The 72,089-nt window shown below is 33.4% G+C and overlaps 2 protein-coding genes across 8 annotated transcripts; both read left to right on the top strand.

Annotated features, from left to right (window-relative positions):
- The first annotated feature begins 11,974 nt into the window (after positions 1-11,974).
- Positions 11,975-44,662, top strand: LOC111056683 (zinc finger protein 64). 2 transcript variants are annotated; one of them, XM_039431543.1, is made up of 5 exons: positions 11,975-12,193; positions 16,649-16,741; positions 20,064-20,256; positions 26,746-28,146; positions 30,290-30,509. In XM_039431543.1, exons 1-5 carry the CDS (start codon positions 12,182-12,184, stop codon positions 30,319-30,321), a joined length of 1,731 nt encoding a protein of 576 aa, XP_039287477.1. In that variant the 5' UTR covers positions 11,975-12,181; the 3' UTR covers positions 30,322-30,509. The 2 variants fall into 2 exon arrangements, with proteins under 2 accessions (XP_039287477.1, XP_039287479.1); XM_039431545.1 differs by lacking the exons at positions 26,746-28,146; positions 30,290-30,509 and adding an exon at positions 43,430-44,662.
- Positions 44,663-48,014: 3,352 nt separating this feature from the next.
- Positions 48,015-70,958, top strand: LOC111063233 (solute carrier family 2, facilitated glucose transporter member 1-like). 6 transcript variants are annotated; one of them, XM_039431546.1, is made up of 4 exons: positions 48,199-48,419; positions 54,395-54,612; positions 65,543-65,700; positions 68,563-70,958. In XM_039431546.1, exons 3-4 carry the CDS (start codon positions 65,696-65,698, stop codon positions 69,956-69,958), a joined length of 1,401 nt encoding a protein of 466 aa, XP_039287480.1. In that variant the 5' UTR covers positions 48,199-48,419; positions 54,395-54,612; positions 65,543-65,695; the 3' UTR covers positions 69,959-70,958. The 6 variants fall into 6 exon arrangements, with proteins under 6 accessions (XP_039287481.1, XP_039287480.1, XP_039287484.1 ...); XM_039431548.1 differs by lacking the exons at positions 48,199-48,419; positions 54,395-54,612 and adding exons at positions 59,632-59,773; positions 63,589-63,712; XM_039431547.1 differs by lacking the exon at positions 54,395-54,612 and having other exon boundaries at positions 48,015-48,419.
- Positions 70,959-72,089: the final 1,131 nt, after the last annotated feature.

Genomic DNA, 72,089 nt, shown 5'->3' on the forward strand with positions numbered 1-72,089 from the left:
GTTCTCGTGAAATCAATATTGCGTTTAAAATTGAACCGGCTTTTGTTCAACCGGGCCTCTCAAGTCTCAACTCCTAAATAACGTAACCATTAGACATATTCATTCTATAAGTTATACATTACAACATAATGCAAATGCATTAATAAATAAATAAATATCATCTATTAATAAATTGATATCAAACTAAAATACAAAGTGTTATGTTGTAAACTTTGGATTTTTGTTTTAAAATATTGTTCATCATCCATCTGCATTTAAAAGGTGCGTACAGAATGTTATACGCGCAGCGAACATGAGCAATTCACTTTTAATCAGCTGACTATATCTGTATTTTTACAGAAACGGTAAGATACAGATATAAAAAGCTTGGCATCAGTTGATTAAAAGTGAATTGCTCATGTTTGCGGCGCGTATATCTGTACGCACCTTTACAAACACAATAATTTCTCATTGATTTCCATCTGTAATGAATTACTGTCCGTTAAGTATTCATCATTCATCTACTTTTCATTGGTTGGATTTCCATGTTGTGCTGTGAATATTTATCAAGAAAATACTCGTATTGAGTTATTAGTCAATTATATTGTTTTTATCCTAATTCAAATATTCTACAGCAGTTATGGTGAAACAATTATTTTGATTACTCATTTATCATATTATTTAAATTCTAATTTCCAAGTCAAAGATTTGGGAGGATTCAAAATAAATGGTTACACCAGGTAACTAGATTTTAATCCCGAATATTGTGAAAAAATTTGGGCTTTAAGCCTGTTGTTCCTTTTCCAGTCATTCATAATTGAGAATGTTATTGTATAGAATTTGTCGACGTATAAAATTGATTCTGTCCCATGACAAGTGGATTACAGAAGAAACCCATTCATTCTCCCTGACATAGCAATAAATAAGCTTATCTATGGATTGAGAGAGGAGATTTATTGTGAAAAATCAGGAACTATATTCGTTCTTCCTCCAGAACCACTTTCCTCATCTTTGACAATCTAGGGAATGTTTTAGCCAATTAGAGGGAATCCCCAGTTTTATGGGAGTCAATACCACTGTTTGAGATCTGTGCAACGATTAGTCCTCCGATTAATAACATATGCACGGAATTTTTCCGATTGTTCTACTACTTTAAATTTGAAACTGGAGCTGATTGATGGTTCAAAAGCTTTCGAGAAAAGAAAATATTTTATAATGATATCATGGTCATTATCATAGTTTCATTATTTTCTCCGCGGCGGCTATTTCTGTTATTCAAGAATTCAACCGTATGACTCTCCATTTAACAATCTTCAACGTTGTATGGTTGATGACCTATGATAGTAAAAACCACAAATTTGTTTGTCGAGAGTATCAACACACTGTGTATGCTTAAACTGCTTTATGAACAACCGTTATATCTTATATTAGCTATTGTTTCATCTCATTAAGCTAATCATTTCAGCTAATCAAGCTATTGTTTCATCTCATTATGCTCTCATGTTATTAACCTGTTATTAAAATATTGTTCTGTCTCTGAATAAACTACAGTATTTAATGTTTTAAATATTGTTGGATTTTGACTGTGGTAATACTTTTGACAGTCTCAAAAGCCTTCTACAATGAAATAGTTTGACTTGAAAATATTAATTATTATAATGACCAATACCATTATCTTTGGTATTTCACTATGTTACACACAGGGCCGAATTTCCCGAAAGGCCGGTCAAGCGTCGGTCTTCTGAAGCAAGCTCCCAGGGGGCGCAAAGTAAAGAGAAAAATAATTAAAATATCTGGAAATAAGTATAAGTAGTCATTACCAGAGACGATCTAAGATAAAAAATTTCTTTACTCTATGTCATAACTTAGCATATCTTTCTAATTAAATTATAGATCGGAAAATCATGCTGATACAGAATTCTTATTCTGAAGCTAATTGGAACGAATATAGTTGCTTTTGAAGTTTTCAACTTTTTATAATATTAACTTTAAAAGATAATTGAGACAATGTAATTGTTACAGATCCCAAATCAAATAGAAGCTTGAGGTTACAAAGAGAAAGCCCAATTAATTGACCCTACCATATAGAACAGTATTGCTATTAGAAATAATAAGCATAGTAATAAAACTGAAACAAAACAAATTAATTTGTAAAAACAAAATTAATTATTTCAATACTATTTTTGTAGAGCATTCAATATTCATTGAATCAACTTCCATCTACCGGACAAATACAGCACTACGTCCAACTATTGTCAACAACTCTTCCACCAATCACAAGCAACCAGCTTCGTTCTAGCACATGCCCTTCAATCCTATTGGTCGATGACAAATCACCAACGTCATAGACGCCATTTTTGTGACAGTGAGTCAGCAATACCAACCAATCAAAAGTGACTAGACTGTATTTGTGAGAATAGTGAGAAAGCATTTCAAGTAAGTGATAAAATGATTTCTCTTATCAGTATTTTTATTTGTTAATGAATTGGATAATCAGGTTCTTGAACAGATTCAGAACGTTCACCAACGTCATAGACGCCATTTTGTGGTAGTGAGTCAGCAATACCAACCAATCTGAGTGAAGTGACAAGACTGTATTTGTCAGAATAGTGAAAATGCATTTAAAGTAAGTGAAAGAATGATCTCTCTTATCAGTATTCATTTGATAATGAATTGGATAATCAAGTTAGTGAACAAGCTTAGAATGTGAACTGCTAAAACAATATCTTGTGTGATATAATATCCCAAAATCACGAATAAATTGTTGACAGTACTAGATTGGCTATATTGCAATCGTTATATTAGATATATTGTAATCGTTAAGCTAGGATTACACTATGTAGCAGAACTATATAGCAGAGCTACTTGTAGCTCTGCTACAAGTTCAAAAAGTGACGCTGGAGATCTGCTATATAGCCCGGCTATATAGCAGTTTTAAGCCTATTTTCTCAGCTATATAGCAGAAAATGAGCTATCCAAAATTTTCGGTAATCATCAAAGAGAATGTGCTACATATAGCTCTGCTACATGTCAATTCTTGTTTATAGCAGAGCTAGATGAAGCTGCTCTTGAAGGAAGGCTGCAGCAGCTGTTTACTGCTGTTTGCAGCTGTTTAGTGCCTGCTGGGTTCACACCAGATATCTGTACTCATTTGTTGTCAGAGTGCTAGTTGGCTACTGCGCATTGCGATCATTTCTTTTTGATTTATAAATTATTGTGCAATAATAGAGAGTGAATTTGATTGTAATAAAGACAAAATTATCAAATATCTGTTTTCTCTTCTCTGTGCTGAAAATATCACAGTAGCTGCGGCGAAAGCAGCGACTGCTGCAAGAACTACCTTCTTCTTCGGCATCTGGCTGGGAACTGAGCAGTGAATATTGGTTTATTCCAAACTCTATGGAGCTCTGATACAAGTAATGTCATCAAAATGGCAGCACAGAGAAGAAGAAGAAGATATTGGATAATTTCGTCTCTGTTCCAGTCGAATTCACTCTCCATCATTATCATAATATATAAATGAAAATAAATGCTCGAAATGTGCAGTAACCTACTAGCACTCTGATAACAAATGAGTACAGTATATCTGGTGTAAACCCAGCAGGCACTAAACAGCTGCAAACAGCAGTAAACAGCTGCGGCAGCCTTCCTTCAAGAACAGCTACATCTAGCTCTGCTATGAACAAAATCTGGTGTGGCGCACTCACACAACTTTCCTTGCCGTTATGAAATTGATCACAGACGCTAGTGTTCCCGCGCATCTCAAGTCTACTATTCAAATGTTTGAGCCAGCTGGTGACAGGGCAATAACGCTGGAGACACACATGAGGTCTGCTATCTCTTCATAGTGAATGATTTAACAGAATCAACAAAAATTTGCAATTGAATAATCACAATTTCTCGAATTAAAAGTTTATTTTCAATTTTAGGTGAAAATGTTACTGAACATTAATTGTAGAGATTTTCATGCTCAATCTACTCCACTTGATTTTTTTTGTTTCAATTGTATCTGAAGCCTGATAATTGGGAATCTATCTGCATTGATGTGGCGGAGCTCCTGAAATTTTTACAGATATGGGACTTGTGGCAGTTGATAGAGCTTATCGATGACTATTTTAGGTATGTATTTGATCAAAATCGTTGAAGCCGTTTCCGAGAAAATCACGAAAAACCCTGTTTTTGACAACATTTCCGTCATTTTAGCCGCCATCTTGAATTGCATTTGATCGAAATTGTTAGTGTCGGATCCTTATAGTGGAAGGACCTTAAGTTCCGAATTTCAAGTCATTCCGTTAATTGGGAGATTAGATATCGTGTACACAGACGCACATACACTCATACATACACACACACACACACACACACACACACACACACACACACACACCACACACACACACACACACACACACACACACCACACACACACACACACACACACTCATACAGACCAATACCCAAAAACCAGTTTTTTGGACTCAGGGGACCTTGAAACGTATAGAAATTAGGGTACATTATTTTTTTCGGAAAGCAATACTTTCCTTACCTATGGTAATAGGGCAAGGAAAGTAAAAAATTGACATGTAGCAGAGCTACATATAGCTCTGCTACATAAAATTAGCGTTAAATCTACTTATAGCAGAGCTATATGTAGCTCAAATTTTATATAGCTCTAGCTAGAGCTATATCGCTCTCCAGCTACATTACATAGTGTAAACGTACCTTAATATTGGTTATATTGCTATCGTTCAGAGTCTATAATGTGAAACCACTGAACGATCTAATGAAAGAATGCTTTCTTCAAAGGTAAATCCGTTAGCTGAGGAAAATCGATTTGTATTTCCTAGAGCAGACCACATGCTTTCTCAATGCTAAAACCAACATACACAACAACAGACTACCGCATACCTCTTTAATGCAACACAAGCTGCTAGCTTAGTGCTGTGCATAAAATACCACTAATACCCCAGCTCTACACAGCGGATAAATTAGCGATGGTACACATGTGAAGATATGTTGTGCAATGGAAAACGACGACCCATTGTTTGCAAAACTATTTTCTCCGGTGAATTAACTCCGGTGCCGTATAGGGAAATAGTTTTTAGAACTGGAAAACCAATTCTGTGCGTTCGACTAAACGTAGTCTCGTTTTCGGATGAGAATCATTTTAAGTCCTATATAAAGAAAATACTCATTAAAAACTGTTTCTATTCTATTGTGGATAACTTTAACTCAGATTTTACACTAAACAGGTAGTGTGTCGTTAAGTTTTTGATATATGTGTACGAACTCAATTTTAGTTGCTGAGATATTTATATAATTCCAATGAAAGCTCCTGTACATTATTTGTGTAATTGTTTATCTGTATTATTTGTGTAATTTGTAGCCTATCATTTATTTATTTATGGAGACAACAGGTTACCCCTAATGTGTCTCCTTCACAAATACAACAATACAAGATTATCATACAATGAAAATACAATGAGAAATGTAACTTACAAATTGCAATATTGTTAAAAAATAAATATATACAAGAAAATTATCATAAAACAGAATATATAAATAATAAGATTCTGAAATTAAAAAAAAATACAAAGAATGGATAAAACTAACAAATGAATGTCAGTAGAGGACTGATACCTGCCAATGAAGCAACAGAATGAGTAAGAAGTACGAGTACACAGTGCAATAGATACACACCTAGACTATATACAGCTATAAATAACCGATAATGCGACTGAGCAAGGATATCTCACAATAGACTGTTTAATATTCTATAAAAATTTATGCTCTGTTGTAATTTTTCAGCTACTGACGTTGTTATAACATTGTTCGATGTTTTCGGCAATAAAGATTTTGATTTGATTTGATTTCTGGGGGTGAAGGAAGAAAAATGAGAAAAGGAGTAGAGAAAAAAGAGGAGAATAGGTGGAATAAAAATGAACGAATATTTATGGGAGTAAGTAGAATGAGAAGGAGAAGGAAGAAAGGAAGGGAGTAAAGATGAAAAAGGAGGATCAATAAAATAGAGATATGATAATATCCATTAATGAGAATCCGAATGGAGTATGATGATGATAATCACAGTAGAATAAGAACGATAAGGGGGAAATGAGAAAGGAAGAAGTGACGGAAGAGGAGGAGGAAACGTAGAAGTGGAAATGATGGAGAATGAGGATAAAGTAGGATGAAGAGAGAACGTTGATGAATGAATGAAGTTGAAGGGTGAGAAGAATATAGGGAAGCCAGAGAAAACCTATAGAATATAGGAAAAACCTATAAGAATATAGAAAACCTTTACGGTACATCGTACCGTAAAATCTATAGAATATAGAAAAACCAATAAGAATATAGACAGTACATCGTTGAGTTTACTTATTCTAAGATCGTTTATTTTATGGTAAAGCGTAGAAGGAGCGAAAGTTTGAGGAGCAGAGAAAAAATGGAGAGAAGTGATTGTGGAAATCAAAAGGATGACGAGGAAAAGTGAAAAATAAGGGAGAGAGATTCGTGGGTAAGGGTGGAGCAGAGAGTTTCAAAGAAAAAAATGATAAGAATAAAGAAGGCAAGTGACACTGCTAACAAGAATATCATTGTCGTCTGTGGCGACACAATAATAGGCAGGCGTGAAAAGCCGCCTTCAACTTTATTAGAAATAATGAGCGAGCGAGCAAGACGCGTGGCACTTGTGTAACGAGACGCGTGACACGTGACACAAAACACGTGTCATGACAATAGGCCACTCCATTGAGCTCAACTGACCGTCGCTTACAAATAGCTTGTTTTTCCCCATTAATCCTACTGTTATAAGCAGCTGTTATGAGTATAGTTGGGTCATTTACATAATACATCCACTGCTATTTGAAAAGAATATCAGGATCGTCAAAGAACTACTTGTTTTTCGAAGGAATTATCATGTAGGTACAATAATATATCGAAAGTACAACATGTAGGCCTGAACGATGCAACCTGAGAAATGATTGTATTTTACATTTGTTATCTATTTACCTTGTATTGTGAAGGAGAAGTAGTATTATTGACCGAGCGAAGTGAGGTCTAAGATTCAAGTCGACGGGTTGACATTTCTCTTAGTGTTTATATGTTGCGCATTTACGGCGAAACGCGATAATAGATTTTCATGAAATTTGACAGGTATGTTTCTTTTATAATTGCGCGTCGACGTATATACAAGATTTATGGAAATTTTGCATTTCAAGGATAATATGAAAGGAAAAAGGAGCCTCCTTCATACGCCAATATTAGAGTAAAAATCAGACTATAGAATTATTCATCATAAATCAGCAGCTGACAAGTGATTACACAGATGTGTGGAGAAGCCAGTCTATTGCTGTATTTCCATAAGGTCTATAGTTTAAATGGGTCGATGTCAAACGAGGCAAACGACAGAAGAGTCCTGCGACAGTCGAGACCAGCGACGGTAGAGACCGGCGACATTCGAGGCCAGCGACGGTAGAGGACTCTTGAAAAAGTGGCCTCAAATGTCGCCTGCGTTAGGCGACAGTTGAGGCCACTCTAATTTTTGTACAGCCCCGACAGTCGAGACCTGCGACGGCAGAGGACTCCTGAAAAAGAGGACTCCTCCAATTGAGTTTCGTCAACAAAGGTGGTCAAGTCATATAGATTCCAGTACTTGGATGATGGTCCCTAAACATATTTTTAAGTAATGGGAATCCATTACTACTGCATTATGCCTCCTCCATTGACAAATCTAAATATTTATCTATCTTCTATCCATCTATAAGACGAGATGGTGTCTGTCTTTCTGTCTGTTTGTATGTGAGCTCATCACGCTTGAAATACTTGACTGATTAAGCTGTAATACTTCACAAAGATGATCGTTCTGAAAATCCTTCAAGGATAAGCACTATCTACCTTCAAAGTTCATATGCTTTTTTATGAAGGAAGTTTCCATTATTTAGTTTTCAACAAATCAGAAGTTATAATCATTATAAAATGTATTTTGTCTGGAATCGCAGTAGGATGTGTCCTCAACTGTCGCCTGCTGCAAGCGAGTCTCTAATTTTTGTACAGGCCCGACAGTCGAGACCAGCGACATTCGAGGCCAGCGACGGTAGAGGACTCCTGAAAAAGAGGCCTCAAATGTCGCCTGCGTTAGGCGACAGTTGAGGCCACTCTAATTTTTGTACAGCCCCGACAGTCGAGACCTACGACGGGAGTGGACTCCTGAAAAAGTGGCCTCAAATGTCGCCTGCGTTAGGCGACAGTTGAGGCCACTCTAATTTTCGCACACTCCCGACAGTCGAGGCCTACGACCGTAGAGGACAGTAAAACAGTCCTCTACGGTCGTAGGCCTCGAATGTCGTCGGTCTCGACTGTCGCGCCCCCGTTTAAATCAGGTACTTGTGGATGAGAATACTGCGTGAGGTCTACTGTTCACAGAACTACTAGTTATGGACAGTTAACACGTGAAGTATATTAATATTGAATCTGAACAGTACCATAAAGCAAATAGCCTATCACATTTGATATTTCTCTGGGAATAAAGTTTCGATTTGTAATAATATTATTATATAATATTATTTATATTAATACTTATATCAGAACTGATTGTAATCACACGGTAATATTGATTTTAACTATCGATATTATGAATTGATTTGTGGATTATTAGGTTATATCAATAACCACCCAGGTTATATGAATTCATCAGGTTATATGAATTTTCACCCCATAGGTGTCATCTTCATGTATGTAATTTTCAAATAAATTCATGATATTTCTAGACAACATCCAGTATTCAACATTATAGTGATATATCCTCAACTGCAAAACTATCATTATTCTTTCACAACAAATAAATTATTGACGACTTGAGAATCAAGAACGTCGCACGATCGTATTGGTCAGAAAAAACTCAGATTTGAACATCAGTCCAGCGGTGCTGTACAGTGTACGGTGTTACGTGTTCATAGTGTACGCTATAAAGCTGAACTGAAACTAAACTAAAACTAAGCTTAAAACTGTACTTCATTGTGTACACTATAAAGCTGAACTGAAACTAAAATATGAAGCTGAAAACTGAACTAAACTGAAGCGTTTTCTAGACTTGTTTGTCAGCTCTCATCCAGTTGTACTTCAACTAGATGAGTATTTTCTACCTCAAATATTGACAGTGCATTACAACATTATGTTTGGTAGCATCTGTGCAAATGGTGTCGCTACAACTATAGAGCCAACAACAGAAATGATGACGTCAAATATCGGTAGCTGATAAAAAGGAACATATTATCAATCCACTGTTTCTCAAAACAGAGTGTAGAGATACGAATAGGGAGATATTGATGTGCTAATATTTTAGAACAAACCGTGGCAAATTGTTTCTAATAATTATTATAACATTCAACTTTGTGTGTAGGCCTATTTGTGTTGAATAAGCTCGACTCAGTGACTATAGAAGTCTCCAGTGCTGATTTGATGAGAAAGAGACTATTTTTTAAAATTACAAACTTCCTGAATTTGTAGACTGGTTATTTGATTCAGTGGTTAGAAGTAAGCTGGTGGTCAAAGTTAATTCACTAGTGTTGATTTGATGTGAAAGAAACTGTTTTTGAAAAATACATACTTCCTAAATTGAAATATCTAGGAAGCTTAAGTGACTATAGGGTGGTTTCTAGCTACAAGAGCAGATTAACAGAATCTATCATAAAACAGGATCATCGAAGTAAACACTTTCTATTGAATGTTTAATGTGTTTATGAAGTGCATAATAACTTTTTAGGAAAAATGGTCGATCTATTCTTGGACAAAAGTATAAGGAAATGTGTGTTTCTCCCCATTTTACTGATTGCAATACTTGTTGAAATGATAAGCAATCAGATACTGTTTCTTATAACTACTGACGTGGAAGACGAACTGAAAATTGTGGAAGATATGCACGTATTGAAACGCTCACGTATTTTGCTAGCTAATGGTAAATTCATCAATAGACAAGCATTCGAGATGAGGCGAGATTTTTTCAACAATACTGATACTGGATGCTTATGCTGGAGAACTAAAGGACAGGTTGACGTTTCCCAATACATTGAAAACATTGTCAACAATATGACACGATCGACAAAAAGGAGAGCTATGTATGTCTTGCCGATGTTCATTTTCGGGAATTGGGTTTCGTCGGTATTTTCAGGATTTTTGATCACAAGAGTCCCTTTCTTCATAACTTTTCAATTTAGGAGAATTCTTCAGAAGACTGTTCAACTGCAACATCTTGAGTCGGCTTGGGTTTCGTCTCTATCGTGGTATTCCTTGAACATTATCGGGCTGAGGAAGATTCATGACTTATTTTCAACCGATTATATGGATGACAGTAGTGCTCTATCTTTTGGCGATGGTTTGCTGCTATCATCTCTTGGAGATGTGCCAAGCAATTCCAAATCTGCTTTCAAGTCACAATGGGAGGCTCTTCAACTCTATAAGCATGATTGGCTACTTGAAAATATATGCGATGAATTTATTTTAAACAAAAAATCATTGATCTTGAATGAAAAAGACTAAGAAATTGTCAAAAACCACAGATTTTTTGATACTTAAAACGACCGGTTTCGGTTATTACACCATTTTTGTCAATCTCTGATAAACCTTTATCTCTCTGATAAACCATTGTTTATCAGAGATTGACAATGGTGTAATAACTGAAACCGGTCTTTCTAAGTATCAATAAATCTGTGGTTTTTGACAATTTCTTAGTCTTTTTCATTCAATATGAATAATAACCACAATATCAACTTCTCAACTACACAAAAAGTCTAAATTATCTCATCAATGTTTATCACTATGAATCAAATCAAATTATCACAGTGTAGCCTAAAGCGCCACTTGCTTCTCCAAATCACATACCGTAACAGAACAACTGAAAACAATGCAACTGTTACAAAAGATGCCATCATTTTTCAATAATTCTATAGTTTTATATAGGCCTGTATAGTTTTATATGAAAACTGTAAATAATTTTTCTTCTCTATACATAAGGGAAAGAACATAGAAATGTATCGTACTGAACTAAGCATAGCTTCTGTGAATAATTTCATTGTATTATCTTAGAAGTGAATGAATATAAAAATAAGTCAAATAAATTTTACTACTGTATATCAATTTTTGATATTGATGAATTCGACGGAATAAATTAATACGAAGTAGAACAAGTCTTTCACTTTTATAGATATTATAAATGTGTTGGATATATATATTTTTTTCAATTAAAATGAGCGAGAAATGACTGCACCCTACTAAGGATTTAACATCATTAACGGCATTGGAAAACTGGTCTTGTTCATTGATTACAACTCATAACAATAAATTATAATTATTATTGAATTGCATTTTTGAAATTGGCCAAGCCAGAAGGTGATTGATCAAAATTATTGAGATTGATCAACATTACCTATATTGGATCCCAATTTGAATTTTCCCATTATCAGATATTAGAGCAATATAATTATATTTCATTCATGAATTTAAATTAAAGTATTTTTTAACAATAAGATATTCCTACTTAATCAAGTAATACAATACTGGAATGAATGCTTTTTATATTTCATTCATGAATTTAAATTAAAGTATTTTTTAACAACATGATATTCCTACTTAATCAAGTAATACAATACTAGAATGAATGCTTACAACAATCTAAATATATAAGAAACAAGAAACACTATTTCGTTTAAAGATGAACTTTCATACTATGGATTTTCTTATCGTATAGCCCAAAAAAAATCAGCTTACCCCTATAAATTATTGTGACCCCGTAGAACTTGCAAGAAAACAAGGGCAATAAATTATAGGAACATATTTTAGTATTTTATAAAATAAATAGGCCTTGTATAAAAATGGGACACACCATGCTATCTAGCGGTTGAGTATTAAACTTTTTGAGAGGAATATCAGGAAAGATTCATTTCTTTGCCACTAGATGTCAGAAGCTTTGCAATCATTCGTCAGTCGTTCTTGATTCCAGTTATTTCACTCTTGTTTCGGTTTCAAAATTTCAATATTTCACTTCGTTTTGTTCAGGCTTCAGGGTATCAGAGAAGAACTGAATAAATAACGATTTTTCATTTGCATACTCTGTTGTTTTAATTGTTTGTATTAATTAATCAGCTCAATTAATGAAAATACTAATCATTTATCATAGTTTATTAGTTAATAGCATCTTGATACAAAACAAATGGATTTAAAAGTGAGTATTTTACACTTCAGTTAACCAAACAACGCTATAGCATGAAGCATGACCATAACCTATTGCTTATGTATAATAAAATAAATAAGCTAATGATTATTGTCCTTTCCTCATACAGATCAACAATTAGTTTCAAACTAAAGTTTGTAATCAGTTTTCCAGGCTTATAGTTTGTTGTGTGAGCCAATTTTCATTTAAAATGTGTTGATGGGCTTTCAACATAGAGGTAGCCTACTCGGCCAGTATAACCAATAGTTTATTTCTTAAAAATTCTTAATATGTTGTATGAACCCTTCATGTAATGGTCGGGTTTGAATTGTAGGAATACAGTAACCCCTTCTAAATAAAAGTCTGCATTTCAATATTCAGCGTTGACACAAAAAGTAATGGGGAAGTCCATATAAAGTAGGTAGGTTAGGTTATAATACAAGTACAAATAGGTAGCCTACTGTATTGCTATGGAATGGCTTTAAATGGGTAAGTTAGACTACCTACTTAAATAGCCTAATACTATGTAGAATTAAACAAGCAATTTATCAGCCTAAGACAAATTTCACGTTTGTAACTAATGTTTAGCTAGAATAACTTGTAAACATTAAATGTGCAATTGATCTGATTTATAGTAGAACCTCCCAAACTTGAAACCACTAAACATTTATGTAGGTAGTTAGGCAACATAGAGATCAGCACTTATGATAGTCTTTAAGTAACCTTAGTAGATTGTATATTAGATGTTGGCTTTATCATTCAGAGGCCTGGGTTCGAATCCCGGCCAGGGCAATATAATTTCTCTTGTTCCAGATGAAGATGTAATATTGTCGGTCCCGGCTGCCTATAAATAATCGTTAGATCATCCCAGATAACCTGGAAACGATTAGGTCAAGGTCTACAAATTGACCTTGGTTTTTTATAGACCGTGGATTAGGTGCGACCAAAAAACTCTGACACCTAACCTGAGCAAGCTAGGTTAGCCCCCTGTGGGTTGGGGAGCTTTGAGTCGAACATCATACTCAAAAAGGGACCCCCTTTCCAAAGCCTTTCTTCCAAAACCCTTCTTCTCCTTCTAACTCTCGTTTGAACAGTGACAGTTTAAACTAAATTTCATTTTAAACTCTGATTAGGGAAGCAGAGGCATTTAGTTTGGTAGTGTTTAGGAAGAGGGTGGACAGGTGGCTGTACCAGATTGGTTGGGAAGCTTCAGAAGAACTACTCCAATCTCGTTATGCTTGGTGACCAACACAACTTCAAGGTTTTCAGACAATTGATTGGTATTCATTTTATCATTGATATAACCGATTTGACTGTTTTGCCTTTCTGGTTTATGCTTTTTTTCATTCTCTCTTCTGAGAATTTCTGGAATCCCTGCCACTGCGGTCTTCAAAAAAATATTGTTTTTTCTTCTTTATTTATTCTTTTAATCAATCAAGGTATTAAGTATACTTATTCCTACATACTCATTCTTAAATATACATTAGCACAATATATTATCTATTTTATAATCAGAATATTAATAATGCATCCATAATATAAGTGTATTCTCTATTATTTACTTCTATGAGCAGATTAAGCTTATTATGTATAAAGTGGAACTCCCCCCCTACACACAGATGGATAGTCTAGTAGGGGGATTCCAAAATATGTTGTATTAATTCTCGTTTGTTATAATGTGGCTCATTTTGAGTTTAAGCCACCAGCTGATTAAATTCAGTTTAAGCTCTGACTGTGCAAACGGCCCTAAATATGATTTGGGACTTTTCATTTCTAGAATGGAACTTTTTCCATTGACTTAGGTTTGTGCCATTCTTTATTTATTTTTCTATCTGTCGGCCTTCCTTGGCCATATTCTTACTTCTTCATAGGCCAACCCAAGCTCCCAAGGTGTTATGTGAACCGTGCTGATGGGTGGTACTTTTATATGTTGTCTCTAACGGTGCCTACAGGATACCAGGCGCCCCCCTGTTGTATTTAGCCTTGCCTGCACATGCGGGGCTCTGTCTGGGTTGACTCCAATTCCTTAGCTGTTCGTGGGAACCACATGAACAAACCAAACCCCAAGGCAACTCCAGAAGTTGCCTTGCCTTCAAACCCACGGGATCTGCACCATCATGGCAGGTTCCTTAATCTGAAATAGGTGTTTCAGGAACACAGGAGGTTCCGTTGCACTCTAGAGGCTATCAACATTGAAAAGGCTTGTACTGATCACGACATGGTATAATGTAAGTTCAATCCCGCCATCCCAACTGGAGAGGAAGAATGACAGCCATTCAAGCAAACCTTCTTGGGAGAGGTGAGGCTTTTGAACCTGAAAAGTTTCGGAGAGGCAAAAAGAAAAACCCAAGAGACTTAGATTAGATTAGACTAGTAGTTCTGTGAACAGTAGACCTCACGCAGTATTCTCATCCACAAGTACCTGATTGAAACTATAGACCTTATGGAAATACAGCAATAGACTGGCTTCTCCACACATCTGTGTAATCACTTGTCAGCTTATTTATGATGAATAATTCTATAGTCTGATTTTTATTCTAATATTGGCGTATGAAAGAGGCTTCTTTTTCCTTTTATATTATCCTTGAAATGAAAAATTTCCAAAAACCTTGTAGGGTATATACATCGACGCGCAATTAAAAAAGGAACATACCTGTCAAATTTAATATCATTCATGAAAATCTATTACCGCGTTTCGCTGTAAATGCACAACAAATAAACATATAAACATTTAAACATTCAAACATTTAAACATTAAGAGAAATGCCAAAACGTCGACTTGAATCTTAGACCTCACTTCGCTCGGTCAATTACATTTCTTTATTTATGTATGTTACAGTATTTACTGGCTTATACACTAATTTACATTAAATGACGGTAATGCTAATTATTCAACGAATTTTACAAAGTATGGATAATCAATGAGAATAAAGATTAAATGCAATTAGAATAACGATAATATAAAATTGTAGCCTAATGTAACTTCATAAATCGGCGGTGTTTCAACAAATAATTGTCGATTCTTTAAGAAGGATATAAAATAATATCCTTCCCATTAACACACGACCGTGTTGTGATGGAATAGAGCTGTTGGGAATATTATAACATGTGAATATGTGATTTGAATCTTAGAAATGGGACCAGAGACCAGAGATGGGTGAAACTCCAGGCACAAATGTCGGCCAAGAGGCTGAGTCAAGGGTAGCCAGGCGCCCTAGAGGCAACTTGGCGACCCCTCCTTCAGCGGAAGGACCTACAAAAAGGCCAGGAGTGGAACTCACGTACGGTAGGTCATGAGTTTGTGGGTGGAGAGGCCAAAACTCACCACTGCTCAAAGAAGGGCGGTCATTCAGGCAAAACTTCTTGGGAGAGGTGAGGCTTTTGACCCTGAAAAGTTTCGGAGAGGCTAAAAGAAAAACCCAAGAGACCAGAGATGGGTGAAACTCCAGGCACAAATGTGGGTCAAGGGAGGTCGGGCGCAATAGAGGCAACTTGGCGACCCCTTCCTCAGCGGAAGGACCTTCAAAGAAGGCCAGGAGTGGAACTCACGTAGGTCACGAGGACCAATCAGTCTGAAGAGACTGCCAAGCATATCACACTGAATTGCGACAAACAACCAGTTGATGAATGGGATGTTAGCATAGGGGAAAACTCCTGGTTCTTGTAATGGACACAGGTATTGGTTTGCCTAACCAACATACTACTTGGGAACACAATAAGCTTCGGTTGACGTGTGGAGCTCTTTGAATTCTTGAATCCGTCCCTTCAAAAATAATAATAAGTCAGGCTACTTGATATTATTACGTGTGGAGCTCTTTGAATTCTTGAATCCGTCCCTTCAAAAATAATAATAAGTCAGGCTACTTGATATTATTACGTGTGGAGCTCTTTGAATTCTTGAATCCGTCCCTTCAAAAATAATAATAAGTCAGGCTACTTGATATTATTACGTGTGGAGCTCTTTGAATTCTTGAATCCGTCCCTTCAAAAATAATAATAAGTCAGGCTACTTGATATTATTATGGACTGTGGTAGACTTTCGATTTTTCTGCACCTATCAGTTTCAAACAATAGTGTTTGTAGCCATACATAGACCACTATGTCAGGAAATTTACATTCTCAATTAAGTGAATCTATCAGCTTTAAAATTACTAATGAGATAGGCAAAATGTAGGCCTAATGACTTTATAGCCTAGATGAATAAGTGAATAAAGTGCTTAATCATAATCCTCTTAATATGACTTGAGATGGAATTAAAAATTTAGACCTAATGTACAAAACTCTCACAAAATGTCAAATGTAGATGTTGTTAGAGAGATAATACTGTATTCGAATACGATACATCTTCAGTGAAATTGAGTTCGCATGCTTCTTTGAAACTGTTTCAAATTCCTGATTAAATTTTTGTTGACAAGTTTTACCTTTCAATGTAGCTTAATACAAGTACCTATTGTCTTCTTCTTACAGATGAACGAGAAAGAAGATTGGTTCGAAGGATGCGAGTCACCCTTGAAAATTAAAGACGAGTCAGAACTATATAATAGCTTCACCGACATCCAGGTATATATTTTTACCCTACTGGGAAGAATAAGTAATCTGTTGAATCTATTGTTATTGTTAGGTACTATTGTATTACAGAATTTCGTTTATAAACATGAGGCGGATAGAGGAAATGTTTTAAAAAATAAAAAATTCACAAAAACTCACCTGACCGTTCTGTTTGTAACCTTAAGCTGCGTTTACACCAAAGTAATTTACTCTATTACTCACATAAATAAATGTTTATTTTTCCGTCCTTATAGATTCTATAAGATTAAACGGAGCTTGACAAACACATATGCACATCATGTGGTATGATAAGTTATGTTCAATCTAATAGAATCTATAAGGACTGAAAAATAAACATTTTGTTAATAACTTTGGTGTAAACGCAGCTTTGATAAACACAAAATCAGTATAAAGCTAAAAAAAAGAACTGTAAAGCTATACTGTATAAAGCTGCGTTTACACCAAAGTTATTAATAAAATGTTGATAACTTAATCCTTATAGATTCTATTAGATTGAGAATAACTTATCATACACATGATGAACTTATGTGTTTGTCAAGCTCCGTTCAATCTAATAGAATCTATAAGGATTGAGTTATCAACATTTTGTTAATAACTTTGGTGTAAACGCAGCTTAAGAATAACCAACAAAACTACGTTTTTTCTCAGTTTTGTTGGTTATTCTTATACTTACTTCTTTACAGTACAGATTTTTTCCCCATTCTTATTTTTTCTCAGCTGTTTACTGATTTTGAGTTCATTGTCTAGGTTATACTTGAACGAACAGACCAGTCATGTCTATATGACGTAGCTTTCAGGGTAAGAAATAATAGATCTAATTATAGATTATTCTAGAAATGAAAAATAAAAATCCAAGTAGGCTAACCTTTTTCTTAAATTGTTTATTTTCATGTTTCGGCCATAATTTGAAAAAAGGCTACTTAGATTTTTATCCCTTATTTCTATTCAAGAGTAGCCCTAACAAAAAATATAAATTATTCTAGTATGAGCATGATAATACATACATTCATTTGTATCTGTTCTTCACATTTTTTGCAAGAAGAAAGTGTTCAATGCAAATAAAGTACCTAGCTTACATAACTTAAAAGTTGAACACAAAGATGATATTGTATGTACATGGCTTCCAATGTTTCAGTGCTAATGCTAATGGGAAGCAGTCATTCGTAATGTAAAATTTTATTTGGATTAGTTTTATCATGAAAATTACCTAAGTGTAATGATCTGGCTCAGAATCATCGATGACGTGAGACGATTCAGGTGGAGGTTGAAGGAGATAATGGTTCAAGCTTCACCCTATACCATGGAGGAGTGTTTCCAGTTGTTTGGATGAATAGTTCGACTTTTCAATCATGGTCTTTATTTGTTTTGTTTTCTCATATAGAGACTTAGTTTTTATGAATTATATAACACTTTTTTGACATGTCACATACTACTGAGCAATGCTCCATTATTATTTTTAATATCGGGGCACCGAGCTTCGCTCGTTATTTATTCATTGACTTTTGATAAACCGAACACAATTCTTTAAAATGATTGGGGAAGGACTAACAGGCACAGCCCAAAACTGTTTCTGTCCCGAATTTTGATTTATACACTATAAATAGTCCAGAAAGTAGGTTATGTTCCATACACTTGAATTCAGGTTCAATTTTCTGTTCAAACATTTGAAAACAAAAAAATATATTATTTAGATTATATACAAACCAAATTGAATAACAAAATAACACTCACTAATCACTTGAAATTGTCAAATAATGATCAACTTTGAAAATTATGATATACTCTAGTTCAAAGACCTTAAAGAGATATAGACCCACAATGCCTATGCCTTCCCAATGATAGCTCTTACTTGAAATTGAAGGCCGCCATTGGGGTATTTTAGCACGAGATATTATATATTATATATTTGTAATACTATAGATCACAAAGTCATTGGTGGCATTGGGATGTAATAATCTTATGGGTTGCCCCCTCAATGGCGGATTTCAATTCCAAGTAAGACACTGGCGCTGCATGTGAGTCTATGCATCTTTAAGGTCTTTGCTCTAGTTTAGGAGGATTATCATGTCATGTCAACAAATCAGATTAATGTTGATCAAATCGATTAAATTGTCTAGCTAGATAAAATTTCTCGCTGATTGATTATGCTTACACAGCTGGAAATAATTCTGACTCTCTCCCACACAGGCACACGCATCTTCTGTTATCGAGATACGACGAAATTATCATCTGTTTTCCAAGGATGAATTATCCTTTTAATGTCGTTCAGCGAGTTTTCCAAAGAATGAGACCTAGTGCAATCGAATCTTTATATCATAAACCTACTATATTCCAAATTTCGTGAAAATCGTTAGAGCCGTTTTCGAGATCCGTAAAACATAAATAACCAGATATATATAAATACAGAAATTGCTCGCTTAATATAATAGGATTATTATTATTATTTTATTGATTCAATGATACAAAATTATTATGTAAAATAATTTCGGGAGGATCAACAGGCACAGCCCAAAACTGTTCCTCCCCGAATTTTCATTCATTAAAATAGTCCAGAAAATAGGTTGTTTTCTTCACTTTATAAAATGTTGTCTAATTTTCTCACAAAACACTTGAAACAATTAATTTTGAATTTAGAAAGATTAAGATCCGAAGATTATGTAGTGTTCATTGTGATTCAATGAATTCTATTCTATCTGGTTTAGAACCTCAGTATATTTTATATGGCTTTCAATCTAATGTAAATAAACAATAATGTAATGTAATGTGCATAGTGCTAATGTAAAGCAGCCATTGCTTAGGTGAATTTGGATCATTTATTGTGGCTATTGAATTGAATAAATATCACATTGAAAATACGTTGAGTATGTAAGTTGCCTCAGTGTAATGTTCTGTCATGTTAGTCTATACCTAACCTACACCATAGATAAAACATAGCATAAGAAGATATCCCCTGGTAGAGGTTGTCTATGTTCCAAATTTCATGCCGATTTTTTGCTAACTCAAGCCGACTGTGAGTACTGTCTATTATTACTGTTTTGGCTGGGTGAGAGTGTGAGAACGACACAATATGAGAGACTACCAGCGTCACATAGCTTTACAAAAAGACTATCAGGTCTATCGGCTTGAGAAAGCAATGAAATTTGGGATATAAACATCATATACTATGGGATATCTTATGCTATTTTTTCTCTATGCCTACACTTGACCTAGTCTATACCTGTCTATATGTTGCGGCCCCCTCCACTAATTCCAAGCGAACTTTTTAATATGGGCTTGATTGTCTCTTATTGATTGTGAATATTGAATATTGCAGATGGAGACAGCTGAAGTTAAACAGGAGATCGATATCAGCCAAGAACCAGCACCAGAGTGCAGCATTGCATGGTGTTCAATCAAAGTTGAAGAAGAAGATGATGATGATGATGATTATGCCGATGATGATGCTGATGACCACGGCAATCAACGTCTAGATCCCATCTGTCAAGTTTTCATCAAAGAAGATCCTGGTACGATCAATTTCATTATTATTATTATTATTATTTGATCTTATACACCGTGTCCCACGAAGAGGTCTAGAAGTCTAATTTCATATTACGTGCCCATTCATGCACCAAACTTTTTCAAATTTTACAAAGTTCAAAAAGTAGGTTTTTAAAATATTCTGGGAAAATTTCAGCTCCCTAACCTTCGTAGAAACGAAATGGCGGCATATTGAACATTTACCAATTCATTAAAATTTAGTAATTCATTTTCCCAGAAATTGAATTCATTAAAATTTTAGATTTCTGGAAAATTGAATTGAATTTGTAAAATTTTCAATTTCTGGGAAAAGAAATTAAATTTCTAGGAAAAGAAATTAAATTTCTAGGAAAAGAAATTTAATTTCTGGGAAATTGAATAATTTTAAATTTACGCAGTTTACAAAGTAGGTTCTAGAAATATTCTTGGAAAATTTAAGCCCCCTAACCTTCATAGAAACAAAATGACGGCATATTGAAAATTTTACCAATTCATTAAAATTTTCTATAAACAGCCATTTTTTTCCACGAAGGTTAGGGAGCTGAAATTTTCCCAGAATATTTTCAGAACCTACTTTGTAAACTTCGGTAGGTAACTCGCGCAGGTAACTCGTGCTCCGCAGGGGTGGTAGGTCAACAACTTGACCTACTGAAATCTAGAAGAATTTGAAACAGGCCTATAACCATCCTCGGTAAATTAGGAATCTATATGCAAAATTCCAAGTCAATCAGTCCAGTAGTTCAGACGTGATGATGCGTCATCATTTCCTATCCCATACGTGTGTATTTATATTTTATTTATCCCATAAGCCGATTATTTCCTTTATCATAGTAGCCTATATAAGATAATAATAATGCCGAGTGACCTGGCTGGCATGACAGGGTTGGCTATGAGTTTTCAGGTCGCACCTGATCGATTTCAGGGCCTCTCTGACATGACTTAACGACTGCTTCTAGGCAGCTGGGACCGACGACTTAACGTGTCCATCTAAAACACTGGGGTGGCCCGAGAAAAATATTCTGCCTGGACTGGGATCCAAAGTATTATTACTTTATAAATTACCCGCTATAAACGCGGATGTAACCCGTTTATAACGTGTATGTAACGTTGTCAATACGTAGCAGTGGGCATTGGCATGCATGTTACGTGCCGGTCACGCTCCTATACCGGCCCTAGTATGATACGGTACAGTGTGCAGACAACTTTAGTAATTCATGAAATTTATTATATTTTGCCTCAACATATCTATTTTCTATTTCATTTATATTCTCTATTTCTGCAGTGGGCAGACACCTTTAGTAATTCATGAAATGTATTATATTTGGCCACAACGAATCTATTTTCTATTTCACTGTTATAATATCATATACTATTCTATTTCTATATAATATTTCTATCTCACTGTCGTTATGTGAATCTGAAAATCAGATTATGGGAACTTGCGTGCGCAGTAGTGACCAACTGAAACTCCTATTTTTACTTTTTGTGTAGTTGAGAAGTTGATATTGTGGTAATTATTCACATTGAATGAAAAAGACTAAGAAATTGTCAAAAAACACAGATTTATTGATACTTAGAAAGACCGGTTACGGTTATTACACCATTGTCAATCAATCTCTGATAAAGTAAAACTAAATACAAGAGCAGCAGAATTTATACTAGTAGGCGTGTACTGCTATTGGTCAAGGGCATGAACGCCTGCCATTGGCCCAGCTAGACAGTCTCCTCCCACTCAACGGTGTGACAAAATGGCGGCTTAAGCAACAGAATCACCATGATAACAAAATTTACTTTCAGTACAAAATAAGAACCAAGAAAACAAATGTGAAAGATAATAAAACAAATATGTAAATGGAAAAACTTTTGACTAATGTAAGCTTACAATTTCAGGATAAAACTAAATTCGTAGTGTTGTATTGGTTGAAATGAATCTGGTCATTCAAACTATACTGGGAATTTTCCTTACTTACTCTTGTTATTTCTAAAGCCTCTAGAATATTAAGCTTCTAGAATAAACTCCTATTTAATAAATTGAGGTTAGAAATAATGGAGTAGCATGGAACTGGAGGAGTGACAATGAACAAGATAAGGTCTTGAGCATTCTCAACTGGAGTGGTATGTTTGAGTGGAGTTATAGTCAGGCCCACGTTATAATAAATAAATAAATAAATTATAATGACAGTGTTTAATAACATGATACAATGGTATTGCTATCCTTGTCTATCATTCAACAAAACGGATAGCGCTATCTCTTTCTCGCTTCATTCTGCTGCCAGATCGTCTTTTAACAATGTAGAATTAACAAGTAACAAAATATTTTATCTTAATTATGAAAATTCATTATGAAATAATTCAAAAATATAATTTTTTGCTCAATAAAATATAATTGATTATTTAAAACGAGAATGAACTGTTAATATTACATCAATAAACCTGTATCAGCTATCGTCTATAGAAGGCATTGACAAGACAGAGGATCGGCAACGTTGTCCTACTGTCTTTCTCCACTGCCATTATAACGTGGACCTCACTATAGTGTGAGTTGAGCCTAAGTGCCTTTTGTACAGTGCCAGTTTAAACGAAATGTCAATTCAAACTAGATTAAATCCATTATAATCCTGGTTCATTTCGAGTTTAAGCCACAAGCTGATTCCAATCAGTTAGATCGCAAACTGCCCTAAATTTACTACTTTGAGACGATAGAAAGAACGTATCAGAAGAGATACTGGAAAAGAACCTTCCAGGTGTTTTTTTTTTCGTGACAAATGTATCCAATCAAATAATTTGTAACTACATATGAGTTTGTGTCACCTGGCCAAACTGTAAACGACCAGTACTACAGAGAGGTGCTCCGTCGACTAACCGCCCGGGTTCATCGAGTCCGTCCGGGGATTGCCGATTCGTGGATCCTCCATCACGACAATGCTCCGTCGCACACCTGCCTGCTCGTCACCGAGCAGTTTGACAAACAGTAGAGGGTAACGTTGCCACATCCTCCTTACAGCCCGGATATGACACCACTGGACATCTTTTTGTTCCCCAAGATCAAGAGACAACTTAAGGGGACGCGGTTCGGGACTCTGGAAAACGTTCAACGTGCTACGACGAGGGCTCTAGACAGCATAGAGGTTGCCGACTTCCAGGGAGCGTTCAGGGATTTCAAAATCCGGTATCAGCGTGTTATCGACTCCAATAGGGACTACTTTGAAGATATCGAATGAAAAATTGTACATATTTTGCCCATAAAAAATGTCAAGTTAATCAGTTCCATAGATCAGGCGTGATGATTTGTCATTCGTCAATTTTCTATTCCCTACATGTACGTATAGCCTAAGCCGATTCTTTCCTAGATAAGTAAAAACTCAATTGTTACTCAGCATCACAACAAATTCAAATCAAATTTCAAACTGATTTTGATTGTTCCATTTCCATAAAATATACAACTTGATATTGATTAAATTATAAATATGAATATTTACCATATTGGAAATGAGATTGTATTGCTATATATTTGAAATGGTATTGTGTTTTGAGATTCTGTTCCCTGGTTTACTAATAGACCTACCGTGAGCGACCTGGTTTAAGCTACTTCTACTGTATAAAGAAACTGTAACTCAACTATAGTTTGAGCGACATTATTGATTCTGAGGCCCAGCGCACACTTTGAGACACCAGTCCAGGTACCGCTGTAAACCAGTTGTGCGCACAACTGTTTTGCAACCTTGACAATGTATTCAAGTGGGGATGTGCAAACGACACAACTGTTTGCTGACCACACCATGTACGCTAGGCATAAACAAACAAAAAATAATTTTACAAAACAAATTTAAAATCATCTGACTAGATCCATTTGCCTCTCAAACCTGGTTCTCGTTTATGGTGTAATCAGGCCTTTCAGAATTTCAAATATTCTAAATTTTTGACCCCCGGACTCCACTTTTCCTGCAGGAATTACATACTCCACTGAAGATTGAATCTACAGGAAATCCACTGAAGATTGAACCTGAAGGAAATCCACTGAAGATTGAATCTGCAGGAAATCCACTGAAGATTGAACCTGCAGGATATCCACTGAAGATTGAACCAGAAGTAGAAGGCAGCCACAACCCCAATGAGATAGCAAAATCGCCTTACTTTAGATGCGAGGTTTGCGGTATCAAATGGGCTACATTGAGTCTACTGCAAGTACATATTCGAAAACATGAAACAGAAAAACGTGCAGGATTAAAAGATACAGTAGAAAAACATTACAGCTGCAATTTTTGTGATCATAAAAGTTCTAATCCATTTAATTTGAAAGTACATACTAGAAGCTATCATGGAGAAACCCCTTTCAAATGCGATTCATGTGACTATAAATGTGCTGTTCCATCTAAGTTGAAACAACATATCACAAGCAATCATGGAGAAAAACGCTTGAGCTGCATCTTTTGTGGTTATAAATGTGCTAAGCGAAGTACCATGAAAGCACATATTAGAAGCTATCATGGAGAAAAACCTTTCAACTGCGACTCATGTGACTATAAATGTGCTAATTCATTTCACTTGAGACTACATATGAGAATACATACTGGAGAAAAACCTTTCAGCTGCGATTTCTGTGAATATAAAAGTGCTAATTCAGATAATTTGAAAAAACATATGAGAATACATACTGGAGAAAAACCTTTCAGCTGCGATTTTTGTGAATATAAAAGTGCTAATTCTTATAATTTGAAAACACATATCAGAAATCATAAGATAGAAAACATGCTCATAGTCCGGGCGTAAATGGGCTAAAAAGGCACTCGGTGGTCATTTATTGGTAACAACCGTGGAATATGTCTTAAACTCTTTATTAGGTTTAGTTTATTGAATATCACAATTATTATGATAAGCCTCTGTTACAGCGGCAATGTTTATTTTCTGAATCTTAAACACTTTGCAGAGTTCTATTTCTTTATTCCTTATTCCTCTTACATTCCATGTGGCTATTTTTAATTTTTCAGCAATCCATTTCCGTTCTTTATTTTGGGCAATCCTGTTTATATTTCCGATAATCCTGTCCTGTCCGAGGCTATTTTGGGTACTGCAAGTGATAAAAATTTTTCTATGAATAGGGTACTGGCCTATCGCAAAACCCCCTTACTAGGAGGACCAGAATTTGGGGTTTATTCCCTTGAATATCAGCCGCCCAATCTGGGTACAGACGCTGTTTGCTCTTCCGCCCTCTCCGCCGTTGGGATTTCTCCTCATCCGCCTTTAAGGTCGTTGGCCGGAAAACAAAATAAAATGAAAAAAGAAGAATATTCCCAAGGTAGGGAGGACAGGATAGAGAAAGAGAGTAGCGTGCGACGACAGGATGACAGATTGACATCTTACCGAAGCAAGGTGCACCTATAAACCTATTGGGAAAAGAGACGTGGGAAGACCGAGGAAAAGATGGGTGCCGGAACAGGTTCTTTAACAAACCTAATCCTTGAAGTGAAGAAGAAGAAGAAGATTATGATAAGCCGAAATCATTGGCAAAGACCTCGAAAACAAAATAGCCACCAACATTTTCAGGGTCTTATTATATCTTTTGTATTTTGATAACCGTTCATGATATTCCACTGTGCTTTGCACCAAAATATTCGGAAAATCTTCTTCTACAATATTAATATATGAAGGTTCTCTCTAAAACTTATATTTCCTTGTTATATATAACCTTCCAAAACCTGTTTTTCTTCATTTTCCTAAATAACTTCTCACAATGACTTTTTTGTGTAAGAGATACAGGAAAATGCTAAATCTATAAAACTTAGATCGTTTTCTCAGCTCCAGAATGATAAGTTTACAGTATAATTACGTCATTTATACGTGAATTATACAGTTAGTTACTATAGTTACTATAGTCATTTGAAAGTACCTCCACAGCAGAAAACAGAAAGACCTTGAGGCCGCAATTATTTTACAACTGTAAATTACTCAGTCAAGTCGATTGAAAGAACATATTAGTAGACATACATGTGAAAAACCTTTCAAATTAATGTGATTTTTATGACTAAAAATGTACTAGTACTAGGCCTACTTCAAATCAACTAGAAGTACATATTAGCAGACTTAAAGAAGAGGGAAAGACAGCTTTTAGTTCCAAATTTCCGTTGTGCTCTTACTCTGAATTTTCTAAATTTTCCACTTTTCCTGGGGATACTACATACTCCCCGGAACAATTGAGCTCATCTAATGTTTTTTTTTTTTTAAGTCGACGCCCGTGGGAGAGGCAACTTAGAATATTGTGACTTCAAATGTCCCTAATGAAGTGTTTAAAAGCACATGTCAGAAAACATACTGAAGAAAACTCGTCAGCGGCAACTTTTTTGTTTTCTAATGTGCTCATTTTGAAACAAATGAAATGGCATATCAAATGGCAAACACATGATCACCTATCAGTTACAAATTTTGTGATTTCCAAATTGCCGTTGTGCTCTTACGATTCGCATTATTGATGTTTGCAGTTGAGGGAGGTGCTGAAGGAAATCCACTGAAGATTGAATCTGCAGGAAATCCACTGAAGATTGAATCTGCCGGAAGTCCACTGAAGATTGAATCTGCAGGAAATCCACTGAAGATTGAATCTGCCGGAAGTCCATTGAAGATTGAATCTGCAGGAAGTCCACTGAAGATTGAATCTGCAGGAAATCCACTGAAGATTGAATCTGCAGGAAATCCACTGAAGATTGAATCTGCCGGAAGTCCATTGAAGATTGAATCTGCAGGAAATCCACTGAAGATTGAATCTGCAGGAAATCCATTGAAGATTGAATCTGCAGGAAATCCACTGAAGATTGAATCTGCCGGAAGTCCACTGAAGATTGAATCTGCAGGAAATCCACTGAAGATTGAATCTGCAGGAAATCCACTGAAGATTGAACCAGAAGTAGAAGGCAGCCACAACCCCAATGAGATAGCAAAATCGCCTCACTTTAGATGTGAGCTCTGCGGTATCAAATGGGCCACATTCAGTCTATTGGAAGTACATATTCAAAAACATACAGCAGATAAACCTTTCAACTGCAATTTTTGTCACTTCAAATCTAGCTATCCAAGTGGATTGAAGGCTCATATTATTAGGAGACATAAGGAGATATCTGGAATAAAACTTCTCAGCTGTGATTTTTGTAACTTTAAAACTGCTTATGCACGTGATTTGAAGTCTCATATTAGGAGACATAATGGAGAAAAAGATGATTTCAGCTGCGTTTATTGTGACTATAAATGTGCCGATTCAAATGATTTGAGATTACACATCAGAATACATGATGAAGTAAAACCTTTCAACTGCGATTTTTGTGACTATACAGGTGCTAAGCGATATTATTTGAATGTACATATCAAAAGAACTCATGGAGAAAACCCTTACAAATGCGTTTATTGTGATTATAAATGTTCCGATTTAAGTGATTTGAGATTACACATCAGAATACATGATGGAGAAAGATCTTTCAGCTGTGATTTTTGTAACTTTAAATGTGCTCAGTTAAGACGTTTGAAATCACATACTAGAAGACATACTGTAGTACAAAATACTGGAGAAAAACATTTCAGCTGCGTTTATTGTGACTTTAAATGTGCTGATTCAAGTGATTTGAAATTACACATCGAAAAACATGATGGAGAAAACCCTTACAACTGCGATTTTTGTGACTATAAATGTGCTAGGCGACGTAATTTGAAAGCACATATTAGTAGAATTCATGGAGAAAACCCTTACAACTGCGATTTTTGTGACTATAAATGTGCTGATTCAAGTGAATTGAAAGTCCACATCAGAATACATGATGGAGAAAAATCTTTCAACTGTGATTTTTGTGACTATAAATGTGCTAATGAAAGTCAGTTGGAAGTACATATTATAACTCACAAAGGGAAGTACGTAAGGCATATAGGAGTTTTAAGAAAAAAGAACATGATATAAATTGTTTTAATAAATATCTGGACAGTAAACTAATGTATAAAAATAAAATGAAAGAGAAGAAAAAGCAGTTCAACGATAACTTACAAAATAAATTTCAGAATTCATCAAATGCTAAAGAATTTTGGCGAGCAGTTCGTCTAGTAAAGGGCAATAATCAATCGATAATGATTCTATAACTTTGGAAGAATGGACATCTTTTTTTTAAAATAAATACAGACCTGAAAAAAGAACTATTGAGTGCATATTCTTCGACGTCAAGCATCCTTTTCTCGATAGACAATAGAAATGATTGAGTTAGAAAGAAAATTGAAGAGATTGAAATATGGGAGTGCTCCAGGGATTTCTTATGAATTTTTCAAATATTTGGCACCTGAAGGAAAACACCTGTTCGTAAGCCTGTTCAACTTGATCATGGAGACTGGGAAAATTCCTTTGAATTGGGCAAAGCTGAAAATATTCCTATTGCATAAGAAAGGCTGTAAAAAAGATCCTAGGAATTTCCGAGGCTTATCTATTGCGAATTGTATTCTAAAAATTTTTACTGGAATATTAACAGAAAGATTAGCAATAATTACAATTTGGGCAGATCAGAGTGGGATCATGGTGGAAAGTCAATCGGGATTTCGGAAAAATAGGTCATGCTTAGATAATATTTTCGTTCTAGACTCAGTAGTCAAATATTTTATGGAAGTAAAAAAGAGAAAGATGTATGCAATTTTTATTGATTATGAGTCTGCGTTCGATTCTATCCCGCATAACAGGCTATTTCAGAAAATGAGGGTACTCGGATTAAGTAGGAGAGTAGTTGGCGTTTTTCAATATATGTACTCGAACTTCTCACTGGTAATCGAGAACAGGTTGCATGGTTTACAATCCGAACCTATCCCACTGACAAGAGGCGTTTTGCAGGGTGACCCGGCCAGCCCACTTCTCTTCGCTCTGTACACATCGGCAATAGAAACTTACTTCAGAGATAAAGGAATGCATGGATTACACATTGATAGAGACAACGATGTAAAAATGTTACAATATGCAGACGACATAGTCATCTTGGCGGATAGCATTTCTGATGTGAGAAATAAGCTCAAATGTCTTTATCAGTGCAGCTTAGAAATAGGACTCAAGGTCAATGCAGCTAAGACCAAAGTTTTGCCATTCCATAAGGGTCGATTGAGCAATAGCCATAGAGATTTCGTGATTGGTGAGGAAAAAATAGAAATTGTAAAAATTATAATTATTTAGGAGTAATATTCCAATCCTCAGGTAAATATACAGAGATGTGCAAACGCTCAATTAATAGAGGTAAAATTGAATCAATATTGGCTGTCAACATTTTATCCAAGGTGAGGTCTGAGAAATGGGAGGGGAAATGAAATTATTAGATATGGTTATCATACCATCGAGTTTGTACGGGTGTGAAGTGTGGGGTTTCGGTTGTGAGCAAGCTGTGGAAGCTGTTCAGTTGTTCTTTTTGAAGCGCTTGCTCTTGCTGGTGCGTACGACGCCGAGTTGGTGTGTTAGATTGGAGGCGAATAGACCAAGGCTATTCAGCTTGATCAGCTTGACGGAGAGAAAATTTGCCCTGCCTGTGATTTAGATTTCGAATCGTTATTACATTTTCTATTGATTTGTCCGGAATATGAAAATATTAGATTGCAGTATATTTTACCTTATGTAAATAATGTAGTTCAAAATGTAGACAAATTGATGGTACTGTTATCTAACTCTAATGATGAGAAAATCAAAAGGTATATCAGTATACTGTGAAAGCACTTATCAAGAGAGAAAATATGGTGTCGACCACCGATAGATAAGCATGATAATTACGATAGTTATCAGTCACTGCCAGCCTAAGATATAGGTTAGATGTATAGAGGTATTCATGTTTTCAATCTCTGTTATTAGTCATTCTTACTTTTCTGTACGTGGCTGGTGGCATTATGATTGGTTTATCATGTTATAATATTGATGTAAAAAATATATTTATATATACAAAAAATTATCTATATTCATGTGTAAATGACTCAACTCATTTGTATGGCAATAATTGTCGAAACAAATAAAATGATTTATTATTATTATAACTCACATAGGAGAGAGCATTGAAACTGTATGATATTTTCATCATCCTCAATTCATCAAGTTTATTGACAATCAATGTCAATGTTGAAAGTTAAGGCTATGCAAAGGCTAAAAATAAACTTTCTACTCTTGATATTTTTCAAAGTTTTTCAATTTGTCTATCATCAAGCTATCAAAATGAAAAAGTTTTCTCAGGAAAACATTTTTTCCGATCATTACTTTTTGAGATATGAGCGCCTGAAGTTTGAATTTTTGGGACAGAACATTTCAAATTCGGTAAGAAATAAATCCATGAGATTTAGAGGATGGATTCTTCATGGTATTGTTGATCTAGTTGAACATAAATTTTCTGAAAATAGCAATTATTGAAAAAGTTATTCAATTTACCAAAAATAACTCAACTAAAAGTTATTTTCAGTAAATTGAATAACTATCTTGAAAATTGATATTTTCGGAAAATTTTTGTTTTACTAGATCAACAATACCATGAAGAATCTATTCTCCAAATGTCATGGATTTATCTCTTTCTGAATTTGAAATTTTCTGTCCCAAAAATTCAATCTTTAGGCGCTCATATCTCAAAAAGTAATGATCAGAAAAAAATTTTCCGGAGAAAACTTTTTCATTTTGATAGCTTGATGATATACAAATCGAAAAACTTTGAAAAATATCAAGAGTAGAAAGTTTATTTTTAGCCTTTGCACAGCCTTAACATCATGTAGTACTGATAATCTGCAACAAGTGCACAAAATACACAAAAATTAAGGCTAAAATACAATTACAGTTTTTAATATTCATGAATCCTAGCTTATGTTACTTTATCCTTTATAAATATTTTTTGAACTTCTCATCAGCCAGAAGTTATGTTACCTATTCTTCTATCAATACAGGGTGATTCATAATTATGGAAAAATAATTTGATACGTGATAGTAGAGGTAAAAATAAGAAAAAAAGTTCTTATAAACATATATCCATAAACGCTTCATTAGCGAGCTATACAGAGTGAAAGATTTCGCCCGGATTTCAGTTCCTCTGGTGAAATACACCGATGCTGAATTTTTTGGGCACTAGTTTTTGAAAAACTTATGCTGGATTCATATCTGAAAAATTGAATAAAACTAGTCTGGAAGCTGTAGTGTGAGTAGTTTTTGAGAAAAAAGTTGAAATATGCAAAAAAACTAAGTAGAAAAACACAGACTTCTACGTTTGATGCCCAATAACTTTCTTTAATGACCAGTAAACAAATAATTTTTCGCAATAAAAATTGTAGAGAATTTAATTCTGAAAAGAATTATGTAAGCTGTGTAAACTATCAGCAATCAGCTACAACCTATGAGTTATTAGTTCTCTCCTCATAAAACAGCAAATTTTTGTGGTGTAATGTACTACATAAGAATACATTTTATTCAACTTCTATTTAAATTTAGTTTACACAGCTTACATCATTCTTTTCAGAATTAAATTCTCTACAATTTTTATTGCGAAAAATTATTTGTTTACTGGTCATTAAAGAAAGTTATTGGGCATCAAACGTAGAAGTCTGTGTTTTTCTACTTAGATTGTTTGCATATTTCAACTTTTTTATCAAAAACTACTCACACTACAGCTTTCAGACTAGTTTTATTCAATTTTTCAGACATTTTTCCATATGAATCCAGCATAAGTTTTTCAAAAACTAGTGCCCAAACAATTCAGCATCGGTGTATTTCACCAGAGGAACTCAATTCCTGGCGAAATCTTTCACTCTGTATAGCTCGCTAATGAAGCATTCATGAATATATGTTTATAAGAACTTTTTTTCTTATTTTTACCTCTTCTATCACGTATCAAATTATTTTACCATAATTATGAATCACCCTGTATAGTACTGTGCTCAATTTTTGTCAAAATTTAATGCAAGAGAATAAACAAAGCTCAATTTTTACCCAGCACTGCAACTAATTATATTGTGTTTTGAGATTTTGTTCCCTGGTTTACTAATTGGCCTACTGTGAACCACAATTAGGGCCAAGCCATACGAGGCGTTTTTTTTAGTCGGCACAACTTCATGTAGGCTACATGAAGCTCTCGGAATAGAATAGGCCAATTTATCTTTTCTTCTTCAGGGCTACTCTTAAATATAAGTAGAAATTAGAAATCTAAGTACCCTTTTAAAATTGTTCAATCAATGGCATTGTATAGCCGAAACATTTTATGATTGAACAATTTTAAAAGGGTTCATAGATTTCTAATTTTTATTTATAGAACAATTTAATTCAATTGGCGTATCAAGTGACATTTTCTGTCCACCCAAACGGAGAGCTTCCTGTCCTGACATGACGACAGGAAAACGCCTTGTCTGGCTTGGCCCTTACTGTGGAAAGTGACTGTAGTTTCAGCGACAGTCGTTTCTAAGCCCCAGTACACAGGCTGTGACTTATGAATTCTATGAGACTTGTAATGGGGTGAATTGCCAACCATTCATATGTGGTGCGGTATATTTGATATGTACTGGAGCGGTTGCTAAAATCCCTGTTTTGCAAATAAATTTGCAAAAAGTTAAGGCCGTCCGGCTCGCAAATATGCTGCGTTCAAACCGCAGCTCTAGCTCAGTAGTAGATGCATGAATATTCCAAATATATTTAATCACCACAGGGTTCAATGACTGGTGATAAATAATTCTTACTGCTGCTTCCGTGAAGTTGTTGAGGAACACCAATAAGGAAGTCAAAAAGATAGCCGGTGACTGATTATCAGTAACCATATATTCAATCGAGAATAATGAGAATCAACTATGGTTTTTCTAATTGACTCTTAAAACGCTTGTCATGATACAGGTATGCACCAATTTACCCTTTTGAAATTCCTTGAAACGTACAGCACCAGTTCTTGAAGCTCTCTGGATCCTTATATGATATACTGTAGACTTATTAATATAATTATCAGTAAGATTTTTCTGGCTGAATAGTGCGACTATCATCAAAGGATGACAAGTAATAAATAATGCTCTGAATAAGATCAATATTAATTGATTCACTGACTTGATATGCTGCAGAAGATTTTTGCTTGGTACCAAGACAGCTCAAATTGTATATCACGAGATGAATTAGGAAATAATAAAAAACTTCTAAGATTTTGTATGCTGACATAAAACAAAAATATATTCCCATAAAATAATATATATAAAATATTCTTATATCTATAATTTTCTTTAAATAAATAAATTTTCTAATATTTGAATAATTTATCACAAGGCTTATTAGCATTCACAGTGTTGTGAGCTGTAAAAATATATATGTATATTTAATACTGATACGTGGACTTCAAGTCAATTCAGAACTCTACAATTTAAAACCTGTTCGGTCTGTAGATTTAACAGGATATACTTTGATCAATGAACAAAATAATAATTAATAAAAATAACAATTTAATAATCTCAGGGTTTATGAGTTTGTGCCATGCATGGAAATAAGCTTCCTACATAAATCAAATAAATTCATAAAAAAGTTCTTATAGACTATATGATAGTATTCAACACGTTGTGAATTTCTTAAACTTGAATAAATTTATATAGCGCTTTGATCAATTCCCCAATTCACTGATAAAGGCCTTATTAATAAATGAGCTCATTTAAGACAAATTTTGCACACTCACTATAACGATGTTCTTGAAGTTCTTGTAGAATAATTAAATATCTTCAATAATTAATTAGGCAGGTCCTTTTTGTCTCCGCTGGGCTTTTGTATGGTCCAGATTTCTTATAAATTTCTATCAGTATTAAAAATATATTTACGGGAATAAATTACTGTTAACTGTCAGTAGATCGGGTTGTAAGGCCGATCTGCAAAGTAGTGGACTGTGTGAAAGTGTATAGATGAGATCTATATCTGATCTTGGCACTGACAGCTCTCCATTATTTGCTACGAGCGGATTTACATACCTTGATTGTGTAGATCCGAAAAAATACCTCTTGTTTAATGTGCGTCTGAGCACAAGTAGAATGCACGAAAGTAGTGCAATAATGAACCAATAATTGAAGAGTGATAGATAATAAATTTCTTATTATCCATATGTAATGCTGATATTTGTATGTAACTATTGGAATGCTTGAAATTAATGTAATTGTAATTAAAATAAAAATAATTAGAAATGCACTCAAGTTGTTTATTGTACCTAGGCTTTTTGCTAGTACATTTAAGATTAGTGATACAATGTTTCAAAATGACATTACCTCTGTGAGCGTAAAAGATTGAATAATAAAAGGATGAATTTGGAATATCACTATTAATGCTGAAATACACAATAGAATATATTGATGCTGAAACTAATAACAGAACAATATTCATGTTGAGTAATGATTGAATTGAACGTACAATTTAGCAATGTTTAATTGAATAAAATTTAAAATACTTGAAAATGATAGTAATGATGAGAATCCTAACCTGACTAACAAAGTCAGTCGAGAGATGAAATTCCTAAAAAATAGTCCTGCAAATCCTTAGCAATCCTAAAGGTATGAAAGTACAAAAATTTATATGACTATGAACAATTACCCAATTTCAATAATGATAACTAGGAATTCAGATTAGGTAGAATCCAATCGTACCTGAAGCTTTCAAGCTGTTGACTTTGTAACACTGAAAGAGGACAACTATAGCAACTTGGCTATAGTGTACGCAGAAGGAGCAGAAAGTCTGTCCAGAACTGAAGGTTTGATTAATAATTAAAAATAGAAAAGGTTGAAAAATACCAAATACAATATTGAAAGGAGACGAAGCTCAGCATATTGTATGAAATAAGTGGGCTGGGAAATGACAGCTCAATGCATGTCAAATTACATAGGGAATATTACCATATGTAGATCACATAAGTAATAATATAAGATGAAATTGAATGATTGATAGTATTTAAATAAAAGAACCAAATTGATGGGATGAAGACTACCAGTAAACACAGTGCCTCTGAAAGGGTAAATACAAAATGTAAATATTAGAATAAGACTTCCCTGAATAATTAATGATGTGTTGCCGAAGTGATAGGCCTACGGTGACTCAAAATCCGTGGATGAAACTTGACTCCTGTCAAGTACATTGTAGTTGCAGACAGCTGCTGGGCTGATAGAAGTTGAATGATGTTGATATCCTGACTATATCCTGGAACAGTTGAGACTGTTCCAATATTAAAGTTGGTAATGAATATATTGATGAATGGGCACTTCACAAATTGAATGAGTTTCACTGATTGAATGTTTATTGGAAAAGTGTTCCACCATGAATTAAGTAGAATAAATGTTTGAGGTTATGTCCTAATGTTGATGTAATTGAAGTGAATAAATATTTGAATAACGAGATAAAATGTCCTTGACGAATGAAATCACTAGCATCAGTAAGAATTGAGATCGACAAAGTTCGACTAAATAAATGATGAGTAGCTAAAAATGAGTAGCGGTTGACGACGTAGAGCAAATTGCACTTGCACAAATTTCCCGAGTTGAAATGTTGAGTAAGGTAAGCTGCACTTGCACAAACTTCCCAAGTTGAAATGTATCTCCTACAAGCATACAAGATGAATGAATGAAACCGCTAAATAATGTGTATTGATGCTCAGTAGAATTGAAGTGATAAATATTGAATCAAAAGTTCATGTTGAGAATTGTTGAAAGTTCATGTAAAATTCATGGTGGAAAAGAATGTTGAAATTACTCACTGTTCATAACGCTAATATGATGGATAATTGAAAATGTGGTATGCAGAACGCATGGCGTGACTTGCAAAAGGGACGCTCAGTAGAAAAGTCCCAAAAAGTATGTTAAAATCATTGGAATTATGGTTGAGAGACGTTCTCCAATGATAAATGTGTTGAATGGTTATCAAATAAGCACACAAACTAGGACATAATGATTGATGAAAATGGATAAAGTTTTCCTAAGATGGATGCGTTAAACGAAGATGTTACATTGTATGGCTGTCTAAGAAGAGTGACGCTGTCTTGCTGGCCGGTGAAGAAGCAGGAAAAACCCGTAGGGGAAACATGACGTGATCGGCAGTGATGCACACAAACTCATCAAATGAAGTGAAAATATAAAATCGATATTAAGCGAACTAATGGTGTTGAGGTTGATGTGAATGTTGAAATATACCAATGGAGGTTCAAAAACAATGAAATTACAATTCAAAATACTTATAGACGAATATTAAACTAGCAAACACTGAAAGAAGCAGATGACAACTAGCGCTACTATCGATCAAGCAATCAATGAAACTGTGACATCAGAGATCGCATGACAAGTGAAATGTTGTCCAGAGGCTGTAGCAGCAGTAGATTCAAATATTACAAAAACAAGATGGACAACCATAATACTGGCTAAAATATGAGACGAAATCTAACAATTACAATTAAGAACTCTTTAACAACACTGAGTTCACAAATAATCAAACATTAATTACATATACTTGACATTTAAAAATGGATTGGCTTGATGCTTTAAAAAATTAATAGGAAGAAAGAACCCTAATCTCCATGTGCTCCTCACAGGTTGAGATCACAAGCCAGAGAGAATGAATTTCAGAAAAATTTCATCTCTTCCTTAAATGATTAATAAGCTTCCTTCTGATTGGCTTTCTAATCTTAGTAAGACGTGATGTAATTGGTTCCTTAATATTCAGGGTTTTCCTAACTTAGTTATACAAAGATGAATAAAAATTTCTAAATAAATAAGTTAAGTAATAGTCTGAGAGTATTCTAATAAATAAATCTCGATATATGATGCTATAATACAATATACATTTAATTTTTTATGTAAGCTTTGTGTACTCTTGGTTTTCATACTTTTTTAGATTTCAATAAATACTCGTGTAACAATAATAGTTGTCCTTATCTATTTACATAAACCTTCCCTAGTATATATAATATATATTTTATGAGTAAAAATTATAATTCAATTCATAATAGTTGATTCAAAAAACTGTTGATTGATCCTAGATCAATTGATGTATTAAATCAAAACAAAGATTCTAACCTCAAAATGTACATGCAATCTTTTATTTTTTATAATCTACCAATAATAAACAAGCCGCTTTATAATTTTATTTACTGCCAAAGAATTCTCATTATTGTTTAATTACAATTTTGCATGGTTCTCTTATCGCTTAATAGATAACATGATTACTCTTTATCATAAATAACATTCGATTTTACTTGAGCGGTACCTTGACTAGGCTATCTATTCTTTCCATTTTACAATTTTATTAAAGCTCATTTGTTTTATTTCAAAAGTATTCCATGGTGCTACAACACCACGCCACAGACTAAACATAACTTGGCAAACAGATTCACTTGTTCACATGTTTGCCAAGTTCCGTTTTATCTAATAAATTTTATAAAGCAAGTTAAACACACATAGATTTTTGGACGTTCAATTTCTTGCCATCCTTATGAATTCTACCAGATAAAACGGAATTTGGCAAGCACGTGAAAACATAATCTGTTTGCCCAGTTATGTTTTTTCTAATAGAATCCTATAAGGATTGCGAAAAATCTAATGTCCAAATTTCGATGAGTATACTTGCCAACGTTTGTTCAAGGGCAATACCCCCTCCCGTCGCCGAGTACTAGCGGTTAGAAAAACATGCGTTTTCTCTGCACCACTCTGTATAATGTATAAAGTGAAACGGCCTCGGAGCTCGAGGTTTTTACTATTGTAGAAAAATCTAAACTATTGCCTGATACACAATTGAAGGTGTCGTGGTTGGGGAAATGAAGTTGGAGGCATAGATGACAGCTTAAAATCCCGCTAAGTGAAATTATGCTTAAAAACTAAAAAAAAAAAAATATATAAATTGTTGTACTTTTTACAACAAGGCTACTACCGGAAGATTTCATATCATTGTGTTGTCACTTCACTAGGCTGCGGACAGGTTGAGCTAGCAAGGATAGAGCTAGATAATGTAGGAAGATTAAAAGATTTATAAACTCTCAGTTAGGTGCATCATATTTTGTCTCCAAACTCTTCACACGGTAGCCTAGCCACCTAGGAAAACATTTTAAAAAATCTGTTGTGGCGCACTCACACAACTTTCCTTGAAAATTGATCACGTGACGCTAGTGTTCCCGCGCATCTCAAGTCTACTATTCAAAGATTTGAGCCAGCTGGTGACAGGGCAATAACGCTGTAGACATACCAGGTCTGCTATCTCTTCATAGTGAATCATTTAATAGAATCAACAGTTTGCAATTGGATAATCACATTTTCTCGGATTTCGAGATTATTTTTAATTCTAGGTGAAAATGTTACTGTACATTAATTGTAGAGATCAGTGGCGGCTCGTGGAGGACAATTTTAGGGGAAGCCCAAATAACATGAAAAATCGAATATGACATAGGCTATCGGGGTATGGGATTTGAAAGATGAATTCTAGAGATTCTCATGCTCAATCTTTACCACTCGAAATTTTCTGTTTAAATTGTATCTGAAGCCTGATAATTGAGAATCTAAAATCAAAATTTGCATAGATGAGGCGGAGCTCCTGAAATTTTTACAGATACCGGTATGGGACTTGTTGCAGTTGATAGAGCTTATTGATGATTATTTTAGGTGTAAATTTAATCAAAATCGTTGGAGCCGTTTTCGGGGAAATCGCAAAAAACCCTGTTTTTGACAACATTATAGCCGCCATCTTGAATCGTATTTCATCGAAATTGTTCGTGTCGGATCCTTATATTGTAAGGACCTTACGTTCCAAATTTCAAGTCATTCCGTTAATTGGGAGATGAGATATCGTGTACACATACGCACATACACTCATAGACCAATACCCAAAAACCACTTTTTTGGACTCAGAGGACCTTGAAACGTATAGAAATTGGGGTACCCTAATTTTTTTCTGAAAGCAATACTTTCCTTACCTATGGTAATAGGGCAAGGAAAGTAAGAACTTGGGAAAACTTCACCTAGGTGAACTTGTGTGTAGTAGGCTACCGGTACTTGAATGCCTTAAGTTTATTATTTATTGTTCTTGAAAAATAGTTGATTGTATTTTCTGCTGAGTTGAATGTGTTGTGCAAATAAAGAGTATTGTTCAGCCAATAAGACGTCGGTCCCGGCTGCCTAGAAAGCAGTCGTTAGGTCATGTTAGAGGCCCTGAAATTGATCAGTTGCGACCTGAAAACTCTGACACCAGATCTGAGCCAGCCAGGTCACTCGATATTATTATTATTTTAGCCAATCAACTGTCATCATTATTAGAATTGGGAGAGATGAGCCCCGGTGCCACTAATACCGGTTAAACTTTAAAGCTGGGTTTACACCAAAGTTATTAACAAAATGTTGATAACGGAACTTGAAAAACACATATGTTCATCATGTGTAAGATGAGTTATGTTCAATCTAATAGAATCTATAAGGATTAAGTCATCAACATTTTGTTAATAACTTTGGTGTAAACCCAGCTTAATATGTTATTAAAGAAGACTTTTTTGAAAAGACGGCATCTGTGATTGGTTCGTCTTGTGTTATTCAATCATGATTATAATTTAACAGGCTTTTGTGAAACTGGGACTTGGTGTTATTTATGATGGATTCTAATTGTTTAATGTGAATCTCATCATAGCATAATTCAGCTTGAAAAAGTTTCAAAAAATCGTGATAGATTTTTAGTTGTGATTTTTTCGCTATTGTCAAGCCATCTTCTTTGTTGAATGGTTCATTAGTTACTTTATTTTCAACTCATAATAATTTCGTTCTGAATGTTTCAGTGCAAGTGGTGGTATTCAAAAATTGTCAAAATTTGTGGAGAAAAATTGGAAATACTTTCCAAAAAATTCTCTAAATCTCCATAGCTAATACGCTAGGGAAATATTTATTGAGATAGCTATTGGCTAATTTTTTAAAGATTTTTGATGTAATAAAAAATCACAGTTCCCACATAATTCTCATATTTTAAATACTGAATTTATGATGAATAAAATATTTCCGAGACCTTCCATCAGATTTTGATCTGACTTTAACTTGCACGAATGAAACCAAGTTTGGGGATTTCGATTTAGTAACATCCACCACTACAGTAAGGTACACGTTATAATGACAGATTTGATTAACATTGGTGTTATGCTATCCTTGACTATCATTCTACAGAGAAGATAGCGCTATCCTTTTTTGCTCCGCAACATTGCAATATCGTTCTCTTACTCTAAAAATTTGGAAATTTAGATATAGTTAATAAACAAAATATTCTTAAGGCTGTGCAAAGGCTAAAAATAAACTTTCTACTGGTGATATTTTCCAATATTTTTCAATTTGTATAATTCTCATCAAGCTATCAAAATTGGAAAGTTTTCTCAGGAAAACATTTTCTTCCATCATTACTTTTTGAGATATGAGCGCCTAAAGTTCAAATTTTTGGGACAGAACATTTAAAATTCGGTAAGAAATAAATCCATGAGAGTTGATGGATGAATTCTTCATGGTATTGATGATTTTAATAAAACAAAAATTTCACTGAAAATATAAATTTTTGAGAAAGTTATTTAATTTAATAAAAATGACCAAAAATAACTCAAAAAAAGTTATTTTTGGTAAATTGAATAACTTCCTCAAAAAATTATATTTTCAGGAAATTTTTGTTTTATTCAATCATAAATACCATGAAGAATTCATCCACTAAATCTCATGGATTTATTTCTTACCGAATTTGAAATGTTCTGTCCCAAAAATTTGAAATTTAGGCGCTCATATCTCAAAAAGTGATGATCGGAAAAAAATGTTTTCCTGAGAAAACTTTTTCATTTTGATAGCTTGATGATATACAAATAGAAAAACTATGAAAAATATCACCAGTAAAAAGTGTATTTTTAGCCTTTGCACAGCCTTAATCATGACATTTTATTATTGAATCATTAAAATAGTTATTTGTATATCTAGAGTGAAAAGTACGACTTTTTCTCCCTGAGGAAAAAGTTTGAAGCCCGAGGCGAAGCCGAGGGCAACAATTTTCCTGAGGGAGAAATAGTTATTTGTGCATCTAGGGACTAAAGTGCAACTTTTTCTCCCTGAGGGAAACTGTTGTCGCCCGATGGCGTAGCCGAGGGCGACAATTTCCCTGAGGGAGAATAAGTACTTTAGTCCCGTGATGCACACAACATTTTTCCTCCACCTACACCAATACCTATAACAATGAATAATTTGTATATTGAATAATTAAATAAAAGTTCGCATAAACGAAAACGTACCTTTAGATGAACGCTCTCGTAGAGATGCCGATGACGTTAGAGGTGTGTACTTTTTCATATCCACGTTAGAGGTGTGTACTTTTTCATATCCACCAACGGTTGAACATAACCTAACAATCGAAATAGAGCTACTTATTTCCTAGAGCTAAAATATTCCAAAGATCGAAATAGAGCTCTTTTAGCACACTTGAAATTGGACAATATGAATGTCAACAATGCTTGCCGTCGTCGACTGCGGAAAAGTTCGCATAAACGAAAACGTACCTTTAGATGAACGCTCTCGTAGAGATGCCGATGACGTTAGAGGTGTGTACTTTTTCATATCCACCAACGGTTGAACATAACCTAACAATCGAAATAGAGCTACTTATTTCCTAGAGCTAAAATATTCCAAAGATCGAAATAGAGCTCTTTTACTTTTCCTCTACCGACCACGACAGTGTTGCCACATTCCTCATTCTTCAATCGCGGCGTTGTCGGACTTCTTCCCATGTTAATCTTATGGGTTTATTTTTACTCCCTTGGGAGTAAAAGTGATCACTTTTCCCGCTGGGAATTATTTTTAGTCCCATGGGAGGAAAAGTAGTACTTTTGTATTCGATTCCAGGGTGTAAAATGAGACTTTTGATAGTAGGTGGAGGAAAAAGTATTTTTCGCTCGTGATGTACACAACATTTTTCCTCCATCTACATTTTTTTTATAGAAACTGCAAATTAAATCATTCTAATAACTTAAGTATTGGTGACAATGTTTCCCAACAACATAACCTAAAAACTAAAACCTAAAAACCAGTCGTCTGATAGGCACTGCTGATTGCGCTATCTATCGGCCAAGGTTGTAACAATCATATCAGCTGAGCTACCAATAATGGCTGACTCCAGATCACGTGGTTCAGATTTGAATTGCAGAATGCAGATCAAAAATATTTGTTGGCTGCTATTTTGAATAGAATAAAATATTTTTAAAATTGTATAAATTTTTATCATCTCAATATTAAGAATATAATATCATACAAACATATATTTCATGAGTTGACCAAATTTCTGGTTGTGGTATTGAATTCAGTTGACTCAATGACAGACACCTCTATTACGCTTTCTCATCTGAGCTTAGACCTTCTAACCTATTACCATGTAAGTTTTTTAAATAGAGATGCTTCCCATGTTATTTAAATGGAGTCACTTTTACTCCCTAGGGAGTTTTTCTGTTTTTTACTACCTACAGCGAAAAAGTGACACTTTAGTATTATGTTTCAGGGAGTAAAGTAAGTACTTTAGACAGTAGGTGGAGGAAAAATATATTTTCTTGATGATTTAAATATAATTGATAATTTTTAACAAGAGTGAACAGTTAATATTTTATCAGATATACCGGTATCAGAAATCCTCTATAAAAAGCAATGGAAAGGCTGAGAATCGGTTCGATATTCTCCTACCCATTTCTCCACTGTCATTATAAGGTGGACCTACCTGACAGTAGTCTATATTGAAATTGATAGTAATTTCATTATCAGGCTGTCTATTATCTATTTGTAACTAATGAATACAAAAAAGAGATATTGAATGAAAAAGACTAAGAAATTGTCAAAAACAAGACTGTCTAGCTGGGCCAATGGCAGGCGTTCATGCCCTTGACCAATATAGCAGTACTCGCCTACTAGTATAAATTCTGCTGCTCTTGTATTTAGTTTTAGTTTATCAGAGATTGGCAATGGTGTGATAACCGAAACCGGTCTTCCTAAGTATCAATAAATCTGTGCTTTTTTGACAATTTCTTAGTCTTTTACATTCAATATCTCTTTTTTGTATTCATTAGTTACAAATAGATAATAGACAGCCTACCACAATATCAACTTCTCAACTACAAAAAAAAGAAATAGAGATATCATTGCATTTCTTTATTGTGTGCTCACAAATTGCTTTATCGATGTTTTCAGTGGAGGGAGATGCTGAAGGAGGTCCAGTGAAGAGTGGAACGGAAGTAGACGGCAAGCACAGCTCTAAACTGTCAGCAAAAACGCCTTTTTTCAGCTGTAAATTTTGTGGTACGAATTGGGTTACACTAAGTCTTCTGAAATCACATATTATCAGAAAACATACTGAAAAAAAACCTTTTAGATGCGATATTTGTGATTATAAAAGTACTTGGTCAACCAACTTGAAAACGCATCTCAGAACACACACAAAAGATGAACTTCTTGCCTTCTATCTCTTAGGAGATAGAAGTACTTTAGGTAAATTACTAAAAATTAAAAAATAATCATATAATGAGTAATTAATTAAATTCAATGGATAATTTGCCAATAATCATAATGATTTCTGTATGGGCACCACCCAGTCTTTCTTGACTAGGAAAATAATAGTTGATGAATAAATACTAGTAAAATGATAAAATATAAATAAACATAACCTAAAACTCTCACTCTGGGTCGTGAATTCGGGATTTGTTGAATAAAACAAGAAATCAATCAGTTATTGCTGAACTATATTGAAAATTCAAATAAACGAGAATGAAATAAAGTTGCAATAATGCTGAGAAGAAAATTAAATATGAATAGAGCTTCAAAACTAAATTGAATCAGAATTATTTGGCAATCAGAAATTTAATCAATTGATGAATTTGATAATAAGATAAAATCTCAAAAATGTTAATGAGTTAAAATCAATATACACAATTATCAATAAAATTTATATCTCTAAAGAAATGTTGAAAACTAGAATTTAAAAGACTTTACTTTAAAATAAATTTGGAATCTAAAAATTGAATAGAAACTTTTCCTCTGAAATTAGGCTGCTAATATAAACCCTAGGTACTTGAAAAAGGAGACTGGAAATAAGTTGCTATTTTTGGCTAGTGGAGTCACAAATCAATAATTATTGAAGTTCTAGTATGATGAATGTGTTTGAAATGAATTTGAGAATATGACTTACTCGCTCGATCACAACACTCTCCTATAAAGAGTGATATCTGATGCTGCTGCTGTCTGTTAATCCCAGCGAATACTTCAACACACGACACGACACTTCTCAATCACCGATTTTTCAAGACTGGCTTGGGACGTTCTCGATCCTCCATTTATAATAGCCGACAGTGTCGACCTGTCGCTCATATGTGGGGTTCCTCTTCGTAAGGAATCCGTGACTATTTGTTAACAATTTTAAAGTTTTTTTTTAAATAAAGGGTACTACAAGATATTTATTTCATTTTTATTTATTTGTTCAAAAGTAGCCCATGTGAGTGAAGTGTTTTTACTTAATATTATAATTATAATTAACAATCATTGTTAATAATGAAATATAATTGACCTAAGCAGGTTAAAATCCAAGAATCATAATTAAAAAATATAATGGGACTCCAGATCGTTTTTTCACTTTTTTGGAAAATTAAATCCTTTTATGGTCTCTATTGATTTGATAGATTCAACATGTAAATAAATATAATACCTTATGTGTTTATGTACGGTATCTTCTAGGGCCACTCAATATTTTTTCTTAAATTAACTATCGTGTGGTCCACGTTATAATGGCAGTGGAGAAAGATAGGAGAATAACGTTGCCGAACTCTGTCTTGTCAATGCCTTCTATAGACGGTAGCTGATACAGGTTTATTAATGTAATATTAACTGTTCATTCTCATTTGAAATAATCAATTAAAATATATTTTATTAAGCAATACATTATATTTTTATATAATTTCATAATGAATTTACATACATAAAATGGAATATTTTGTTAATTAATTATTAATTCTAAATTGTTAAAAGACGTACTGGCAACAGAGCAATAAATGATATTTTTTCATAATATAGGTAGTTATTTGTATATCTAGAGTGAAAAGTACGACTTTTTCTCCCTGAGGGAAAAGTTTGAAGCCCGAGGCGAAGCCGAGGACAACAATTTTCCTGAGGGAGAAAAAGTATTTTTCACTCGTGATGTACACAACATTTTTCCTCCATCTACATTTTTTTATAGAAACTGCAAATAAAATCATTTTAATAACTTACGTATTGGTGACAATGTTTCCTAACAACATAACCTAAAATCAAAAACCTAAACAGCAGCCGTCTGATTGGCACTGCCGATTGCGCTATCTAGCAAAAGTTGTTACAATTATATCAGCTGGGTGTCTACCAAAAATGGCTGACTCCAGATCAAGCGGGTCAGATTTGAATTGCAGATCAAAAATATTTGTTGGCTGGTATTTTGAATAGAATAAGATATTTTAAAAATTGTATAAATTTTTATTGTCTACTAATATTAAGAAGTAATATCATACAAACATATATTTCATGAGTTGATCAAATTTCTGGTTGTGGTATTGAATTCAGTTGACTCAATGACAGACACCTCTTTATGCTTTCTCATCTGAGCTTAGACCTTCTAACCTATTATAATGTAAGTTTTTAAAATAGAGATGCTTCCCATGTTATTTGAATGGAGTCACTTTTACTCCCTAGGGAGTTTTTCTGTTTTTTACTACCGAGAGCGAAAAAGTGACACTTTAGTATTATGTTTCAGGGAGTAAAGTAAGTACTTTAGCCAGTAGGTGGAGGAAAAATTTATTTATTATTTCATAATGAATCAGAGCAAATCGAGAAAGAGATAGCGCTATTCGCTTTGTTGAATGATAGACAAGGATAGCAATAACATTGCTAATCAAAAAATGCCATTATAACGTGGACCTCACTATAGTGCACGTCACTCATATTTCTGTGAACACACACTTAAATTACTCAATTAGGTACTGTAGTTTTCAAGAAAATTTATTAGTAACAGAGATAGATTTTATATAGTGTCTAATTCTATTTTAACTTGAGGCTGTGCAAAGGCTAAAAATAAACTTTTCCTACAGTTACCTTGAAAAGTGGCCATTGCTGCACTGATTACAGAACGCAAAGAATCACTTTTCCGCTCTAGTGCGGGAAAATTTTTGTTCTGCACTCCAGATTTGCAACATGGCAACGCAAAATAGTTGGTGGGTTATATGGAGGATTAGTGCACGAAAACAAAAATGAAGTTGGTAACAATGACTGTGGTATACCTCACTGCACGTTATAATAATATCAAGGACATCGAGTTCGAGGACAGCCACCACATCAGTGACAGCCGCCCCTTCATTCAAACACTACTACATTATTATATTTTATTTATTAATAATAAAATTACACAGAAAAACATTTGATGCATTTCAGGCAATTTTACCCATAATTACCCACTTTTCATATTCAATGGTAACCGTAGGAAAAATTAAATGTGAAATACGTGCGCAAAGTTCCTCTGCTGCACTCAAGAAACCATTCCTTCGGTAAACGTTTCTTTCGGTGTCACTTTGCGCACTAGTTGCACAAATAACTATTCTACTTGTGATATTTTTCAAAGTTTTTCGATTGGAAAACATTTTTCTCCGATCATTACTTTTTGAGATATGACGAACGCCTGAAGTTTTAATTTTTGGGACAGAACATTACAAATTCGGTAAAATATAAATCCATGTGATTTATTAGAGGATTCTTCATGGTATTGTTGATCTAGTAAAACAAGAATTTTCTAAAAAAATATCCAATTTACCAAAAATTACTCAACTAAAAGTTATTTTTTGTTATTTTTAGTGAATTGAATAACTATCTCAAAAATTTATTTTTTAAAAAACTTTTTGTTTTACTAGATCAACAATACCTACCATGAAGAACCTATCCTCTAAATCTCATATTCATCTCTTACCGAATTTGAAATGTTCTGTCCCAAAAATTTAAACTTTAGGCGCTCTTATCTCAAAAAGTAATGATCAGAAAAAAATGCTCTTCCGAGAAAACTTTTTCATATTGATAGCTTGATGTTATACAAATCGAAAAACTTTGAAAAATATCACGAGTAGAAAGTTTATTTTTAGCCTTTGCACAGCCTGTGTCGAAACCTTCTGTGTCTACAAAAATATAAGTAGAAGCTTACTACTAATATAAAATGGAAGAGATGTTGTCAGTTTAACATTATTTTTTTGAGCCAGGATATTATAGTTTACATTGTTGCTATAGCCAGTTTCCATAATATTGCAATGCTACTGAAGCTTGGTTCAAATAAACTATATGTAGAATCTACTTCTACATTAATCTCTCATTTCGTTTGTTCTAAAAATAGAAAATTTCTACAACATCTCTGTTCAAAGTGTAAATTCTATTAAAAGCGTATACTAAGCTGTTTCGTTAAAAAATCGATGTGGCTATTTAAAAAAATATTAATGTTTCAAAAAGATTTTTTAAAATCAAAGATTTCCATGTATTTCAAAGAAAATTTTCTTATGAACCCTTATAGTTTTCTATCAGATAAATTTTCAATTTTTTGATTTTCAATTTTTTATGAACCCTATGGCCTAATAGTTTCCTATGAAATACATTTTCAATTTTTCCAAACATGCAATTCTCTCCTTGAGAAGGGTGCCTTCTAATCAATAGCTCCCTTCAAACTGGCAGCATAGTTTGAATGGGAAGCTTTAATGTTTTTCAATAAGGAGTGCTGACAGTTCAAAGTGAATCTCATTCAAGCTCGGCTGATTGATGATAAATCAATCGATTTGAGCAAAGAAAGGAAGGCTACAATCTTAGCTCCACCTTGCGTTGACGCTATTGCTGTCCGAGACAAGAGCTGATCAATTTGATAGTGTTTATCTAAATAAAAATACTCGGTTCTAACATGCTCTGTGTACTGAGAAGACTGTCCATTTTTGTCCATTTTTGAAACAATTTTCTCTACTTGTGAAATGAGTTGGTATAGCCAGCCACCCATTCTAATAATTATAATAAACGATATAATGAGTCAGTTATGTTATTTAGTTTCAGTTATGTGATTTAGTTTCAGTTATGTGATTTAGTTTGTTCCTAACGTGCTACCTATATTAGAAATTGGATCGAGTTTTGTGTGCTTCATATTATCGTGAGTAATATTTCTAAATTTTGTAAACTGTCTTATTTTAATCACTATTTTTCTATTGTAATCTTGCCACTTGGCTTCCCATTTAAATATTTTCTCATTGATAGATGTCTGCTGAATGAAGTGTTCCAATTTTTGTATTTTAAAATATATTCAAATTGATTTATATTAGTGAGATGAGAAGATAACACCAGTTAGTACAGTATGTAGCTCAGTAAAGAGAACACCATCAATCTAGTTAGCCCTTAGCTTATTCCATGATTTGACTTGACAAAGAATTGATATTTTGTATTATGCTTGAAGCTTTTTTTATTTTGAATTAGAGCTGCATGGAAATTGACTACCAAATAAAGTTTTGGGATCTTACTGTAGCCTATTTGATTAAGTTGATCTACATCTAATCAGTACATTGATAATACAATCACTTGATTGTACAGTCAAATGATCATATAATCATTTTTGTATGATTGAACTCAATTTATTTTTTGTGGGAGCACTTCCCAGGGAACTCTACTTTATCGACCACATTAATACACAAATTTCGAATTTGGTGCTTTTATATTATTATTCGGAAATTATTAATGAAAGGGAAAATATAATATCTTGTTATAATTTCTAATATTAGGGCACCGAGCTTCGCTCGTTATTTTTATTTATTGATAAACGTCATAAACAGAACACAATCTCTAAAATGATCGTGTTTATATTTCACAGCTGGCTATATTTCATCTTATGAATTTCGGGGATGCGATATTTTGATTTTTTACATACTCACTCGCTCACTCACTTTTTTACTATCCACAGCTGTTTCAGCCAAGGATGAAAATTATCCTTTTAATGTCGTTCTGTGAGTTTTCCCAAGGATGAGACCTAGTGCAATCGAATTTTTTTATCATAAACCTACTATGTTCCAAATTTCGTGAAAATCGTTAGAGCCGTTTCCGAGATCCGTTGAACATAAATATCCAGATATAAATAAATATAAAAATACAGAAATTGCTCGATTAATATAATAGTATTGGTAGCCTAATAATAATTTTATAATTCACTCCAAATTATTTAAAAAAACCAAACAGCATTTTATGTGCTCTAGAGGTGTTCCAAGTGTATTGTATTGTGTATTGTATATACTGTGTTGTATTCTTACCTCAGTCTCAACAATATTTTCTATCAAAAAGAACATCCAATCCTCTAAATATTTTAATGTATTCACTTATCAGTATCACAATACATTATCGATGTATTGTAAATTAACAAATCACAACTCCATAAAGGAATAATGTATCCCAAATACTGTATCAAATAGATTTTATACTGGGTCTATCAATGCTCTTCCAAAACAAAACAATTTCATTTTTATTGTTTGTTATTTTTTCTCATTCTTCCATTATTTTAATACACAAAGTAGAAGGAATCTGTGTTTAAGATAATTCCTATTATTAATTATTATCATCATCACTTATCGGCTTTGAATGATCATATTCATTTGTTATCATATTTTAATACTATTATAATAATACAATGGTATTTATCATAATACTACATGCTCTGTATAGTAAAAAGTCTTCCTTCTTTGTTCTGATTTAAAACTATTTTCCCTCAACTTGTGATGAGTTGGTAGTCCATCCCAATAAAAATGTTTACCTGATTCAATGAGTCAGATAATGTAGGCTTATAGTTTTTGTGAGTGATATGAGTTATACCAATATAGTTTGTGTGAGGATTAAAATTATTTTATTCATCAGTTTCATATTGAGAGTTGGTTGATATTAATTTTTCAAAATAAAAACTCAAAACGATAATTTATTATGCTATATATGTACCTTCCTGAAGCATAGCATAGCCTGTTATGTGTATGATGTAAATGTATACTTATGTATGATGAATGTTATTCTATTACCTGTAATAATACTATTATTAAAACCTCATGGTACTGAGGAAAAACACATTTTACTCATTTTTTCAGTGCTCATGCTAACTATGAGTGTTTCTCATTCCCAAGAATTTATTTGTAAGGTTCACCATGAGTAAAATTTACTGACTAGTTGTTAGTTTTATTATTTAAGATTGTCTTTTGAGTCGTAAATTCAACTACTTTTTCAATGCTGTCTCAGACAGAACTGTTGGGAGGATCCCTTAGCCTTATTGGTAGAAGTATCCAGATATTCTTATCCATGATAAGAATATACCTGGAAGTTTCATGCGGTGTGAGTGAGATTTACTCATGGTTACAGTACCCTTCTAGGATTAATCTATTATAAAATTTTCGGCTTATAATAATAGAGTGACAGCTTCAAGTTGAGAGTATTGTACTATCAAACTATTTTTCTGGAAATAATTTCATAAAATTGTATATATTATGATCTTTTTGATTGTTGATAAATTATGCAATAAATAATTGACCGAGCGAAGTGAGGTCTAAAGCTGCGTTTACACCAAAGTTATTAACAGAATGTTAATAACTCAATCTCTATAGATTCTATTAGATTGAACGGAACTTGGCAACACATATGTTCATCATTTGTATGATAAGTTTTGTATCTATTAAGATTAAGTTATTAACATTTTGTTAATAACTTTGCTGTAAACGCAGCAAAAGATTCAAGTCGACGGTTTTGCATCTCTTTTTATGTTTATACTAGCCGTCAGGCTCGCTTCGCTCGCCATATCCGTCTTGCCAGACGTTTAGTCTGGACCCCCGACTGGATCGTCCAAGAATGAGATCAGCAGGCTCGCTTCGCTCGCCTGAATTTTTCATTTGAGCATTTTTATCATATGTTAGGACGACCCAGTCGGGGTACCAGACTAAACGTCTGGCTAAACGGATATGGCGAGCGAAGCGAGCCTGACGGCTAGTAATATAATCTTCCCAGGAATAGCTCTGATTGAAGTAGCAGTGCCCAATCAATTTTTCCGCGATAAATTCATTTCAATCTTCAACTTGGCGCCAACCTAACATAGTCAACTCAACTTAATGCCAACCTGACAAAATTATTAATTTAGTTACCAGTTAACAACTGTTTCGAAGAGGTACTCTCTCTTGATTATAGTTCTATATTAACATATGGTATGGCCTTTTTTCAACTATAATTAAGTTAATAAGAAGAATATACATGCTAAAAGACGAACTTTAAACCCTTAAAAACCACCCTTAGAGTTAAAATATTGCCAAAAGATTTCTTAGTGCGCCTCTAAAGGGCCAACTGAACATATCTACCAAATTTGAACGTTTTTGGTCCGGTAGATTTTTAGTTCTGCGAGTGAGTGAGTGAGTGAGTGAGTCAGTAGGTCAGTCAGTCAGTCAGTGAGTGCCATTTCGCTTTTATATATATAGATTCATGTTTTTATGTTCCGCATTTACAGCGAAACGCAGCAATAGATTTTCATGAAATTTGACAGGTATGTTTTTTATTTCGCATAGACATATAGATGCGGTTTTTTGAAATTTTGCATTTTAAGGATAATACAAAAGGAAAAGGAGTCTCCTTTGAACGCTAATATTACCGTAAAAATCAGACTTAAGAATTATTCATAATAAATCAGCTGTCTAGTGGACTAAAATACTACCCGTTCAAAAACATAGAACATCTTGAAAATGTATCTTTCCTTTAACTTTAATAGACAGTTGACTATAATACTACCCGTTCAAAAACATCGGACATCTTGAAAATGCATCTTTCCATCAACGGTGTAGACAGTTGCAGCCAGACCTGATAACAGCGCTCACACTCACATTCCGGGACGACACGTCACTGTACGATAGGATAGAAAGCTCTATGTTTATTTAGGATTTTTTTTCTAGACATTTTAAATTGATAAATTATTCATTAATTTTTGAGAAAACATAACAACAGGTCAATGTAACTTACTGAGCGCGAGGTCTACTGTTCACAGAACTACTATTGATGTAAATTCACTGTAGCTATTGTATTCTTCTACTGTAAACATTCTATAAAGATAGACGCTCTCTTACTTAAATCTATTGAACTCTTATTGGAAGGGCTCTATAGGATACTGAATAGGATAAACAGCTTGATTAGAATGAACTGAAGTGATAGGATAATTTCAATCGTCTATATGGTGAGATATACCAACGTTATAAGTCAGTGGAAAATGATATGAAGGCATTGTTGTCAGCACTATTCCTTCTTTTACCGTATTCTACAGTAGATAGATGTGATTGAAGTCATCCTACTATAGTGAGGTCCACGTTATAATGGCAGTGTTTAATTAGCAATGGTATTGTTATCCTTGTCTATCATTCAACAAAGCGGATAGCGCTATCTCTTATTTCTCGCTTTACTCTGTTGCCAGATCGTCTTTCAACAATGTAGAATATTAATTAACAAAATATTCCATCTTAATTATGAAAATTCATTATGGAATAATTGAGAAATATAATTTTTTGCTTAATTGATTATTTTAAACGGAAATGAATTGTTAATATTACATTAATAAACCTGTATCAGTTACCGTCTATAGAAGGCATTGACAAGACAGAGGATCGGCAACGTTGTTCTGCTATCTTTCTCCACTACCATTATAAAGTGGACCTTACTAAAGTATAGATATGACCTGATATTAATAATTGTTGATTCTTGTTCATAAATATCAATTCTATCTGAAATAATATATTTCATTCGTCAATAAGTTTTTTCATGATTTGATTAACAATATTCATATTTGAGATTAAATATATTGGTAGGTAATCATATTCACATTATTTATTATATCTACATAGTCTACAAACAATTTCACAACGGTGAGAAATTGGAAAAGGATATCTATCATCTACCAACTCCACGCCCTTCCGGATTCAATTTTTTATTGCCAAAATTAACAACGTGACAAATCAAACACTCATAACAAGAGAATAAAGAAAATTAACTTCCCAGAACTAAATAACTAAAAATTGTTTCAGGCACCACTAGCAAAAGAAAAGTCTTTGGCCGCTGGTGGGAGTCGCAAAAAAGTCAGATTCAAAATAAATACTAAAAATAAATCAATACAAAATCAAATTGACGACAAGAAATAACTATTTCATATCACTGCAAAAAAAAGAGTAATAACAAATTTTGAGAGAGAAAAAGCAAAAAAGATTTTCCAACAGGAAAAACAAAACAAAACAGAGATTGATTTCAGTTTTGTTTGTATACTATGTAGATATTCAATATTATGTAACATTTCCCCGTGCCATTAGTTCGTCATTTTTTAATTAAAGAAAAACTGTCCAGAAAAATCGATCAGACCTTATTAGAAAGATTTTAATTTATAGTCTACCTACATTATATAGAACAAATATTATTCTGTATCATGAGAGGTTGAATCAGGTGAAATCCAATATCTATTGCAAATAATTGTGGATCAATATTATTACAGTGTAAACGTGTTAGTCTAATCTCGGATTACAACCGCAAAACTGTTTCCTACAATAATTATTGCTATAGTGAAGTCCACGTTATAATGGCAGTATTAGATTAGCATTGGTGTTGCTATCCTTGTCAATCATCGACAAAGTTGATAGCGCTATCCTTATCTAGCTCCGCAACGTTGCCAAATCGTTTTACAACTATGTAGAAATATGATTCATTAACAAAATATTCAATCTCAATTATGAAAATGTATTATATTTAATCATTGAGAAATATATTTTCTTGACTAATGAAATAAAATAATTATTTATTTCAAACAAGAATGAACAATTGAAATATTACTCCGTTTTGAACTACAATCTAATTAGACTAATTAGATTATTACTTGCAATTCGTCATGGATAGTGAAATAGATGGCTAAAATAATACATCAGATGTACACCGGTATTAGATGTACCTTTATATAGAAGGCAGTGGCAAGGCAGAGAACTGGCATCACTGTTTTCCTTTCTTTCTCCACTGCCATTATAACGTGGACCTCACTATAGGAAAACACACTCATATCATTCGAATTCTGTTCATAGAGTTGAATAATTCGTTTTGCAGGCAGCGTTTGAAAAACAATTAGTTTCCCCCTCCTCAACTGATAACTTGAGACCTTCACATTGGTCTACGCTCAATGCTCAGTTAGTTCTTAGCTGTCAATTCAAAATCTGTAACATGAGAACATACCAGCATTGAGTAGTGATATTTACAGAACGTATAGAGTAGTGATCTGTGAAGTTTGAATCACAAACGCATGGAACTACCAAAATCCTCTACAAGTAAGTAGCATTGGAATACATTAGACCTGATTCGGTAATTTGTCAATGTTAAGTTTATTTTTGAAATAATTTCAAATCCAAATATCTTAACGAAGTGGAAAAGATTCTCCTTAATAATCTGCTATAATGTAATACCGCATATCATCAAGAAAGGATTCTTCATAATATTTTTTCAAAACGTCACTCTACTTTTTAATTTGTATTAGCTTAGTTTCAATTTATTTGTTTTGTTTATTAAATACAGTGGGGTATTGACAACAACACAGCTTAAACCTCAATCCTACATTTGAACTAAAAAGTCAAGTGTTTTTTAATTATTTCGGTTTTATTTTGAATAGTATTTATTTATTTTTCTATTTATTTGTTGATACAATCATAAATCATTCGAATATGATTGGGAAAGAACAACAGACATGTTTATTCAAAACATTTCAAATATTTTCTTGAAATATCTAACAAGTTGAATACGTGAGTTCCAAAAATAATTTTTATATTGTCATAAGGAATTTATCCAAGTATAGATTCATGATAACATTAGTTTCTCTCTCTCTCTCTCTCTCTGTTTGGTAGAGAGTTAGTGGGGAGGATATTTTTAATATTCTTCCCAAAGAATGGACATTGATATGTCCAAAGCTCCGCCAATTTATGTAGATGCATAACAATATGATTATTATCTATAGTTATTATATTACAAATTGCTTTTTCATATCATATACAGTTCAATAGTTATTTTCCTAGTCTATATTATGTAAATTCATCTATAATATTTTGCTGTATTGTAAGCTATTGTATATAAGTGTATAAGCCAGTATATATTGTAATCTACATAAATAAAGTACTCAATCAATCAATCTATATATATATATATATATATATAATATATATATATATATATATATATATATATTCTGTTACATTCTCCTGATTTTATTGTATTTCATGATTGAAGAGATTTGAAACATTATTTTATTTTATGATTTATGTATATGTTAGTAAATGGATTGATATCCACAGAATGTTCATTTTAAAAGTTACAAACTTGAAATTTTCACACCTCTACAAATAATCAGAAAGCTTGAACCCAATCCATTTTACAATATTTATTCATCTATTTATTCATGGAGACAACAGGTAAAAATCAATTTGCCTCCTTTACACAATAATACAATAATTATCAACATAATACAATTTAAAAAAATAAAATAAATAACTTTTTGCTATTAGAAAAAACGACTAGCAGTCAGATAATTATTTTACAATAAATGAATTAGTCACTCACTGTGACTACGAGATCTTTCGGCAGGAGCATTGGGACCTAGTTAGGACCTGCTGAAAGATCTGGTTGTCACAGTGAGTGATTAATTCATTTATTGTAGAATATCTGACCGCTAGTCGTTTTTTCTAAGCAAAAAGTGATTTAATAATAAGCAGTTCGTGATGGAAAACAACATTGAAGAATAAAATAAATATTGTAAAATGGATTGGGCTCAAGCTTTCTGATTATTTGTAGAGGTGTGAAAATTTCAAGTTTCAAGAAAAATTCAAAATTTAAGTGTAGCCTATCTGAATATTATAAAATGATCGTATATAAGTTTAATAATTATAATGGAAATACCTATTCGTTGATAGTTTGGGCTTATATATTCAAAAAAAAAATCATGTAAAATTAGGTCCTAATAATTTAGATCTATTGTGAATTCATAGTTATTGTGACTGTTTTTTACTACAGTAACACATCTTCAATAGGTAGTACGTGTAAATAAATTTACATAAAAACAATATAGTACCTTACCAGTAGGCTATTCACAACTATACAATAACAACAAATCTGAAGATTTATTGGGGCTTATTATTATAATGAGATACTTTCAAAAATAGTACCTAGCCTATATTTGATTAGCCAAATTCGTAAATCCACTATTCCAACATAATGATGTTTTTGTTTGTTCAAAATATTCAAATTATTCAATCATAAAATTTATCACCAGCACAGAGGAGCTATTTAAATAGTTTCTCTACTAATGCTATTACCCTGAAACTCTACAAGGAAAATGAACAATTTCCTTCAATGAATCAACTTGTTCAAAGAATGTGACGTTCATTTCTCGTGAGCTTACCTCTGTTGTAAACCTATTTAGGTATTTGATTCTTGATAAAGACATTTTCTTTTTTCTATACATGACGAGTTTTTTCACATTGATGAAGTTTTTTCACCACAGCTGAAGCTACAGTTATACTAGTCGTACAAGCCGTCAGGCTCGCTTCGCTCGCCATATCCGTCTAGCCAGGGGGCTCCGCCCCCTGGACCCCCGACTGGATCGTCCAAGAATAAGATCAGCAGGCTCGCTTCGCTCGCCTGCATTTTTTCATTTTTATCATATATTAGGACAATCCAGTCGGGGGTCCAGACTAAACGTCTGGCTAAACAGATATGGCGAGCGAAGCGAGCCTGACGGCTAGTAATATAATATTCCCAGGATTGAAGTAGCAGTGCCCAATCAATTTTTCCGCGATAAATGCATTCAAATCTTCAACTTGGTGCCAACCTAACAAAATCAACTCAACTTAATGCCAACCTGACAAAATTATTAATTAGTGCCAGTTAACAACTGTTTCGAAGAGGTACTCTATCTAGATTATAGTTCTATAGTAACATATGATATGAAAATTTCAATTCTAATTGAGAGATTGGGAGAAGAAGAATATACATGCTAAAAGACGAACTTTAAACCCTTAAAAACAACCCTTAGAGTTGAAATATTGCCAAAAGATTTCTTAGTGCGCCTCTAAAGGGCCAACTGAACATACCTACCAAATAAGAACATTTTTGGTCCGGTAGATTTTTAGTTATGCGAGTGAGTGAGTGAGTGAGTGAGTGCCATTTCGCTTTTATATATATAGATCAACTGAAAATCATAAGGTACCCGTACTCAATGAAAACACTGGATTGTTGCTAAAAATATCACTTTACCCAGTGTTTTCATTATAGATACCTGCTTCTAGGCAAGCTTAACAGTGATTTTTGATTTTGTACTTAGATTTGAGCCTATCACAACATCTCACCAGCAACTGTATCTGAAATGTACTGCGTACACTTTGTACCGTATACTCTTATAATTCTATTAATTCTTTTAGCAATTTAGTGAATCACATTCACTTTCCCATTATTCCAATAGAGCTTCTTGAAAGTTTAATGGCATAGAATCACTAGTGCACTCATTTTAGTTTTCTTAATTCAGATGCGACTATTTTTGTTTACTCCAAAATAATAAAAATTAATTTTCACTCTTGATCATAGCGTGATTAGCCGAAGCTAGTAGTACACGTTAAAAAGTTTTCAGTTTGACAATTCATCAGGTTTTCAGTACGTCCAGTTTTCAGTCCGTCAAGTTCCCAGTACACAAGATTTCATCTCAGCTTTTTCAACCGACAGAAGAAATTCATCAATACTTGGGATATAATTATATAGGTGGGCTACCGGTTAACAATAGAGTTTACCAGGCAAGACAATTATTCAGGATAAACACAATAAAAGTAGGTATGTTCAACTGACTCATAAGTTTGACTTGATAGCAAGCTTATACCTTAATAGCTTAGATATAAGAGCATATAATAGCATATATAGTAAGCTTATTAACTTAATAGCAAGTTCCTTTGGTTAGTACAACGTGATTTCAATTCAATTCAAAAACTTTATTGTTCCTTCCAAAACCAATACATTCAAAAATTTCACTTGAACAGCAAAAATACAAGAAACCAATCACCTGCAAGGAAAATCCTGTGCGCAGGTGAGAGTTGCCAACATTACATTAACAAAAAATAATAAGAAATTCAATATCATTTATTTATTTTTGTTCAATTTATTTAAAAAATCCAATCAAATATAGGCCAATAGGCCCATATAATTTTATCTTGAATAGTGCAACGCGATTTATTTTTGTCCAATTTTATTTAAAAGTCCAATCAAATATAGTCCAATAGACCAATATCATTTTATGCAATGAGGGTTTTCATTAAGCTGCGTTTACATCAAAGTTATTAACTTAATATCTTTATAGATTCTATTAGATTGGCTCTAACTTATCATACACATGATGAACATTATGTGTTTGTCAAGTTCCGTTCAATCTAATAGAATCTATAAGGACGGAAAACTAAAAACATTTTGTTAATAACTTGGGTGTGAACGCATCTTTATAGGCTTGATAAAATTTTCCATGTGCTCTTCATGGATACTTTTGTTTATATGAATTGGATGATGAATACTGGTAATCCTATCCTAATACAGCAACTTCTGTTTATATGTTTAGACGTTTGAATGTTTGGATATTTATATGTTTGTATTTCACCGGATCTCAAAAACTGCTTTAACGATTCTCACGAAATTCAGAACATAGTAGGTTTATAATTTAAAGATTTGATTGCACTAGGTCTCATCCCTGGGAAAACTCGCTGAAGGACATTAAAAGGATAATTATTATTTATCCTTGGAAAAACAGCTGATAATAATAATTATTTCGTTGTCTGTTGGTGGTGAAATGAGTGAAAGAGTTCATGTGTGTGGGACTGTGTAAAAATTATGACTCTGCTGTTGAACCTTTGTAATCATTCAATCTGGTACTTGGTGCCGGTTGCGAAAAAGCCGGGTTATTTTCATTCCTGATTAATTCCAGTAGATCCATCTTTTTGAAATGTTCTTATCTGATTTGGTTCACGTGAAGTTAATCAGGATTGAAATTTACCGGCTTTTTGTGCAACTGGGCCTTTGTGAGGGAAATTTTTGCATTCATCTAATCTCAATTTACAACAATTAGAAAGAACATCTCTGTATGGATGTTATTATAATTTCTTCTTTCGTAATAAATTTTTTATGCTTTTGTACTCCAGAGCGAAGCTCGGTCACGATATTTCAATATTACCACAGTTCATGTTTAGTATGATTATATGACCTAATATTATATTATCAAGTACTCAACATCACATGATGAACAAATTAATCATCTGCTGTGTTTCCAGTATACGGTATACAGTGTTATCAGTAAATTTAATGTTTATAAGGTTTGATTTTATAACTTCAATTTTATTAATAAGTTATTGCAATTAAAAGTTATTCAGTATTTTCTATCAAATAAAGCCCTTCTTGCAGGCGTTAAATCAGAAGGTAAGCAAAGTAGTTATATATACCTTCCCTTTTGACATTTTGATTTTCATAAACTCTATTATTCAAATTTAAAAGTGAATCAACTACGGTAACGGTTTTTGTCCAATCAATGTAAGTTAGACTGAAACTTTCCATCATAGTAATTGTAATATTTTCAATATTGTTTTTGAGTCAACATTTATGACTCACTCATCTGCTTAGAATGTCCTTCTTAAAATGCTACATAGAAACTATGCTAATGTTGAAGAGCAAAAATAAATCATATAGGCAAATTATGAATTCTGCATGGGTCTAGTTCCGTAGAGAAAAGATAGCATAAGCCATAAGGTACCACCTAGAGTACAGTATTCTAGGTAAATTGGCATAAGCTATATTTTGCTATCTTATGTTACTATCTTTTCTCTAGGTATGTCACAAAATCAATAATTTGCTTATGTTCAAATTCTTGAAAAAAATATATCTCATTTTATCATTTAACTATGATACTGTGTATTACTTGACTACCTATTAATTTATTCATCTGTAAGTATTCTTTACTTAGTGATCTGTGATCACTTTACTTAGCAACAGAATAATTTTATTCTCAGCTCTCTAAGCAAGATAAATTTCTTATTGAGATTAGCGCTAATTTTATCAAATACTAAAATATAAGCTTATTCTTGTAAATGATTGCCTCATTTATAACAGAGCTATGTATGCCTGTTATTTTTTCTTTCCATTCTTTGATTGTTAATAAAATATTTGAATAAATAAACTAATAATAATGAGTAATATGCCTAATTGTGAATGCATCCAGTAAACATATTGTTCTTTACTCACATCTCCAAAAATATAGACTGACTGATAAAAAACTCAGTTTTGGGAATTACTTCTTTTCAAATTTATACCTTATTATAGTCGTGAAATCTATGCGCAGCAGCTAAGTAGCTGAATGAAGCTAAATTTTATTGAGTGATCTCAATGAATATTATGTTATAATCAATTGGTATGTTGAGAAGATATTTCAATATCTTCATCAACCCTCGTGGTTTCAAACTGTCACTTTAGCTTTTTTAATAAAACTCTACAGTAGCCTACAACAGATTATTGAATGTGTATGAAAGTCAGAAACACCTAACATTTATGAGCTTCACCTCTAAGGTACCGTATTCTTCAATATCGGTACCATAAGCCTATAATCAGCATCAATTCTTATTTGATGTAAAAATTGAAAAAAAATACTAAAATCAGAGGTAATACCTTCTTCAATTTTATTTTATTGAAATAGAATAGGATAAAGCTAAAAAAAGGGTACATTAATTTTCAATTTTTACACGAATACGAGTAGGGTGACTCTTACCAAGAAAGTGATGATTATCATTCTATTATGCCAAAAACTATCAGACCGTAGATTAATTTACATGAAATATAGTGGTTGATGTATAAACTTATCAATGTTCGGATAACTACAGTCTCCTATAACTTAAACATTTATGTGTAACATATTTTTGAAATGTAGGTAGGTACTTTTATAATTTTCCAAATAAGGTAATACATTCTAGACATAGGTAGTTCACATTGATTTTTAAAAATTGCAATTTTAATTGATCAACTTGTTTTTAATTGGCTGTAACAAAAAATATAGGTGTTGCCTATTTATTTGTATAGAAGAAGAATGTCTCATATATTCAACATCTCTTGATTGATTATCCTTAAGTAGGTACCTATCCCATTAGTCTAGTAACCATGCTAATAGTGCAGTCCATCTCAACAAGTTTATTTTTAAATTCATATATTGTAGGCTATACAGCAATGTTTGCTTACTCATTTCCAAGATGAGTCTCATGACAGGCTCTATTTTCAAAGATCACAGAGTATTTATTATATCAGCGTGGATTTACAATGGGCTTCGATCATTCGATTTAAACTTATTGTTGAATAAATCAAATGGTTAAATAATAATCAATCGCAATCGACACAACTCTTATCTCAACCATACCGTAAGAATTAAGTTGACAAACTTCAGAAAAAGTGTTGATACGGCACGAAATATCAGATTATTGTTGAATCGCTATTTTTTATTGTGGTAATTTCTTCAAGTGTGAAATAAACTGAGATTCAAATCTGTCAATTTATTTCTAAGACGCGTGCTCGAATTAGAGTGTGATATTTTCTTATTCTGGTACCGTATCAGAAAGCTTTCCTGCTAAATTGCTTTTAGATTAAGATTTAATAATGGTTGTAAAAACAGAACTTCTCAGTAATCTTTGAGTCCAAGTTTAAATTCCTATAGTAATAATCACTCGTCGCTAGAATGAAATCTGTGAGCTATATTTTGTGTATTCAGCTAATAAACCTTCACTATAGATTGATTTTTATTGTTATGAACACTGAAAGCCCCATATAATAACTGAGTCATTAGAATATTAGAGCTTTCAAGTAGGTACTGTTGTTCAGAAGTACCAATATAAAAGGTGTTGCTATTTTTTTTTAAAGTAGCGTAGTAAATCTCCAATTCAAATTTCATTTATTCCCCAAGGCTCATTATATATAAAATATTGTATAGGCATGGTCAATATAGATAAAAATCACACAACTTAAGACTAAACATGAAAAATTATCACATCATTCTATGCTGTCCAACCTTATGCTAAAATACTGGTCTAAAGTATAAAAACATTTCTTCAATAGAAACTTTTTAATTTTATATTTGTATTCCTTCTCTGGTAATTCTCTAATATCTAATGGTAGGTGGTTATAAAATCTGATTTCCCAGGCCTTAAGGCTGTGCAAAGGCTAAAAATAAAGTTTCTACTTGTAATATTTTTCAAAGTTTCTCGATTTGTATATCATCAAGCTATCAAAATGAAAAAGTTTTCTCAGGAAAACATTTTTTCCGATCATTACTTTTTGAGATGTGAGCGACTGAAGTTTGAATTTTTGGGACAGAACATTTCAAATTCGGTACGATATAAATCCTTGAGATTTACAGGATGGATTCTTCATGGTATTGTTGATCTAGTAAGACAAACATTTTTCTGAAAATATCAATTTTTGGAAACGTTTTCAATTTACCAAAAATAACTCAACCAAAAGTTGTTTTTGGCTATTTTTAGAAAAATGAATAACTGACTTAGAAATTGATATCTTCAGAAAATTGTTGTTTTACTAGATCAACAATACCATGAAGAACACTTCCACTAAATCTCATGGATTTAACTCTAAATCTAATTTAATAATTTGAAAAGTTCTGTTCCAAAAGTTTAAACTTTAGGCGCTCATATCTCAAAAAGTAATGATGAGAAAAAAATGTTTTCCTGAGGAAAATTTTCATTTTGATAGCTTGATGATATACAAATCAAAAAACTTTGAAAAATATCACGAGTAAAAAGTTTAATTTTAGCCTTTGCACAGCCTTAAAACTAGTATGACTAGATCTGTAATAGTAAAATTCATTCCGGATGTTTAATCGATTCCGTGTGTAATGAGAGTGGACATTATTAGGACTAGAGAATAAATAATTTAAGTTAGACTTCACAAACAACGCAAGAAGCATTGGAACGGTATATATAAAAAACAACATATATGGCAAACTCATAATTCCCAGTCTTATGGATAAAGGCTTGCAATGAGAGAGAGGCGGTTCATTGCAAATATAGTTTCAACTGTTCTCTTTTGCAATGAAAAATTGTTCAAGGAATAACTAATAGTAATCTCAATCAATCAAGAATATTCTTTATTCCAAAAAATACAGTAAGTACAAAAGTCATGAATAATATAAAATATAATTATATATACGAGTAAATATGTACTTAAATTAAGTTTCCATATTATAGGTTTCTGAATGAGCCTACATGGGCACTGTGGCCTGTGCGTAGACTCGAGTTGAAATTTCAAGTAGGTATAGTGAATCTTTATGAAGGGTGAGAAGAAAGAGAGACAAAATTGATTCAATTTATGGTAATTCCATTCAAATGATTGTCATAGTTTTGTATTGTAGAAAGTCATTCTGTATCGTATATAGCCAGTGTATATCGTATAGAGTCAGTCAGTAAAAGTCATGTTAATTTAGCAGTCAGCTGAGTCCGCCGCCCGCCAAGACCAGAGCCACAGCCTCCTCCTCACTCATCTTAAACAACCAATATTTCAATCTTTTTTGAAATTTGGAAGACTTACAGCTGAAAAAATGTTATTTTGCGGAAATAATCCCTTATAAATACGATACATTACTTGGGATAAGAAGCAGCAATTTGTTGTTGAGAAGGATCTCGTAATCTGATATTAAAAATAATGTATCAAGTAAAATTGTCTTCAGAGCATTATAACACTAAACATTGGTATACAATGGTAGGTTTAGTTTTGATAGATGAGCTTGTAATATTTTATTATCCAAGTTGAAGGAATTTGATAAGTTATAGTATAGATTTTATTAGGTGCCTACAAATTGGGAAACCCCTTTTACTCGGTCAGGACAGAAATTCTTCTCAGGTCACTTCCTTTTTTCGATTGTGATAGCACAGAAAATTCCTGAGTTCTCTATTTGGAATTCTTTGCTGGTGAACAATCAGTAAATCAATATATTGTGATTCTGTAATGATTATTGAGTTATTGAGTTGTGTAATCTTTGATTCAGCTTATTCAGACCAACTGTGATAATTCCTGTATTTGTGATTCTTCTGATAACAGCTGATTGAATTGTGGCTGAGAATTATTATGTAACAATTCATTGTTGATTGATAAAGAATGTGATGTGAGGAATGTCTAATTTGGCCAATAATTTTTCATCATCACATGATTAAACATACCACAAAAACATCCATTATAGAGTTTCTTCCTCAAATTTATTGTTAGTATAATAGTAGTTACTAGGTCGACCACAGTTGAGACGGTTCTACAACACAGCTATTTTCCTTGATTGAAATACCGACCACTATAGGACATAGGGAAAACTCTCTGTCCATAACAATCTAGTAGGCCTATATCTATGTTGTGAATGCAATTTTCCATGTATATAGATTATATTGGAATGCTGCTGTCAATGGGCTATAGGTATACATTGTGTGAAACGATTTCCTCAATTCTCAATAATTGAAAACCTGTCACACAGGAAGCAATATCCTTTATCCTTTATTCATTTATACTATAAGTACATTATAAAAATGATAGGGAGTGTAAAAATAAGGTAACCTTGTGCTATTCCTCTCCCAAATTTAGATGAGTTTACACATAGTCCGAAGTAGGTTAAGTCTTGTAGCTCTTTAGTTCACGATATTCAATATATATAGAATCATATTTCATAACTTATTATTTGAAAAAGGCATAATTTAAAAAAAAAATTACAAGTTTGAACACTGCTAATTGCGATCATTTTAATCATCATAATATTATTACAGTATAGTATTATTAGTATACATCCTTCTCATTTTAAAAATATTTTTACAAGTTTCAACACGGCTAATTGTGATCATTTTAATTATCATAGTATTATTAGTAAACATCCTTTTTATTAAGAAGGAAAATTATGTAATTGCTTTAATTGTTCATGCATAAAAGTCTTTGTAAAAGTCCTTCTTTGAAAAAATAAACATCTTGTCCAGAGCTCTTGTTATAAATTGAAACATTTTAACACTACTAAGATCTGATAAAGCTGAGCTTATTATCAGTTATTTGCCTTATAGCTTATCATCTAGTCTACTCATGGAATGTGAAGAGTATAAGTTTCTCTATGAGAGATATACGGAACTTTATTTGAATTTTATAAGTTATTTTCATTCCATATATTTTTTGCAGGTGATACCAGGAATGTTCAGTCATAGTGTTACCTTTGAAGTCGAAATTTTCACCTGGAACTCGTCAGTATTTTTGAATTAGTAGACGAAAATGAGATCAAAGCTTGGGATTTGAACTGCGTTTATACTTCAAGGAGGAAAATTCAGCAAAACAATGAAGTAAGATTTGTAGCTGGTATTACTATAGTTAAAATTATTTTTGAAAATTTTTTATCAGCTATAATAAGAATCGTTCAAACAAGTCATAATGACTCACCACTGAGTCATTTCATTATAATTCAACATTCAACATATTATAGTAGCCTACAGGTAACCTTTTTTTAGGAACAAAAGCAAGCTATTCTAAAGATAGAATAGACGAGGATATTCTACCACTTGGGAGTTCGCCTGCTATAGCCAAAAGGCCACCACAACATGGACAGCAACGCCAAGTAATTATCTTATGAGGCATTTGCTCTTCCATTAAATTTTATGATTTCAGAGTTGGAATTTAAAATGAATTTAATAGAAATCCGATTCAAAAGTTTAATTTTATATTTAAAAGTGACTAACTATTTCTCTATATAGGCCTAGTACAAAAGTGCCTAATTTGAGAGAAATAAATATAAATTTAATCAAAGATCTTTGTTCATACATAAATCAATTTTTAAAACAAAAAGAATAAGTAGACCTATGCTGGTTAGTTAGGCCTACAATATCGAATTTCATGTGAACTTCAATTATCCACTATCTTTACATCCACAACACTGTGAGCACTGTAACAAGCCAAATATTGAAAAAAAAACTTTTTTATAGAACGTCAAAGGCGAACTAAAAAAATAATTCTAAACAGACTCTGAAGTATAGGCATATATAAAGGATAAGCATAAGGATTCTGTATTTCTTAGATAAAGGATAAGGATTTCTTAGCATAGATAAAGGATAAGCATACTGATTCTATATTTCTTGTCTCTGGTATAGGCTACCCATTCATTTCTAATTTTATCCCAATAATTCTAATCGGATTTATGAAACCTTTCTGTGATCCACATAATTTTTCTGGATAATACATTTAGTTAGACAAACCAACATCGTTTGATTAAACTAAGAATGATTCATTCATCTAGGGCTTATTATATTAATCATTACAATGATTGAATAATGAGGTGCATTGAAATGTCTTCTCTCATGATAGCTAAGAAAGAATTGTGAAATCATGAAGATTTTAATCTGACCACTGCTATACAAACCATAGAATATCAGTTATTTTAAATGCTCGTCGATAATATTATGAAGTATAAAATATCATGTTTAAGGAAGTTTCATACTTACTTAAGGTAGTCTTGTCTGTAAATCTATATAATATTATGAATACTATGTAAATTTCATGCACGTTTTAGAACACTTGACCCCACTTCAAACATTACATTCTTTACATGATTTACAAAACGTTTATAAGTTGATTAACCCAACTTGAACTGTTGTGAGAGTGAAATTCAATATTTATTTTCACTCACAATAATATTTATCATTTTCAATTCAATAACCTGTATTTTATTTGTATAATGTGTATGGATATAGATAATAAGAGGTCACTTTCATGAAAATATCATTGTATGAAAGATGGAAGAATTTATAGAAATTGGATTTCAACCAAATGCTGGGATATTACAAAACTTATGATAATCCTATTATTTTGAGCGAGCAATTTCTGTATATCTGTTTATATTTTTATATCTGGTTATCTGGTTATTTATGTTTAACGGCTTTAGCGATTTTCACGAAATTTGGAACATAGTAGGTTCATGATATAAAAATTTGATTGCACTAGGTCTCTTCCTTGGGAAAACTCGCTGAACGACATTAAAAGATAATTCATCCTTGGCTGAAACAGCTGAGACTTTCGTCGTATGTGGATAGTAAAAAGTGAGCGAGTGATTCTGTAGAAAAACAAGATATCGCATCCCCAAAATTCATAAGCTGACGTATAGCCAGCTGTGAAATATAAACACGATCATTTTAGAGAATTGTTTTCTGTTTATCATAATAAATAAAAATAACGAGCGAAGCTCGGTGTCCCGATATTTATTTCTTATACTGTATCCAATGAAGGCTATATAAATAGAACTATAAGGACTTCTGCTTAAGACCGAAGAACTATATAGCAGAAGGAAATTTGAAGAATAAAACTGTCCAAAAATTGCGCCCAGACCGGGAATCGAGCCCGGTACCGTACCTCTCCGATTCCCGGTCTGGGTGCAATCTTTGGGCAGTTTCATTCTTCAAATTTCTTCTGCTATTTAGTTCTTTGGTCATTACTAGCAGTAGCCAAAATCCTCAGTTCTATTTATATAGATTTCATTGGATATTTGAAATCATTATTATAAAGTTATATTATTAAGTTATGGTAACACTATTTTGGCATTTTTTTAAATTCATTTAAATGCAGTAGCCTAAATACCTAAGTAGATTAATGACAGTTATTTGTTTGTACATATACACCCTACTACTACATGTCAAATCTGAGGTAACAAATCTAACCAGCAACAAAAACATCCACACACACCATACAAGAAGCTATGCAAATTTGCATATACCACAAGTACGGTTATCAAAGACCTTAAGAAGCCATGTAAATGTAGGTTTGAGACTCTCCAATCACCTTTTGATAAGAAATGAGAAATTTCCCGTTTTTGAAGTTTAAAGATGCGCTTTACTATTTCCTAGTCAAAAACCCCTTTTACAGCTTGAAAAAAATACTATGAGAAGTGAATATTTGAATGTATTATGACTTTTAAAAATGTATAGTTTGAATTTATTATGACTTATATTGTATATAAATATATTAAGATGTAGTTGAATATTATAACTATCATGACAATGCCTCATGGAATCATGTAATTGTTCTTGGACGAATAAAATATTCTTATTCTTATTCTCAACAGTCAGGAGAACATAGTTTGAATAATGTGTATCTCGTTGTTTGACTCAGTTGATATTAAATTGAAATGTCACTTTTTCACGAAAATATTCTTGTTTCAGTCCCGACTTCTCGATCAACCTCGTATTCGCGTGCATGGTGGCAGCAATTGGCGCAGGCTTCCAACACGGCTACAACACTGGCGTTGTCAACGCACCGCAAAACGTCATCGAAAAATGGATGTCCGACGTGTCACAGGAGAGACACGGAATGCCACCTGACAAGAACGACATCACATTCCTGTTCTCGTTGGCGGTCAGCATCTACTGCGCTGGAGGCATTGTGGGGGGGCTTCTAACCTCAACGTTCGCCATCCACATTGGGAGACGTGGCGGGTTGTTTGTAAACAATTTATTTGCCCTGATCGCCGCAGCAATGATGGGACTATCCAAGATGGCTGGTAGTTTTGAGCTGTTAATAGCTGGACGCTGTTTCTCTGGTCTCAACAGTGGACTAAACTCGGGACTAGCTGGGATGTACCTTGTCGAGGTTTCCCCTCGATCAATGCGTGGAGCGCTCGGCTCAATGTACCAGCTGATCATCACAATATCGATCCTCGTCTCGCAGATCCTTGGAAGCCAAAGTATATTTGGCACTGATGATCTATGGCCGGTTCTCTTCGGTTTAACCGGGATCATGGCTTTAGCTCAAATGCTGTTCCTCCCCTGTTGCCCCGAAACACCCAAACACATCTTCAACAAGGGCAACAAAGAGCGAGCCCAGAAATCACTGAAATGGCTGAGGAAACGGGAGGATGTTTCAGCTGAGATGAGCGAAATCCAAACTGAAGCCGAACAGGAGAAGTCTATTGGTAAGGCGAGTTTCCAGCAGTTCATACAGAATCCTTCATTGAGGAAACCTCTGATCATAGCCATTGTGATCATGATTGCCCAACAGTTGTCCGGCATCAATGCTGTCATCTACTACTCGACACAGATCTTCCAGAAAGCTGGAATGAGCCAGCAGGAGGCCCAGTTGGCAACAATGATCATGGGAACTGTGAACATCATAATGACGGTGATCTCTGTGTTCTTAGTGGAGATTGCTGGACGTAAAACCCTCTTACTGATTGGTTTCGGATTGATGTTCATAGTAACAGCTCTCCTAGCAGTTTTGCTGGAGTTCATACAGTACGATTTCGCCTCCTACATGTGTGTAGCACTAGTTGTCTTGTTTATAGTGTGTTTCGCCACTGGACCCGGTTCGATCCCCTGGTTTCTGGTAGCAGAACTTTTTGGTCAGGACGCGCGACCGCTGGCTGCTTCCATCTCGATCGGCTGCAACTGGACAGCCAATTTTCTGGTCGGCCTCTTCTTTCTGCCTCTGCAAGAACTGATCGGACCAAAGGTGTTCATCATTTTCGCCGTGCTACAACTGATATTCACAATTTTCATCTTTTTCAAAGTACCGGAAACGAAGAATAAATCGTTGGATGAAGTGTTGAAGTATTTCAAATGAGTTCCCAAATTCAAGAGTGATACTGAAGTGAATTGAATTTGATAAAATAATTATGACATGCACGGTGGAACCAATATTAAATTTGAGAGAATTCTGAAATTTTTAACGGTGGAAACATATTGATATTATTTCAAGGATAAATTGAATTCGAGAACATTTTGACTAAACGCGGTGGAACTGATGTTGAATTGAATTCAAGTGAATTTCGACATTTTTAACGGTGGGAATGATACTCTTAAGCTGCGTTTACACCAAAGTTATTAACAAAATGTTGGTAACTCAATCCTTATAGATTCTATTACATTGAACATAACTTATCATACACATGATGAACATATGTGTTTGTCAAGTTCCGTTCAACCTAATAGAATCTATAAGGATTAAGCTATTGGAATTTTGTTAGTTACTTTGTTGTAACGCAGCTTTATTCTCTTCAAAGAGCAGATACTTTTCAGCTGATTATAGACAGTTTACAACATGATGCTCTGATAATTAAGACTTAAATATTATGATCATTAATGAATAATATAGAATCAAAATTGGTGAATTATCATGTTTTGTATTTTCGAATAATGTGGAAACAATCTGCCTTTTAAACATAATTGGAATAAAAAAGTCTTGCAAAAATTAGAAACCTATATGTAACCATAAAGGCGGATTCTCACAAATCTCGTATCAGTTAACGTGGTCGCCGTACTTGCTCGGCCGTGCTGTGTGGCAATAGTCCCATTAGTTAAAACTAATTGAAATCATATTCTTACTGTACTGATTACCAACTCTGATACTGTAAAGTGAGAATCCCTCTTGAATGAGAGCTTTGACTTTGAAGAAAAGACTTTTTGAATTATCTGTATATTTTATTATAACTATCACGTCGAGGAATTAATAAACCATTCAATGCAATGAACTGATGAAAAATATCATGATGTGAGAACATTTTAATGTAATAGAATCATTAAATTATGTATCCAATAAAGTTAAATATACTATTTTTGGTCTACAACAGTTTTTTTGTTCAAATATGTTGACTATTTAGTTTGTAAGTTTGTTGAAAAACTAGTATTATCTAATCCCTTCAAATTTGGATAACAATTATAAAAGTCTTTGAAAAGGAAAGGATGTTTTCAGAGACCAAAAGCAGTGATATCTCTAGAGATTGAAAGTTTCAAGTAATGATTGAGTAGTTTATCGTCTGAATTTATTCATACATTTGTATTTTTATTGAGAAATGATATTTTATGAGTGAGTTGAAAATGATCTTGCAGATTATAAAGTGGCTCATTCAGTCGGAGCTCTTATGAAATAACGTGGATCTATACCATATATGAAAAATATACTAATCGGATAATGTGAATAATATACCAATGTAATAATTGACTGAAATCTCCCATTTATCATTTTATCAACTATCATCATGCATCTTCCAGAATTAAGAGGAAAATATTAGTAGTAAATGAGAACAATAAACGTTTGGGCTATACTGGTAGTCTAGTGAAAATTTGTTCGCAATTCATGAATGTATCTTGATTTTGTACTAATTTCCAAATAATTCCACTCCAGCAGTCGAGCCACTTCATGACTTTTTCGAATCACAGTGATAGAACAACTCAATTTTCTGCTTGAACTGGAGGTTTGAAAATCATCATGACGCCATTCAGATCTCTGCTGTCCTATTTCAAAATTTCATGCAATGCATTGTGAAAATTTATGAAAAAATCTGGTGTGGCGCACTCACACAACTTTCCTTAACGTTATGAAAATTGATCACCTGACGCTAGTGTTCACGCGCATCTCAAGTCTACTTATAAACAAAGATCTGAGCCAGCTGGTGACAGGACAATAGCGCTGCAGACAAACTAGTCTGCTATCTCTTCACAGTGAATGATTCAATAGAATCAACAGTTGCCAACAGTTTGCCATCAAATAAACTTATTTTCTCGAATTTCGAGCTTATTTTCAATTTTGATTGAAAATGTTATTGGACATTAATTGTAGAGATTCTCATGCTCAATCTTTTCCACTCGATTTTTTTTCCTTTAAATTTTATCTTAAGCCTGATAATTGGGAGTCTAAAATCAAACTTTTCCACTCGATTTTTTTTCTTTAAATTTTATCTTAAGCCTGATAATTG

The sequence above is a fragment of the Nilaparvata lugens genome, chromosome 6 (genome assembly GCF_014356525.2).
Source record: "Nilaparvata lugens isolate BPH chromosome 6, ASM1435652v1, whole genome shotgun sequence".
In the NCBI taxonomy this organism is placed as follows: domain Eukaryota; kingdom Metazoa; phylum Arthropoda; class Insecta; order Hemiptera; family Delphacidae; genus Nilaparvata; species Nilaparvata lugens.

Excerpts from the sequence above, each read along its gene's own strand:
- LOC111056683 (XM_039431543.1), top strand. Across the intron at positions 20,257-26,745 it reads TTTCATCAAAGAAGATCCTG|TTGAGGGAGGTGCTGAAGGA; the intron begins GTACGATCAATT and ends TGATGTTTGCAG. Across the intron at positions 28,147-30,289 it reads GTTGGAAGTACATATTATAA|CTCACATAGGAGAGAGCATT; the intron begins CTCACAAAGGGA and ends TTATTATTATAA.